At 42.5% G+C, this 72,089-nt stretch overlaps 1 protein-coding gene across 4 annotated transcripts; it reads left to right on the top strand.

The window, feature by feature from the left end:
• Positions 1 to 28,716: 28,716 nt before the first annotated feature.
• Il33 (interleukin 33) lies at positions 28,717 to 67,037 on the top strand. 4 transcript variants are annotated; one of them, XM_057780016.1, is made up of 8 exons: positions 28,717 to 28,781; positions 55,833 to 55,940; positions 58,653 to 58,775; positions 59,287 to 59,406; positions 61,285 to 61,413; positions 61,834 to 61,884; positions 63,226 to 63,323; positions 64,892 to 67,037. In XM_057780016.1, exons 2-8 carry the CDS (start codon positions 55,844 to 55,846, stop codon positions 65,078 to 65,080), a joined length of 807 nt encoding a protein of 268 aa, XP_057635999.1. In that variant the 5' UTR covers positions 28,717 to 28,781; positions 55,833 to 55,843; the 3' UTR covers positions 65,081 to 67,037. The 4 variants fall into 4 exon arrangements, with proteins under 4 accessions (XP_057635999.1, XP_057636001.1, XP_057636002.1 ...); XM_057780018.1 differs by lacking the exon at positions 28,717 to 28,781 and adding an exon at positions 28,818 to 28,958; XM_057780019.1 differs by lacking the exon at positions 28,717 to 28,781 and adding an exon at positions 48,950 to 49,015.
• Positions 67,038 to 72,089: the final 5,052 nt, after the last annotated feature.

Here is a 72,089-nt window from a genome sequence, read left to right as displayed (position 1 = left end):
ACCCCACCCTCCATATATCATGCTCCTGTGACTGGGGTTAACAAAGGCAAGGCAAGATGTTGATGCCAAGTGTTATTTGGCAACACTCTCTGGTGACTCCAACTTTACACATTTTCTCATGCAATCATAGAAAAAACTTTCCCAACCTAAAGAAAGATATGCATATGAAGATACAAGAAGCTTACAGAACACCAAATAGACTGGATCAAAAGAAAAAGTCCCCTTGCCACATAATAATCAAAACACTAAACATACAGAATAAAGAATATTAAGAGCAGCAAAGGAAAAGGGCCAAGTAACATATAAAGGCAGACCTATCAGAATTATACCTGACTTTTCAGTGGAAATAATGAAAGCCCGAAGGTCACGGTCAAGCGTTATGCAGACGTTAAGAGACCACAGATGCCAGCCCAGACTATTATACCCAGCAAAACTTTCAATAACCTTAGATGGACAAAACAAGATATTCCATGATAGAACCAGATTTAACGAATACCTAGCCACAAACCCAGTCCTACACAAAGTAATAGGAAGAAAACGCCAATCCAAGGAAGTTATCTACATCTACAAAAACACATAATAGATGATCTCACAACAGAAAATCCCAAAGAAGGGAAAGATACGCAAAACACCACCACCAAAACAACGAGAACTGCTGGGCGGTGGTGGCGCACGCCTTTAATCCCAGCACTCGGGAGGCAGAGGCAGGCGGATCTCTGGGAGTTCGAGACCAGCCTGGTCTACAAGAGCTAGTTCCAGGATAGGCTCCAAAACCACAGAGAAATCCTGTCTCGAAAAACCCAAAAACAAAACAAAAAAAAAACCAACAACAACAACAACAACAAAAAAAACGAGAACTAAAATAACAGGAGCTAGCAATCACTGATCATTAATATCCCTTAATATAAGTGGATTCAACTCACCTATAAAAAGACACAGGTCAACAGATTGGATACAAAAACAGAGCCCATCCTTCTGCTGCATTCAAGGAACACACCTCAACCTCAATGACAGACATCACCTCATAGTAAAGGGTTGGGAAAAATTTTCCAATCAAATGGACCTAAGAAACAAGCTGCTGTAGCTATCCTAATATCTAACAAAATAGACTTCAAACTAAAATCAATCAAAAGAGTCAAAGAAGAACATTTCATATTAGCCACAGGAAAAATCCATCAAGAGGGAATCTCAATACTGAACATCTATGTCCCATATTGTGACATAGATTTGAGAGTCACTGACTGCTAAGGCAGTTGTAGATATATGAACTTAAAATATAGTCCTAGAGAAGGAAACTGCGTAAGGAGAAAAGATTGCTGAAAGCTGAGGCCCACCATGCCTCCTAAAGATGATAGTTACAGACGATAGATATCAGCCTGGACCCGACCTGCCTCAATAAACCAGGTTCAGTCACTGCTGTAAGTTTCTCTGTGGTAAGGAGAAACTAGGCAACATCTACCTCCCTCCCTTATAAAGTCCCAAACAACCCGAGGTACATTTCCAGCACAATTCCCTCTGGGGGAACCAATGCATTTATTAGGCTTACTTACAGGTAAGAAATTAGGGGCAGCAATGAGGGTGGTCCTAAAAGCCATCACTCTAAACGGTTTGCACTCCACATGGACAATAACTTTCCAGCAGCTCCAAAGATGGAGCCCTCTTCCTGGTCCCTCCCGATCTACATACTTCTACTCCCTTTCTGGGGCCGCTTGCAATTAGGAAGAAATTGCATATTCTTGGAGAGGTATGTCTGGATACTTGGGTGGGAGTCCCAAGACCTCCCTGCCTCCCCTCCTATGGGGACTATTAACAGTCAACAAACCCGCAAGCCTACCTGTGATGACCTTTCGCAAGTGGCACAGTTGGACTTGTGAAGATGATGACGGTTTGGCTCAGAGGACAATCCCAGCCACATCCTATGACAGCCAACTATTATGTTGTGTGAGGTTATCAATAGTCAACAAGGCCAGCCGTGGCGATGTCTTACAAGCAGTCACAACTGAACTCATGATAATGGTGGCAGTTGTACTGTATCAGAGCCCCCCCATCCCTAATTAGCCAATTATGCAAACAACTAATAGTGAAAAGCAGATAAAGGAGATTTGTTCTATGTGGCTACGTTGGGAAGAGAGACAAAGATCCAACAAGCTCCCAACTCCATCTTCTCAATGTGGCCATCCTAAATAACTCCTCCCATTCAGTTTTTTTCACTGTTACCTGTTTATTTGGTTTATTTTCTAAGAAGAATAGCTCAACCTGGTTTAATGGACCCATGAGGTCTGAGGTTCTAACTCTGAGTAAATCTGACAACAAGCTTGGTGACCATAAAGGGACAAAAGACATGTCTGGGTGTCTGCCATCTGCAGCAAGTTGACCCCAGAGGGAGAGGAGAGATGAGAGGGTCCAGCAAGACAGTAGTTCACACTGCTATTTGGCAGAAACACTTTGGGAACTCAAATAAATAATCTTGTCACAATTGATCAAAATCCACCTAAAGAACTCATCCTTCCAGAAAGGGAACATTTTTGCAAAGGAGGTGGGCACAGCTGCTTTTATTTAGACACAGAATAGCAATGCTGCACAGGTTTTATGCAATGGTTCCTGTGTTTCTGGTGTTTCTGGTGTTTTGGCATTTAGTCTCTGCTCGTCAATAGAAAACAAAGAATTAGGTTCGATAGTTTGAAGAAATGTCTGTATCTGTCTATGGATGTGCTGTTTGAGCTCCCTGCGAGGCTGACTCTGAAGAAGAGCTATGCCTAGCCCCCCTCCATGCACACTACAGACCTAAGCATGTTTGTCTTAGAGTGTCCTCCACCAGCCCCTGTTCAGGGATGGGCAGGTCCCCACAGCACGGTTTAAAGGGAACAATAAACAGCTGAAGAGTAAAAATACCGAGGCTTAAAAACAAAAAGAGACCAGAGTTAAAACCCGGTGTTCTTAAACAGGCAAATCATTTCAAGGCACCGTCTCCAGACAAAAGCTCGGCTACACCAGACCCAAAAAGAGGAACATGGGATGTACTCACTCATAATTGGTTTCTAGCCATAAATAAAGGACATTGAGCCTATAATTCGTGATCCTAGAGAAGTTAAATAAGAAGGTGAACCCAAAGAAAAACATATAGTCATCCTCCTGGATATTAACCTTCATCAGGCGATGAAAGGAGACAGAGACCCACATTGGAGCACCGGACTGAAATCCCAAGGTCCAAATCAGGAGCAGAAGAAGAGAGAGCACGAGCAAGGAACTCAGGACCGCGAGGGGTGCACCCACACACTGAGACAATGGGGATGTTCTTTCGGGAACTCACCAAGGCCAGCTGGACTGGGTCTAAAAAAGCATGGGATAAAACCAGACTCGCTGAACATAGCGGACAATGAGGACTGCTGAGAAGTCAAGAACAATGGCACTGGGTTTTGATCCTACTGCATGTACTGGCTTTGTGGGAGCCTAGGCAGTTTGGATGCTCACCTTCCTAGACCTGGAAGGAGGTGGGAGGTCCTTGGACTTCCCAAAGGGCAGGGAACCCTGACTGTTCTTCGGGCTGATGAGGGAGGGGGACTTGACTGGGGGAGGGGGAGGGAAATGGGAGGCGGTGGTGGGGAGGAGGCAGAAATCTTTAATAATAATAATAATAATAAAAAAGCTAGACTACAGTCTGTGCCCTGAGAGAAAAACACCTGGAGTAACGGCTGTTTGGAAGTCTCACCCAGGAAAAGACTTTCTGCCCAGGGCCCTCTTTGTGGACCAGAGGTTCCAGCTGGCTGCTTTGTTACAGCGGTGTCTCACATCTGCTGCTTGCTTACTGTCTTAGTCTTCTATTCCTGCTCGCTGTATACTTAATAAACTCAAATAAATTCTAAACAAACAAAAGCAAACAAAATGACGTTCGTAGATCGTTCTCCATAGGGAACACAGAAGATAGTAAGAAATCTTTATCAGATTCGATAATTCAAAGTTCATCAAAACTCTGTTCACATTCAAACAGAGCTTGAATTCCTCCTAAGGAATCCTCTCCAGAAGTTCCAAGTTAAATCAACACATGGTTCAACATGTGTACACAAAACCTGCTCTTATTCTTTTTCCGGCTGCTATGACAAATTTCCTGACAAAGGCACCGAGGGGGAGGAAGGACTTTATTTGGGCTCACAGTACAAGAGATTTAGTCCACTAGACAGTGTTTATGGCTTTGGTGGATGGCTAGGGTTTCTCACATCCCAGTGCAGAGAAGCAGCTAAACATGGGACCCGGAGGAGGGCTGGGATACAGGCCTCAAGGTCAGCTGTGGCTCACTCCTGGCGGTGTCCATCCCTGAGTCCCCAGAGTTCCACAGCTTCCCAAACAGCACCACCGGTTGGTTAACAAGTGTTCAGACACATGAGCCGATGGGGGCATGTCACATTCAAACTGTAATGTCTGCTCTGGGGCTAAGAAGAACTGTTGAAGGGGAAAGTGGTTCCCAGGCAATATGTCCATGGCACCACACCAAGCTCTAGGCAACCAGCTAGGAAGGGAAGGAAGATGACCCTGACCCATCAAGGGAGAGGGGATCTCTTTATCCTAGAGGAAAGAAAATGGACCCAAGCCGAGGGAGAAAAGAATCGGCGAGGAGGTCTATGAGGTTATCTGGTTTTGTTGGTTCCTATCTTTTGTGGTTATTGTTGGTTTGTTTCTGCCCAGGAACTATTTCTCTATCTTTAAGTGACAGAATTCCTGCATCGGTTTGCAAAACTTGCCTCTTCTAGTGAAGGGGCTGCTCTCCAAGGCTGACCAGTTTAGTTCTCTTCCTCTGGATCTCTCAAAATCTAAAGAAGGAAAACTGGTTATGGTGGCTTCCTTTGCACAAAAGTGCTTTGCAGTCTCAGCTCCTTTGTGTCTCAGCTCTTGGATCCGGCTGTTTCATAACCTGGTTTCTATAGGTTTCCAGGCAGAGTGAGTCATGCAATGTCTTTCCAATATCCCCTTCCTCCTGCAGTGGGAGAAAACCCCAAGCCACTCAGCCCCAGAACACTGAATTGCCACACAGTTTGCAAAAAACAAGAGGGTGACAAGACTCAACCCTATGAGGCTGCTTCCTGGGGGGCAGGGTGTGAAAGACGGTCAACTAGCTTCCTAGGCTGCCTGTAGCTGCAGCTAGGCTTCCTCAAAGGCTGCCCCTGGGAAAGACTAGAAGAATGGGAGAAGCAGGGAACTGGGGTGGAGAGTTCGTGGAGAGGAATGCCAACTGCTTCCAGCTCCCCTGAGCCTGCAAAATCCAGCTTAGAAGCTAGCAGCTGCACAGTTACATGGCAGCAGCCACCACAGAACGGCCAGCAGACAGCCCTCTGTAGAAAGCCAGCTCGATTATCTATGTACACTGTTATCTCCGGCAGGAAATTTAGCTAGGCCTCAGTTTCCCTCACAGGGCCACTGTGTAGATGAAATGTCATAAAGTTGTGCACATGATGATATGACCTACGAAAAGTGCCTGGCGTTCAGTGAGTGTTCTAGGCATTTTATTACCTGTATTACCCTCATTTGGTACTTGCCAGAGCATAGTTTGGATGTATGAACATCGATTCTGGAAATTTCAGGTCCTCAAATCTTATCCTAAGAACTAAGATACAATAAAACAACAACAACAACAGAAACCTAGGTCACAGCAGGAGGGGGTTCTCTGAGAAAGTCAACTACAGGGTAAATGAAGAAGTGTATTTGGAGGGAAATGCTGAACGAAGTTTCTAGAAAGCCCATTTCTCAGAAGAGAAATGTGATGATGTCAAGACAAAATCCTCACTTTGGGAAAACCTAATTCAGATGTGAGGAGTCACACGCAGAAAAAAGTGTGGCCATGGGTAAGATGGAAAATACATACACGTTTGGAAGGAAGAAGCTCACTGTAGCTCTTGACTACAACTATGGCCTTAGCTGGAGAGCTGGAGTGGGTTTTTTATGTGTTTGGACAGAAATTTCATATTCCCTAAGGCTTTGTATGAGTTGTAACAGATGTTAGGAGAGAAAACACACAATCACAGCATCTCCTTTCAGAGCACAGACACTAGAACGAGGCATTTGGAGTCCAAAGGAAATAAACAGAGGTCTGTTTAACGCCATTGTGTAAAAAGCTGCTATTTCTAGGTTCGTTGATCACACAGTACTAGTCAGGGGTGATGCTTTAAGGCCCTCACTTCTGGCCAAATGAGAATACACAAGGCTCTGTGTATCCTAAGTCACAGGAGTCTGCATGGGTTCTTGTACTTGGGAAGGAGCTCTCCTCCCAAGGCTCCAGTTCTTGTCTTCTGGGCTGGGCTGGGCTGGGGAGGCTTCTCTTGCCCCTAAGAGGAGTCCCAGGAAAGAGGCAGGTCAGCGTGAACCCGTGACTCTGTCTAGAGAGGGAACCCCTAAGGAGAGCATACCGGCCTTTGATTACAGGCACTTGTTTTTCAATGTAGTAATCAATATAAAGGTACTTGATTTCACATCTTTCCTTCCATATATTTTCATTGTAATTTGAATTATCATAACTAGTAGTTATCAAAAAGACCCCCACTTTTGACAAATGTGCATAAAATTTAGAATGTTTGCTGTTCTCTCTTGCCTAGCAAAGGGTAGAGCCTAGAAAGTCAAACATATTCTCTCTCTGCATCTCTGTCTCTCCGTCTCTGTCTCTCCCCCCCCCCCCTTCTCTCCCTCCCTCTCTCTCTGACAGGATCTTGTTATGTAGCTCACACTGGCTTTGAGCTGACAATCTACTGCCTCTGCTCTGAATACTCCAGGCAGGGGCCACTGCTCCTGACTTGAAAGTAAGTCTCTGGATAGCCAGGCCAACACTCCTCCACTTTCTCCAAAGCAAAGAACAGCGAGAATAAAAGGTGTGAAAACACAGTGTTCTACACAGATCTGAGAAGCAGTCTCTGTTCTTTCTTGAAAGTAAGTTGTAGTAAGTGCTCAAAGTGTCATCAAGCACAGCAAAAGAATGTAAACAGATGTTTTCGTCTTATACAAACGGCCATGAAATATTATCATGAAAATACTTACTTTGGGATAACATGAAAACTAAGCGTGGCGGTTAAGAGAATGAATGCGAAGACACAGCCCTGGCATTTTATGTGAGAAATCGGCCTTTGACAGCGATTGCTGCAATTGTCCCAATCACTAGTGAAAATCGAACAGTTTCACTGAAATACAATTTATGTGCACATAATTTGTCCATGTAAAGACACACAGGCCAATATTTTAAAACGTGTCCAGTTATACAGCCATCACCACCATCAATCTTACGTTTTCATGATCTCAAGTGAAATTCCACCCTTGTCCTGTCACTCCTGTCCCTTCCCTTATCCCAGTCCAGACCGCGATCATCACTCATCTGTCTTTGTCTTGGCTTTTGAAATTTTTCTGTTGCTGCATTGTGTGTATCTTTGCATTTATCTCACTTGGACATACAGATTTTCATGAAATTTGGGGTATCTTTGACCAATAATTCTTTGAATATTTCCCTTTGCTCTTTAGACTACTGCCACATAATATATATTTGTATGTGTAATGGTGCCCCATACTACCCATACATCTGCCACTTTTGCTTATTATTTTTATATTATTCTTCTGCCCTGTTTTTTTTTTTTTTTTTTTTTTTTTTTTTTTTTTTTTTTTTTTTTTTTTTTTTTTTGCAGATAGCATAATCTCTATCATGCTATCTTTTTGGTGCTGCTTTTCTTCTGCACATCAGACCTACTGAGTCCTTCCAGCCAGCTTCTCACTTCAGGTATTAGAGTTTTCACCTCTAGAATTTCTGATTTTTGTCTCTTTATTGGTCTGTTTCATAAAGCATTGCCATCAGCCATTTCTTTTTTTAAAAACTTCTTTAATCATGGTTATTTTAGATTTTGAGCACATATGTTTTAAAATTTAATTTATCTATTTATTTATTTATTTTTGATTTTGTAAGAGAGGGTTTCTCTGTGTAGCCCTGGCTGTCCTAGAACTCACCTTGTATACCAGGCTGGCCTCAAACTCACAGAGATCCACCTACCTCTGCCTCTGAGTGCTGGGATTAAAGGCGTGTGCCACCTCCGGCTGGCTATTTATTTATTCTGTAAAGTATGGATGTCCACATACAAGAAAAAGATCACGCAACAAAAGCCGCCTATGGGGAGGTCTATATGGACCCAACAAAAAAGAATCCCAAGAAGCTTTTAAAAGTACGATCAAGGGGCCAGAGAGATGGCTTAGCAGTGCAGAATGGTTACTGTACCTACATCAGATAGTTCACAACTCCCAATAATTCCAGAGGGCCCGAGTCTCTCTTCTGGCTCCAATGGACACTTGTATCATATACATGCAGTACTTGTGGGGGCCAGAAGAAGGCATCGAATTCCCTAAAACTGGGCTTCCTGTTGATTGTGAGCCACCGTATATGCTGGGAACTACACGTCACCTGACTCCCCTGGAAGAGTAGTAAGTGCTTTTAACTGCTGATCCCAAGGTTTATTTTTAATTATGTGTGTGTGTTTCTGTGTGTGCATGCATATACAGGCACATGATCATACTTGAATCTTTGAATTCCTTTGATGCTGAATTCATTAGACTTTCTCATAGCTCATAGGCAACTTTTATTGTTTGCTCTTTTTTTTTTTTTTGCATGCCACATAGTTTTTATTTGCTGCTATGTTCACAATAGCTACAAAGTAGAACTGATTTCTGGGCTTGCCTTGTCTCATTGAGTCTCTTTCCTTTCCAGATCCAGTCATTTTCCTGAAAATTTCATTCTTTCTACAGCCAAACGATATGTATGTATGTATATGTGTGTGTGTGTGTGTGTGTGTATGTAGCACTGTTCCCTTGCTCATTCATCTGCTGAGACACACTGAAGTCAACTCAGTTTCCTAGCTATTGTGAACACAGGATCAGTACACGCAGATGTGCAAGTGTCTTTGCACTAAGATAAAAGCCCATTGTGTACACGCCCAGGGTGGTATAGCTGGGTCTTATGGCAGTTCTATGTTTACCTTCTTGAGAAACCGCCACACTGATTCCCAAAGTTGCTCGACTAGTTTATACTCTGCCCACAGTATATGAGTCTCCTTTACACCATTTGCTGCTGAAACACGATTAATAAAATCTCAGAGACAGATATTGGGGTTCAACCTGAAGACCAGAAAAGCAAAGCAGTCAGCCACCAGCTCTTGCCTCAACCTCAGTCTGAAAATGGCGATCCTGCCTCCAGGAAACCTCAGAATGAGGCTGAGACTAAGAGTCTCCTCTCATCTGTATTCCTCTCTAGTGCTGGGATGAAGGGTGGGTACCACGACCACCTGGTTTCTATGGCAAGCAAGGGTGGCTACTGGGATTAAAGTTGTGTGGCATTGCTGACTGGTCTGTAAGACTTGACCAGCGTGACTGTTTTACTTTTCTGATCTTCAGGCAAGCTTTGTTTATTAAAATACAAACGAAATGCCGCTACATGCTGACATTTGTAATCCTGCTCATGGCCTTTCCTGCTGTGGTCAGATGGAATCTTAAAGTAGTTTTAACTTGCAATCCCCAATGGATAAGGGTGTCTATCAACAGATGAATGAATGAGAAAACAGTGCTACATAGATACGATGGCATATCATTTGGCTTTAAAAAGAATGAAATTATGAAATTTGCGGGTACGTGACTGCATCTGGAAAGCTACTAAATGAGGCACGGTGAGCCCAGAGAGACACATGCTGCGTGCTGCCCCTCACGTGAGGATCCTGGTTCTAACACTCCGTTTTGTGCTTAAGTTGTAACACACGCGGAAGCCAGAAAACTAGGAAGAAGCCCTTTGTGTGGGGGGGGTACACAGTAAGGAGGGGGAGCAGTAGGTTCTAAGTAAAGCAAAAGTGGGCCTGTAGGATGGTACAGGTAGAGAGGATCAAGCAGGGAGGCGCATAGGAGTATGGGGCATTAAACTAGGATGTGGAAGGGAGGGCTAATCCAAAGGAGGAGTCATATGAACAGCCATATCACTTATCAGCCTACTATCACCAAATCCAATCAAAAAATAGTAATTGGAGTCAGCCAAAATTCCAGGATAATCCCATCCCCAGGCTCATGTGGGCAGCAATAAGCAGTCTTAATGGGTTATATCATTTTAAAATTATATTAAGTTGGAATGAGTATGGGTAGAATGGGAGAGGAAATGGGAGTATTTCACCATCTTAAATTAAATATATATGAAGCTCTGGACAATAAAGAAAAATTTTAAATGCATGGATGATTTGGGGAATTTCTTTTTTTTCCCCCAGAAGTCGATAGGGAGAGTGGTCCTTTTGAGACAAATCACTGCCGCAGAACAGAAGAATGCCCTTCTGTCTTTGGGGCCGGGATGACACAGACTTCCCATCAGCGGCTCTCCAAGGTTGGGAGCCGAGTGCACTTCCAGGAAAGGAAGAGGCTAATTGAGTCAACTCTGATAAAAAATGATAAGACAATTCAATGAAGACTGGCGGTGTCCACAGCATCACCAGTTTCTTACTCACACACGTACTGCCTAGCACGTGATATCCGGATCCTTCAGTCTCCTCCCTTAAGCTGCAACGTCAACACTGAACTTGGGGGATGATGATCGAATGCTGTGGAAAAGAAATATAATTGCTCTGGTTGTGAAACCATAAATGGATATTCCCTTTGGAAACTCAATTTAATTCACTGAGACCAAAAGATGCTAGGCAGGTGGAAACTAGTCAACAAGTTTAAGGTGCAAGCGCATAGCTTTCCTTTTCATATCCCCTTCTTTTGCTTTACTCTATTTTTCCACCGTAATATTTTATTGATTATTCAGGAATTTCATATCATACATCCCAGTTACACTCACTTCCTAGTCCTCCCAAGTCTTCCCCCACACTTGTGACTCCCCAACCCCAGAAAAAGAAAAAATGTCCCTTTTATGTTGCTCATATACTCCCTGGACATGGTCAAACAACTCCCTGTGCTCAGCCCCTTAAAGAAAACTGAGTCCTTCCCCACCCCCAAGCCCCTATAGTAAGCCCTCAACTGTGGAGAGCTACACATCCTTCAGCATCCTTGTCACAATTTTAAGAACTCTCTTCGATGGTTTTCTGTCTAGGCTGTTACTGTTTTCACTGGGGGAGGGGAGGATGAGGATAGGAGCTGTCCCAGAAGCCTGTGAGTCTGAAGTCATCAATACCCACCATAAAAGTGGCTAGGAACTGGTCATTGCAACACAATAGCAAACAAATGGACGGAACTTAAGTGCCCATCAATGATAAATGAATTAAAAAATGTGGTGTATGGGCTGGAGAGATGGCTCAGTGGGTAAGAACGCTTGTTCCTCTTGGAAAGGATCTGGGTTCAGTTCCTAGCACCCACATGGTGGGCTAAATTATCTATAATTCCAGTTCCAGAGAATCTGGTTCCCTCTTCTAGTCTCCACAGGCACCAGACACACACACACACACACACGTGTATGTGTGTGTGTGTGTGTGTGTGTATGCAAAACACTCATACACATAAAATAATATAAATCATTGGGGCTTTTTTTTTTTTAGAGGTTTCTCTGTGTAGGTAGCTTTGGCTGTTCTGGAGCTTTCTCTGTAGACCAGGTTGGCCTTGAACTCAGAAATTCACCTGCCTCTGCCTCCAAAGTGCTGGGATTAAAGGTATGTGCCCACAACTGCCTAGCTGATTTTTCTTTTTAAAAAATCTATTATTATTAATTTTTAATAGGGCCTTGCTATCAGCTTGTGAAGAGCAACTTACTGTCGTGGAAGCAGCCTGAGTTGTTTGGGGATGTCCATGGGATCCCTTTAGCCAACAACTCAATTAGATATAACCCTGTCCCATTACCAGAAGCTTCATTTGGTAACAAGAGATTTCCAGTTGGCATTCTGTCTCCCAAACTCCTTAGAGACTTCATTAGTTCTAATGGAGCCTTCATATATTTTAGGAAGTTTCCATTGCACTAGGTTTCCTTACCACCCCTCCAATGCCCCTCAATTTTAACTGTCTCTCCCCATGTTCTCCCCCTCAACCCCGTCTCCCTTCCATTCGGGCTGCGTCCCGCCACCCGGCTAGCTTTACCCGAAATAATTACACGGAAACTGTATTCTTTTAAACACTGCCTGGCCCATTAGCTCTAGCCCTTACTGGCTAATTCTCATATCTAGATTAACCCATTTCTAATAATCTGTGTACCACCACGAGGTGGTAGCTTATCAGTAAGATCTTAACCTGCCTCTGTGTCGGGTGGGAGAATCATGGCGAGTGCCTGACTCGGCTTCTCTCTCTCAGCATTCTGTTCTGTTTACTCTGCCTACCTAATTTTCTGTCCTATCAAAGGCCAAGCAGTTTCTTTATTAATTAACCAATGAAAGCAACAGATAGACAAATGACCCACCTCCATCACATTCGCCACCTGACCCTCCTGTTCCTGTCCCCCCAATTTCTATATATAAAATCAGCTTCATACAACATTTGTTCCTTTAAAAATGTGTTATATTCACACAGCTGAATTCTAGTCAATCACCCAAATAATGAAATCTTGTGACAATGTAGATAAAACTGAAGATTGCTGTGTTGAGTGAAATAAACCAGTCTTAGAAAGACAAGCACTACATAATCGTGACTGAACTCACAATGTAGAAACCACCAGAGGCCAAGGAGAGCAGCTGGAGAGAGAGGGGGCAAAGCTGACTGTTGTATTACATTACCGCTACATAGGAACAAGGAGCGTGGAGTGTGATGACTCTACAGAACAGTCATTTCCTGGACAGTTCAAACGGCTAGAAAAAAGGATGTTGAAAAATTTTCACCACTGTGAAATCCCAATCGTTTCAGAATATAGACAGGTTTAACGTGCTTTGAATACATGCAATACATATATATACCAAAACATCACATTTTCTATTATATATTTTCATGCGCCTGATTAAAAACTAAATTATTTAAAAGATTTCTTGAATATACTTCTCACCATTTGCTGGACACACTTAGAACAATTTTCAGAGACTTTAATTAATTTTTTTTTCACAACTTAAAGCTGTTTCACAGGTGTAGGCAGAGGCTGCTCGTTTGTTTTCCAGCTGCCCAGACACAAAATAAACATAGAAACTATACTAATTAAAACATTGCTAGGCCTATTAACTTAGAATTTTTATTAACTAACTCTTATATTTTTTGTAATTTTATTTTTTTAAAAAGAAAACAAACTATCTTTTCATTTTATATACCAATACTAGTTCCCACTCCCTACCCTGCTCCCTTTCCTTCTACCTACCTCCCCATCTAACTCCCCAGAGAGAGTAAGGCACATTGCTTTGCGGAAGGTCCAAGACACTCTCTACTTTATCTAGGCTGAGCAAGGTATCCATCCAAAGAGAATGGGTTCCTCAAAAAACAGAACAAGCATTAGGGATAAATCCTGGTGCCACTGTTAGTGGCCCTGCCGTCTGACCCAGCCATACAACTGTTACCTACATTCAGAGGGTCTAATTTGATCCTATGCTGGTTCCTTTCTTGTCTGGTCAGAGTTTGTGAGCTCCCATAAACTCAGATAAACTGTTTCAGTGGGTGTTCCCACCATGGTCTTGACTTCTTTGCTCATATTCTCCCTCCTCCCACTCTTCAACTGGATTTTGGGAGCTCAACCCAGTGCTCAGCTGCAGGTCTCTGCCTCTGTTTCCATCAGTTGTTGGATGAAGGTTCTATGGTGATAGTTAAGATATTCATCAATCTGACTACAGGGCACCCTCTCCTCTATTGTCTTAGTTGGGGTCATCCTTGTGGATTCCTGGGAATTTGTTTAGTGCCAGGTTTTTTGCTAACCCTATAATGGCTCCCTCAATCAAAATGTTTCTTTCCTTGCTCTCATCTCTGTCCTCCCTCCATCTCATCTATCCCGATCCCCCAAGTTCTCCTCCCCCTCCCCTTCTCCCCTCCTGTTCTGCTTCCGCCCTCATTTCTCCCCCCTCATCCCCATGCTCCCAATTTTGTCAGGTGATCTTTTATATTTCCTCTACTTAAGGGGATCTATGCATGTTTTTCTTAGAGTTCACCTTGTTACTTAGCTTCTCTAGGATCATGGACTATAGGCTTGCTATCCTTTGCTTTATAGCTAGTATCCACTTATGAGTGAGTACATACCATGTTCATCTTTCTTGGTCTGGGTTACCTCACTCAGGATTATTTTTTCTAGTTCCATCCATTTGCATGCAAATTTCAAGATATCATTTTTTTTAACCACTGAGTAGTACTCTATTGTGTAAATGTACCACATTTTCTTTGTCCATTCTTCAGTTGAGGGGCATCTAGGTTGTTTCCAGGTTCTTGCTATTACTAATAATGCTGCTATGAACATAGCTGAACAAACATACTTGTAGTATGATTGAGCATCCACTGGATATATGCCCAAGAGTGGTATTGCTGGGTCCTGGGGTAGGTTGATTCCCAATTTTCTGAGAAACCGCCATACTGATTTCTAGCGTGGCTGTACACGTTTATATTCCCACCAGCAATGGAGGAGTGTTTTCCTCACTTCACATCCTCTCCAGCTAAGCTATCATTGATGTTTTGGATCTTAGCCATTCTGACTGGTATAAGATAGAATCTCAGAGAAGTTTTGATTTGCAATTCCCTGATGGCTAAGGATGTTGAACATTTCCTTAAGTGTCTTTTGGCCATTTGAGATTCTTCCCCATCAGGGGAAAGTTCTTCTGTACCATTGGGGCATCCATCTTCAGCCTACAGGACCATAGTATCCAGCAGACTTTTCCATGAAGCAGGAAATTTCAAAGACAGGTATGTCTTTATTTGCCAGTCACTTTCTTCTGTATCCTGCAGAATATCTTGCAGACTCTTTCAGGAAGCAGGAACCCCGAAGGATCATCTCACCATTAGGTAAGTCATCTCTCTGCGGGTCCTGCACGTCCAGTGAAGCAGTCTAGGCAAGAGCAGTCTCTTGCCCAAATGGCTATCAAACTCCATAAGGAGCCTCTTCAATGCCTATTTTCCTCTTGAAGTAACTGGTGCTGCCAGGAGTAGACATGTCTCATTGTCATGAAAAGTCTTAAGTTTTTAAATATTTTAAATGCCATATTCTGAAAGTCTCTGAACGATCTGAAGAATATCTATCTAACTGAAATATATCTCTATACATGTTAGACTACAAACTTGATGATTATATTTCATAACCATCCCTGCATCTCTGGGATGGAGCTAACTTGATTGTGGTCGATGATTTTGTTGATGTGTTCTTGGATTCGGTTTGCCATTATTTTATTGAATATTTTTTCATCTATGTTCATGAGTGAAATTGGTCTATAATTGTCTTTCTTGGTTGAGTCTTTTGTGGTTTAGGTATCAGGGTAATTGCGGTCTCATAAAAAGAGACTGTTTATATTATGTGTAACACTTTGAGGAGCATAGGTATTAGCTCTTTTTTAAAGTTCTGGTAGAATTCTGCACAGAAACCATTTGACCCTGGGGTTTTTTTGGTTGAGAGGCTTTTGATGACTGCTTCTATTTCCTTGCAGGTTGTAGGTCTATTTAAATTGTTCACCTGGTCTTAATTTAATTTTTTTTATTTTTTATTGTTTATTTATTTATTAAAGATTTCTGCCTTCTCCCCGCCACCACCTCCCATTTCCCTCCCCCTCCCCCATCAAGTCCCCCTCCCTCATCATCCCTAAGAGTAATCCGGGTTCCCTGCCCTGTGGGAAGTCCAAGGACCACCCACCTCCATCCAGGTCTAGTAAGGTGAGCATCCAAACTGCCTAGGCTCCCACAAAGCCAGTATGAGCAGTAGGATCAAAAACCCATTGCCATTGTTCTTGAGTTCTCAGTAGTTCTCATTGTCCATTATGTTCAGCAAGTCCGGTTTTATCCCATGCTTTTTCAGACCCAGGCCAGCTGGGCTTGGTGAGTTCCTGATAGAACATCCCCATTGTCTCAGTGTGTGGGTGCACCCCTCGCGGTCCTGAGTTCCTTGCTCGTGCTCTGTCTCCTGCTCTTGATTTGGACCTTGAGATTTCAGTCCGGTGCTCCAATGTGGGTCTTTGTCTCTGTCTCCTTTCATCGCCTAAATGTTTTTTTTTTGTCTTTTTTTTTTAATTCTTTTTTAATTAAAATTTCCACCTGCTCCCCGTTTCCCATTTCCCTCCCCTCCTCCCAAATATTGCCCCCTCCCCCCAGTCCCCTCCCCCTATCCCCACTCCTTTTCTCCTCCCCCCACACCATTCCCCCTCCCTCTCGATACTGGAGAGCAGTCCAAATTCTCTGCCCTGCGGGAAGACGAAGGTCTTCTATCTATGTCCAGGAATGTGGCATTAATCCAGAAAATTATTAATTTCTTTCACATTTTCCAATTTTGTGGAGTACAGGTTTTTGTAGTAAACCTAATGATTCTCTGGATTTTCTCAGTGTCTGTTGTTCTGTCCCCCTTTCATTTCTGATTTTGATAATTCGGATGTTCTCTCTCTGCCTTTTGATTAGTTTGGATAAGGGTTTGTTTATCTTGTTGATTTTCTCAACGAAAAAGCTCTTTGTTTCATTTCTTTGTATTGTTTTCTTTGTTTCTATTTTATTGATTTCAGCCCTCAATTTGATTATTTCCTGTTGTCTACTCCTCCCGTATAAGTCGGTTTCTTTTTGTTCTAGAGCTTTCAGGTGTGCTGTTAAGTCACTAATGTGGGATTTCCCCACTTTTTTATGTAGGCACTTAGTGCAATGAACTTTCCTCTTACCACTGGTTTCATAGTGTCCCATAGGTTTGGGTACGTTGTGCCTTCATTTTCGTTGAATTCTAGGATGCCTTTAATTTTTTTCTTTATTTCTTTTTTGACCCAGGTTTGGTTTAATTGAGCACTGTTCAGTTTCCATGAATTTGTAGGCTTTCTGCAATTAATGTTATTGTTAAATTCTAACTTTAAACCATAGTGATTCAATAAAATACAGGGGGTTACTTTAATTTTTTGTTATCTGTTGAGGTTTGCTTTCTAACCAATTATGTGGTCAGTTTTACAGAAGGTTCCATGAGGTGCTGAGAAGAAGGTATATATTCTTTTGTGTTTGGGTGGAATCTTCTATAGATGTCTGTTAAGTCCATTTGAGTCATGGCATCTGTTCTCTTACTTCTCTGTTAAGTTTCTGTGTGTCCTGTAGAATATCTGGCAGACTCTGTTATGAAGCATGAATCCTGAAGGACTGTCTTGTCTTTTGGAATGTTTAGCAGTTACCTTTTTGTGGGTCCTATATATTCAGTTCATACAACATACCATCAAGCATTCCAGGAAAGAGCAGTTTTTTGCCCAAATGGCTAACAAACTCCATAAGGAGCCTCTTCAATGCCCATCATCCTCTGAAGTAGATTGGTGCTGCCAGGAGCACATGTGTCCCATTGTCATGAAAAGTCCTATGTTTTTAAAACATTTAAAGTGCTATATTCTGTTCGTCTTTGAAAGGTTTGAAGAACACCTATCCATCTGAAATATATCTCTGTACAACTAGAAAACCTAATTAACGTGACTACAAGCTTGACTATTATAGATGACTATCTAATAACCTGTATTTTTAATTATACCTTACATTTTTAAATGAACTGCACAAACACAATACCTTAAACAAGAGCAGGAATAATATAACAAAATTGATATTAGATTTGTATTAATTGACCAAGATCTATACAAAGGCAAAGTATTCATCTCTATACCATATCCTCCTTTAAATGTAAACAAACATTCATAAACAATATTTGGGAATTTGAGCCTCCATTACAGAAGTCTCATTGCAAAAATTTTAAAGACATAATAAAGCTAAATAAAATCTAGAGGAGGGTCAACAAAAACATGAAGGCAGTGGTAATTTCTATACCAACACAGAGATTTTCTCATTTTCACATGAAAAATGTGATACTAGAAGTCATTGACACAAATGAGACCTATTTCATCCGACTACACAGCCTACCATCCTCCCACTTTTGATTTCATCCATATATCATTGTATTGGTTGGTCCTTTGTCATCATTAAAGATTTGAATACCTGCTTTAAACACTGTCTTCACCACCTACGTCATCCTAACTATTTGAATAGTCATGCAAGACTATCACATGGGTCCTTAATCCCCTGACCTATCAGTTAGCACTGTGCATTTCTTGAGCTATTGAATCCTCAGGCCTAGTTTACCTTCCATGCTCAGTCATTTTCATCTCTTTACAAACACCTTCAGTTCTTCTTTCACTTCTGTTTCCTTGTTTTATTCTCATCTTCTACACTTAATGCTAGCTGAATACAATTCTGTCTCCTTAGTACTTGCACTAGAGCAACTGAATATATCTCAAGAAAAAGGCAAAAGTATGTTGATAGGTCTCACTTTAAATGCAACATAAGTAAGCGTAAGTAGTATTCAGGCTTGTCCAGAATCTTATATATTCCTGGTCAACTTTTCAAGATTTAAAGAACTATTCAGTTCTCTGCCTGTTTGTTTGCTTTCTGTTTGGAGGCAGGGTTTCATGCAGACCAACATGACCCTGAACTTGTTATATAGACAATAATAACCTTGAGTTTCTAGTCATCCTGCCTCCACCTCCCTTGAGAGTACAAACATTTCCCACAGTGCCCAGTTTTCTGTATTTCTGGAGAATGAACTCAGGGCTGTGCACATAGTAGGCATGCACTCCACCAATCAAGACCCATCTCTAGTCCTGTTCTGTTCTAGTCTTTTCATGCAAACGTTGATGGGCCTCTCCACCACCCTCATTCTTAGTCCTCTAGGCAACACAGAAGCAAGCAGAATTTCACAGAAACTATACCCAAATTGATACCCTATGCTATGTACCCGGCCTCCATTTAAAGAACAATGGCTGGGTCTAATATTAGCTAACTCAAAAGTGTATTACATCTTGTGGTTTGAATCTGAAATGCTCTTACAGGTTTATGTATTCGAGCACATGGTCTTTAGCTGGTATACTGTTTGGGAGATTGTGGTACTTGGCTAGGGGAATGGATCACACCCTAGCTTTTAGTCCACTCTCTCTACTTCCTGATCTGACAAGATGTAAGCAAGCCCTGGCTTCATGGACTGAGCTCCTCTAGCTTCCATGCCTTCCCAGCTACAAAGGACTGTGTGTCTGAAACTGTTAACAAAAGAAAAGTTGTGTTTAGGTGGCATCTTCCAAGAATTCTGTCACAGTGATGAGAAAAGCAACTAATACACATCCCTTGGAGGGTCTGCCTAAACATTCTGACCTAGTGTTACCTGTTAGGTCACTTACATCAGCACATCTCCTCACTGCTTTCTGATATCAACACAGACTGTGACCAGCACTCTCAAAGCAACCTGTCTTCCCTAACGACACATCAAGATCCTCCAGAACCCCATTTCTTTTGGCAAAATAGTTTCATAATCTCCCAGCCTTCTACTAAAGCAGCTCTTGCCACAATAACCATCCTATTCAAAATCTCAGAACAAATTATAAAATATTGGCTTTTAACTACAAATTTCTCCTAATATCTTAGAGGTTTGATCCCTCCACAACACTTGAAAGACCATCTACACTTAGTTTCCAGAACATCACATGTTCCTGGCCTTGGTCTTACCTCATTAGTGCCTCTTCCTTGCCTTAGCTCTTGGATTCTTCAGCTTTTTCCAGTTTCTTACTGTTGAAATGCTTCAGGGTTTGAGCTTCCTCTCTGTCTTCATCTTTTTATTCTTCATTTCTTCCCTGTCCAATTTCCATCAAGCCTTGTGGTTTTTCCACTGGGTAATGACAAAACCACATAAAGGCCAAACTCCAGCACTTTTTGTCTGGCCCCACACTTGCATTTCCACATATTTTTATCTAGTAGAGACTTGGTTCAGTCTCCAAAAGGGCTCTGGCTTCTCTTCCCTTATACCACAATTTCATCATTTCCCTATTCATCCCAATCTCAGTGGATGATAACTCATGTCACCTGGGGGTCTTGCTGATGCCCACTTTATCCTCTAACCTTCAATTTAAAAAAAATTCCGGTGATTACATCTTCAAAGTACACTCCAAATAAAAATGTCACCTCCGTACAGGTCCTTGTCATCACTTCTAGACTATTGCAATAACCCCTTAATTGAAGCCCTTTCTAAAATATTCAGTATTCTTGTCCTGATCAGTTTTATTGGCACAAGCTACTGTCATCAGGAAAGAAGGAACTTAATTGAGAAAAGGCCTCCATAAGATTGTCTTGTACGCCAATCATGTGGGAAGTGCAATACCTAAGCTAAGAAAGCAAGCTGAGCAAGCCATGGGAAGCAAGCCAGGAAGCAGCACTCCTTCATGGTCTCTGCCCCCAAGTTCCTATTTTGGCTTCCCTCCGTGATGGATGACTGTAACTTGTAAACCAAATAGATCCTCTCCTCACCTTGTTGATTTTGGTTAGTGTTTTTATTGCAGCAGCAGAGAAATAAATGAGGAAGTTCACCTTAAAGTCTTTTTTTCTACACTATAACTAGAAGAGGCATGAGGTTTCCAATGATGGTCAGAGCTTGATATCCCCCGCCCCCCCGCCCCCCCAGACACGGTCTCAATATGTACCTCCGGCTGTTCTGGAACTCACTATGTAGACCAAACTGTTCTTGAACTCACAAAGATCCACTTATATCTGCCCCTCAAGTGCTGAGTTTAAAGGCATGCACCATTATGCCTAGATGGAATTTAATACTTTGATGAGTAAATTTTATTTAATCCTCCTCTAATTTACTTAAGTTTCTTAACTTATTTTAACAAATTTCCATATATTTTAAAGATTACTTACTTATTTATTTGATTATTTATTTATAAAATTAAGAGGGGGCCAAGGCTGGCTACTCTTCTGGGGCACTTGGTTGGCATCCACATGTCAGGTTCCAACTATATATAACTCTACTTCCAGGAGGCTCTAATGAAAACAAAAATTTTGAGAGAGAGAGAGAGAGAGAGAGAGAGAGAGAGAGAGCCCACAAGAGTGCAGGAGCTAGAGGAGGACCGAAGAGAGCAATAGATCCCCCGGAGTTGGAGTACAGGTGGTTGTGCAACATCTGATTTGGGTTCTGGGAACCCAACCCATGTCCTCTGAGGAACTGTACCCATTCATAACCACAGAGTCACCTCTCCAGCTCCTCATCATTTAAACATGACTCCCTCCTTCCCACCCCTCCCAGAAGTCCCTAAAAATCATCTTCCTGACAGATGTAGTCTCCAAAAGATTCTCTCTTTCCCTGACTTCTTCATTTTGTATCTTTGTGGTAAACCATCATCTTTTCCTCCTCCCCTAAGTCTCCTAAATTGCTTGGTGGTATTAAGTAAAAATGGAGCCCTGAAAGTCTTTTGACTTAGGAACACATGAACATATTTCTTTGGGCATTTTGTTGAATTTTGTTTATAATGAGTTCTTTTTTCTTTTGACTTTCTCTTTAGCTACTGATTAGTGTGGTGGGTATGTCCAGTTTAAAGATGTGGTTCACGAACATACTCAGGGATGTGCTCACTCTTTAAATGCTTTCCTACATAAGTACATACAGGCAAGTTACCTTTCTCCGAAGAGGGCTTTGATTTGGCAATGACACCCACCATCTGCTTATCTGCTATGGGTGTTCTGTTAAAGCTTCTGGCTTGTCCCTGCACAAGCTAAAAAACCCCATCTGCTCTACTTCCCACAACATATCAATAGGTTTAAATCACAGATTAGGCAGATGAATCTCTACTCAGAGTAGCGAGTTCTGAGATGAAGAGTTAATGCCTCTCCATACCCAACTGTATTGTGGTGATTTGAAAGAGAATGTACCCCCAAAGAGAGTGGCACTATTAGGAGGTGTGGCTTTTTTTGGAGCAAGTGTGGTTGAAAGACCCTGAGCTCAGCATTACTGCCCCTCCTCTGGGAACCAGGAACCTGATAATCACCCACGCGTGCACTAGAGCTTTGGGTACTTTTCCCTGAAATTTTCCATCCCCTTTGTAGTTTTTCTTCAATAGACCCAGGTCCTGGAACTGGGGTAAAATGACCTTCAGATGACCTGCAGGTGTTTCTCCTTGCTCAACCAACCCAGCAATCACCATAGCAATGACCAATCATAGTTAGCTGAACATTGAACGAGCTAGTCACAATAGCTGACAAACGACTTCTGCACTTCCCCTTTTGGTTCTGCGGTTTTTCTTTTTAAAAGAAGCCTGTAATAGCTTCTTCTCCCGAGGCTGAGGACCCTGATGCGCCAGTCAAATTAAATTCCTCTTGCTTTTTCATCAACTGTGGTGTAAGGGTGGTCTCTTGGGGTGACCTCTCTTTGGTAAGTGGGCTTTAGGGTCCAACATGGTCTTGCTGGAGGAAATGTGTCACTGTTGAGATGGGCTTTGACGGCTCATATATGCCCAATTTATGCCCATTAGACTGTGGGCTGGGTGGCTTCTGTATGCTTCAACTCTGTTCGTGGTCCATACAACCTGACTTAATAGGCTGTCCTTGTAAAAAATATCTTCCAGGAAAGGTGACAGGGTTTAGTAAGATTTCACTGAGTGAAGGGATGCAGAAGCAAAGTGGTGGGTAAGGTTAGGACTTATTTCTGTCTCTTGTATGGGCGTCAAGGGAGACACCACATCTGTGGTTCTCTGGCTTAGCTGTGGATGTGGGACACTGGGGTCTGATAAACACATCCACCTTCTGATTGAGAGACTCCGGCTGAAGGGTCAGTCACTCTCAAAACAGGTCAGATGGGAGGAAGGTCCAAACCTTTCCTTCCAGGTCTCTCTGAGTTGGTAGGTTCCCCTTCTCATCTGTAAATCACTTCCTGGAACTGTGGTCCTCAGACACAGCCTCGACTCCTAGAATTCTTTAAAGGAATGAAGCCATAGCAAAGCCTCAGACTTAGTCTAAGGAGCCTGGTGGGGAACTTCTGAGCTTTAGACATACAAGATAAAAAACTTGTGTTCTTTTCAACCACTAGGTTTGTGATAAGTCACTATGACAGCAATAAAAAAAAAATGATTCTTTTCCAGTTTTAGGTGTAGAAAATTGTGGGCCTTGGGAGATATACCTTTGGGGTTACTGTAGTGGTATACTATTTGTGTTTTAATAAATAAAGCTTACCTGAAGATCAGAAGGCAAAGCAGCCATACTAGTCATCCATACAGACCAGGGAGTGGTGGTACACACCTTTAATCCCAGGGCTTGGGAGACAGAGATGGATGGAGTTCTGTGAGTTCAAGGCTGCCCTGGGCTACTCAAGATTGAATCTGTCTAAAAGAGAAACTCACTTTTACTTGGGATCACATGCCTTTAATTCCAGCACCAAGGAGGTGGAGACAGGAGTGATATGGCTGGTCAGAAAGAGGAATATAAAGGGGAAGAAACAGTAACTCACTGGAGAGTGGAGTCTGAGGATTCATGGAGACAGGATCTCACCCTTTCAGTCCGAAGATCTGGTAGAGGTAAAAAGCTTTTCTGATCTTCAGGTTGAATCGCAATATCTGTCTCTGGGTTTTTATTATCCGTGCTACAGGACTAGATTGAAGAGAAAACAACTACAACTCTCTCCAGTAATCTGGTGCCTACTTCAGAACAGCGCAGCACTGTGGTAGCCCCATCTACTGCATTACTGAAAATGAGTGGATGGGGCTGGAGCGATGTCTCAGCAGTTAAGGACAATGCAGTTAATGCTGCTCTTGGAGAGGACCCAGGTTCAGGTCTCAGCACCCACACTGTGGCTCCCAGTCACCTGGAACTCCAGTTCCAGGGAATCTGATGCCTCTTCTGACCTCCACAGGCTCCTGAACAGGTGCACCTACATGCATTCATATGCACACACATACATAAATTATTGAAAAAATAAGAACATGAGGCAATTTTGTACATTCTATAAAGATTATTTACACTATGGTGGGACAGACTGGTAATCATTGCACAGCAGAACCTGTGCAGGAAATAAGTGATTGTGATTATGAACTGAGGAAGTTGGAAATGCCTCTGCATAAGTGAGTGGGATGGACAAGCAATCAAACTGGACAAGAGAGTTAAGGGTGTTGTGAGGAAGAAGTTGCCCAAAGAAGTTTTGCACTGACAAGAGACCAGGAAGGAAGGGCACTGGCTGGCTCAGATGCTGTACCTACAGCCAGAGTACAGATTCTTACCCTTCAAAACACTCAGTCCTGTTGTGGAACATTAGCTGAAGATGTGTTACATTTGTTTATGCTGTGGAACATTTGCTTAATACTGCAAAGACGTGTTGTATTATTTTATGTTGCATTTGTTTAACTCTGTGAAGCTGTGTTACTCTGTCTGTCTAAAACACCTGATTGATCTAATAAAGGGCTGAATTGCCAGTAGCTAGGCAGGAGAAAGGACAGGCAGGGATGCCAGGCAGAGAGTATAAATAGGAGAAGAAAAAGAAGAGATGGAAGAACCAAGAAAAGGAGGAGAAGAGGACACCAGGGGACAGCCACCCAGCTACACAGCCAGCCATGGAGTAAGAAGTAAAGAAAGGTATATGGACTAGAGAAAGAGAAAAGCACAGAGGCAAAAGGTAGACAGGATAATTTAAGTTAAGAAAACCTGGCTAGAAATAAGCCACACTAACCTGAGCATTTATAAGTAAGAATAAGTCTCTATGTATTTATTTGGGAATGGGGTGGTCAAGGAAGGCAGATTTTTGGTGACATTTCACCTATCTTCTCTCTTTCCAGGAGTGAAATATGGAAAAGGCTGCCTCTCTCAGAACATCCTTAGCTATGGGACATCCTGATAGATTGGCAGTTTTTGCACTTCTTCTGCAGAACTCTAGGGTCTTAAAGCCTCCCAAGATGAAATGACTTGAACAATAGTGATTGTCTCTTCAACTATAGGGACTTTACACCCACAGGTCAGCATACTGGCAGATTTTCGTTAAGACTTTCATCTTGTTGGACCCTAGAGTCCAATCACCAAAGAGGAGTTGTCACCCCCAGAGACTGTCTCTCACACCACAGCTGATGTAAAAGCATGAGGATTTTTATTAATTCTATCATGACAGGGTCTTCCAGCATTCAGGAGGTTAGAAAGACCCCAAATGGTGGGTAGAGGCTATTTTTAAAGGAAAAAGCCACAGAAGGAAGGGGGTGTCTGGGAGTTGTTCTTCAACTTTTATGATTGGCTTATTCAAAAGAGCTATTACCAATAATTGGCTGGAGAGTGTTGCCAGATCAGATGAGGTAAAGGGGAAACATCTGAGGGTCACTTTGCCTCTTTTCCAGGGCCTAAGTCAAAACATCAGTAACTGAGTTAACACCTAAGGGCTATCTTGCCCCTATTCAATAACTGAGTTCTATTTGTAGAACATTCAAAAGGACTCAGGGAGATGATGGAAAGTTCTCAACATTTCAGTATGTGTGTAGGCAATTGTTAGGTCCTTGGTTCCCAGGGGAGGGGAAAGTATTACTGCTGAGACTGAGAGTTGTCAGAAATGGCTTCAGAGTTCCACAGTCTTACAGTCTGGGATTATGGCACACATATTTAATCACAACAGGGAGGCAGAAGCACATGGATCTCAGTGAGTTCCACCTGAGGCCAGACTCTATCTCAAAAATAAAATCATCTTAGAAAATGTTTCTGGTTCTGTAATAGGAGGCTGCTTATTCATTGCCAGCTTCCCAGACCATGAAATAATCACTCAGAAACTATACTATTTGCAATACTGCTTGGTCAATAGCATAAGTGTATTTCTGGCTAACTCTTATATCCTAAACCAACCTATCTCCGTTAATCTGTGTATTGCCATGTGGCTCTGACATCTGTCTCTAGCAGGGCTACATGGCTTTTCCTGCCTCTGCCTTCTTTCTCCCAGCATTCAGTTTAGTTTTCCCCGCCTACCTCTCTTCTGCCCTATCACAAACCAAAAACAGTTTCTTTATTAACCAATGGTAATCACAGCATACAGAGGGGAATCCCACATCATGGTTCTCAGAAATTCTGAGAACTGCCAGGACTGGCTAAACTAGTCAGATGCATGGAAAGATTCCTCTCTGCGGCAACACTGTCTGAGGTCTAACTAAAAGACACAGGAGATCTGGCATCCAGTTTCTCCCAAGAGGGGACAGAGACACTGGAAAAGTTAAATGAATGTGAGAAGGGAAGAAAGTCCTTTGTCTCATTTGGATCTGGTTTCTGTTTCTCACTGGTGAAAATAAAATATTCAAACACAACTGAAAACCATGTTGCTTCCAGAAGATTGCTTACAGAGAAGTGCTCATTTTTCCCAAGAGATTCCCCTTAGAAGAGAGTGCTCACTAGTATCAAACTGTGTTCACTCAGAGCCAAAATGCACTGTTACCTTTGAGTTGACTGTAACAGGCACCCATAGATCTGAATGGCACACCTCATCACCTACCTCATAACTTCATTTACAAAAGGAAATCCCTTATGCAAAGAGAAATCAGTCAGCTGGCCCATGTTTTAAACTTAACATTACAATGTTAAATTGTTACTTAGGTTTTAAACTTTGCTTTATCTTTGACCCTGACTGGAAATTGGATACTTTAAACAATTTGACTTTACAAGCTGTAAAATAATCCACACTGCTATTGTTAAGTCACTCCAAATGCCTGTGTTTATATCTAAAATGAATGCGATCTCTTTCTCTTATCCTTAAAAAAATCCAACTTTGTTTGTAATGACTTCTTTCCTACAGGGTAAATCAAGATCTCAATCACAGAAAGGTGGGGTCCCTAAGTCCCCCCCAACCCCATCCCAAGTCCCTAAGTCACCTCAGGCTGTAGCCAGAGGCACCAGACTAGGCTCCTGCTGCCACTAATGCCTCCTGCTTCTGAATGACTGTGAATTGTAGATTATTTTCCAGGTCCTAATGTGGAGAACTGAGAGAGGGACCTTGAGACACATCAGTGACTTCCACAAGGCAAACACTGGACTGATCAGTGAGCTTGTTCCCACCCATTGTGATCAGCAGCCCCTTTTCATGTCACAGAAAAAAGGGAACTAGCAAAGATATTGGGAATGATGTCACGTCTTAGCTTGACGACTTCCCAAGATGGGTAGCTGTCTGATGGTCACTAACCCTTCTTCAGTAGGTTGAAGACTGCTTGGAGAATAATGGCTAATGAGGGCACTTCTACTGGAAGCCATCTCCATTCAGTTATGGATTTTTCGTGGTTCATTAGTGAGCAAACCAGGAAAGATTTCACTAACTGTTTTCTTTTTATTATTATTATTTTTTTTATTGAAAAAATTTCCGCCTCCTCCCCGCCTCCCATTTCCTTCCCCCTCCCCCACTTCTCTCCCTCTCCCCCCACTCCTCTCCTCCTTTCCCCTCTCTTCTCCCCCTACCTCACCAAGGCCAGCTGGACTGGGAATGAAAAAGCATGGCATAAAACCAGACTCTCTGTACATGGCGGACAATGAGGGCTGATGAGAAGCCAAGGACAATGGTGCTGGGTTTTGATCCTACTGCATGTACTGGCTATGTGGGAGACTAACTGTTTTCTTAATAGAGAATGCACCAAACGTTGGTTTTTAGAATTAAGTTGTGGGGCATATCCTCCTTCTCCTCCTATGTGGGGAGGGTAGGCACTCAGAAAATCAACCATCTATCCTTCAGCTGCCCTCCTCCCCTGCCCTCTCCATCCAGACACATCTCACAGAGCTGAAGGTGTGGTGGCCTGGCATTCCGGTTACTTTCTTAAAAATACCACCCTGCCCTTGCCACCACACAGTGTGTGTTTCTCTGAGCTCATCCAGCCTGGCTAGCTGCCATCTGAGGCTCTGACTGGCTGTCACTAGGGATCTGCTCCTGGTACTGCTTAGTGAATAAGGGAAAGGTATATGGGTCCCTTGGAAAGAGCAAGGAGGTTGGCTTTCCTTCAACTCCAGATCAGTATCTTTATGCAAGAAGGTAAACATTACTTATCCCTAGAAACATGTCTTTTTTTTTTTTTCAAGCTAGCTTGTTTGGTCTGTGTGGGAACCACAGATTTATATTGTCTTAATGATAACTTTACAGCCTAGGAAATAATCGCCTTAGTCTAACTCGCCTGAAGGATATTTTTCTTTGCTCCTGGTATGGATTCTTCAAACAGCTGGTGTTTGCTTTCTTTTCTATTATCATAATCATTATCATTGCCAGCTAATTGCTGTGGTCAGAACATGGAGGCAGATCAGCTATGCTGAGATTCATGGGGCTCTGAGAGTTTTTTTTTTTTTTTTTTTTTTTTTTTTTTTTTTTTTGTAGATAAGCTGCATATTTCTGATAATGTAACACTTAGGAGTTTAACTTAGAAGTTTGGAATTCATGAGCCAAACTGTGATGGGTGGGGGCAGAGAAAGAATTGGGGCATGAAGATGGGAGGAGGGGGTGCGTGTGAGATAACTCTGGCATGAGGTCTGGAAGAAGGGGGAGAGAGAAAGGGGGGAACACATAAAATCCATTGTTGGCAATTCAAACTTAAAATCAAGGCAGAGAAGAATGCAGATGTGGCAACCTTGTAGTTCTAGCCCTAGAAGTCAAGACAGGAACATCCTGAATCAAAGGCCAGCCAAGGTTAGATAGCAAGACCTTGTCCCTCTCTGCCCTCCCTGACCCCCACATACAAATCAACATAAAAAGAAAAGGCAGAAGGGGAGGCAGAAATCAGGGAATCATAGATGTTGACAACAATAATGCTATTAGCCTTTTGAAAAGAAGTGAGAAAACTTGGCCCAGCTCCTGCCTCCCACATCTCCCTTCGAAGACTACCTGGTTCTCTGCCAAATCCTGGGTAATGAAAAGAGCGAGAGTTGCTCTGCACGGAGGAGAAACTGCAGCTGCTCAAGAGAGAAATCGGGACAAGATCGCCAAGGTAAGACGGAGACCAAAATTGTGCGAAGGTTTTAGCCAGCTTTTGCAAAGAGAAACCTTAGGGACTATGGAGCTCTCCCTCCCTCCCTAATTCTGAGAAAGAAGTCGTTGCTAAGAGAAGTAAAGCCCATGAGAGATAGCCACTACTAACTCATGAACGCCGTCTGCTTTCCTTCTGGTGAGTTTTACAATTATTGATAAATGGTCTGACTGGACAATGTTAGCATTTAAATCCCTTCCCACCGTGAAACTTTCCCAAGCAAGACGATAATTCGACTTCCTGCTTTTATGTTTAGCAATTGCTTGCCAGTGGCTCTCAGTAAAAGGACGATCACGGGAAAATTGTGAATACAGAATTGGGGGAGGGGGCACGTAAGGAACTGATTACCTAAATGGATCCATTTTAAAAACTTACCCATTTTGCTACCGTTCACCTAAGAGACTCTCTTCTGAAGGCTGCTTGTCCTTTATGCTCCTGACAATCTTTCCTCATGCTTTTCTCTACTCTCCTACGTGGGTGGTCTTCAACCTTCCTGGTGCTCTGATCCTTTAAAACAGTTGTGGTGGCCCCCAACCATAAAACTATTTCATTGCCACTTCATAACTGTAATTTTGCTACTGTTTTGGCTTGTAATGTAAATACCTGATATGCAGGATGTCTGATATATGACCTTTGTGAAAGGGTCGCTCGACCCTCCCAAAGGGGTCGCGACGAACAGGTTGAGAAACTGATCTAGATGCATGTTTGCCCTTCAGGTTGTTTTAGTAAGGAACACAGCCTGACATGCCCTACATTGTGGTCACACGGGAGCCAGAGACTACATATGGCTGCCTTCCCCAGCTGCACTTGCTTTCCACATGTGCCTGCTTCCTGGCCTCATCCTTGCTTGATGCTGTGGTCCAGGGGCTGGACCCAACACCCTGGACAGCTGCTTTTCATGTTTGTCTTCGATGCTCCAATTCTGGTTTCCTCCCAGATGATACACAGTTCTACATTTCAAACATCTCAGATCCCCCTAATTTCTCAGACTTAGGGGCCCCTGAAACTTATCTCACAGTGAACGAGTAGTTCCCTTAAACAGTTAATAAACATGCAATGCAGATTGTACTGGTTCTCTGGCTCAAATTTCACATCCCCCCTATCCCCCACCCTCTTCTCTGAGAGGTTCTGCCGTCTCCCATGGAAAGGTGAGCTCTGGTTTTCTCAGCGACCTAAATGCTGTTTCTTTGGATCTCTGTTAATTTACGGCGTATACTTTACATTGCAGAAAAAGAAAAAAAAAAATTCCATGGTCAACTTTAACTTTCATGCACAGGATGAAATAGGGTTGGAAGTGAATTTGAAACAGTAAATATTGAGGATTTCTCTTCAGCATCTGCCAAGGTTTACAGGAAAAGAGGTTTATGAGACGCATTCAGGAACTGTCTAGCGTCACATTCAATCCAGACATCGAGTCAAAAGGAAGTGGTATAAAAGCAGTGCTGTGAGGAGATAAATATGTAATTGGGAATAGTTCTGCTGAGGAAGTCCAATAATGAGTATTTTATTTCGTTGTTTAACAACCTGAGTATGACTTTGCCAAAATCAATGCATCTTTTATGCAACCGTTGACATGTTTGCAAACTCTGCGAGGTGAGTCCAAAGGTAGGGGGCAGAATCTCCCCTCCAAGCACCTGTTTGCTGAAGGGACAGTTAGGTACTATAAGGTCACATGTGAACTCCATCAGTAGTAGAAAGGAAGTGTAATTCTGTGGAACAACACAAAAAGATGCTTGGTTCACAGACATCAGGAAATTGTGCTAAAACTGCTTGCCTCATCAGTTCCTTACCACTTCTCTGGTGTTGGTGTCTGGGTCAAACGGAACATCTTTTTGTTTTCTGGTGCTCTGACTTAATGCCAAGGCTTTGGATGCAGTGTGTAAACACCCTACCACTGAACTATCTCTCCAGCCTATGACAGGCACTTGGGTACTTGTTTTTCTGTTGGTGCTTTAATCCGCTGCCGTTTTAGCCAGCAAATGTGGTTCCACAGTTACCAACTTGTTTCTCTGACAGCAGCCAGAGGCTGCTGTCTAGTGGAAATTCTGTTCCCACAGGCACCAACTAAGTCACTGTTGCCAAATATAGCTTTTAATTAATTCTTTAGTGTTCTATTTATTTTATTAATGATTATTGACTATGGAGTCAAAGGCTGCAGTGAAAACCTGCTAGCTCAGAGAGGCTGAGTAGCAATTAGCTGACCTCTCTAAAAGAGAGCTTCCTTCTGCTTTGTCAAAACAAAACTCATGCTAAGTCCCTCTCTACTACTTCCTATGCATTTCTTTATTATCTTATAGATACCCTCTATGATTACTTTCTGTCATCTAGTTGCTAACCCAGTCTCCTGACACAAAGTAGATTTTATTTAACTAACCCCAAGGCAAACTCGGAGTTCACAGTATGAGAGAATACCCCACAAAAGGCATATCTAAGGAAACATCTCATACAGGGCAGACAGATCTCACGATGAGAGGGGACCAATGGGTGTGGGAAGTTTACTGTACCTTCTTCTTGCTGCAGACTCCCAGCAATACTGCTTTTGACATTGGTAGGTTATACCCCTGAGGCCTTTTAACCTTTTGTTTAGGGAAACATGTAATGTAATATAATAGAAACACACACACACAGCTCTGGTGGCAGCTTCAAGTCCATCTTCTAGCTACCTTTTCTTTTTTATAATTTATTTTATTTTTTTAAAAAAGAAAACAAATGATCTTTTTTCATTTTACATACCAATACCAGTCCCCACTTCCTCCCCTCCTCCCATTCCTTCCACTTTCCCCCTATCCACCCCCATTCAATCTTCAGAGAGGGTAAGGCACACTGCTTTGGGGAAGGTCCAAGGCCCTCCTTCCTATATCTAGGCTGAGCAAGGTATCCATCCAAAAAGAATGGGTTCAAAAAAAACAGTACAAGTATTAGGAATAAATCCTGGTGCCACTGCCAGTGGCCCCACAGTCTGCCCCAGCCATACAACTGTCACCCACATTCAGAGGGTCTAGTTTGGTCCTATGCTGGTTCCTTCCCCATATGATTAGAGTTGGTGAGCTATATTAGCTCAAGTAAACTGCTTCAGTGGGTGTTGCCATCATGGTCTTGACCGTATTCTCATTCCTCCCATTCTTCAACTGGACTTTGGGAGTTCAGACCAGTGCTCCACTGTGGGTCTCTGCCTCAGTTTCTGTCAGTTGCTGGATGTTCGTTCTATGGTGACATTTAAGATGTTCATCAATCTGACTACAGAGCAAGGCCAGTTGGGGCACCCTCTCCTCTATTGCTTAGGGTTGTAGCTGGGGTCATCCTTGTGGATTCCTGGGATTTTTTTTTCTAGTGCCAGGTTTTGAATGGAACTAGAAAAAAATCATCCTGAGTGAGGTAACTCAGACCCAGAAAGATGAACATGGTATGTACTCACTCATAAGTGGATACTAGCTGTAAAGCAAAGGATAAACAAGCCAATAGTTCATGACTCTAGAGAACCTAAGTAACAAGGTGAACCCTAAGAAAAACATACATAGATCCCCAGGAAAGGGGAATAGATAGGACTGCCTGACAAAATTGGGAGCATAGAGGTGGGGAAAGAAGTGAGGGCGGAAGAGGAACAGGAGGGGAGAAGGGTAAGGGGGAGGAGAACTTGAGGCAATAAGATAGTTGAGATGGAGGAAGGACAGAGATGAGAGCAAGGAAAGAGATATTTTGATCGGGGGAGCTATTATGGAGCTAGCTAGCTACCACTTGTTAGCTATATGAATTTGGATCTTTCTCAATATTCCTGTATCTCATTTTCCCCCTCTGGTGTGAAATGTAAAACAACACAACACTATCAAATAAACATCATTAAAACTCTATCAAGAGAAGTTCTCTGATTGGCTCCACAGTTGGAAGTGGTGATCAGAGGTTACGATTCCACCTCTGAGCATCTACTGGATGTGAGATGATCTCAAGTATTTGCAGTACCTCTGTGACATAAATACCACCCTGATTGTGAAAACCAGAAAGTGAGATTTGGAAAGTCCATACTTACCCCAAATGGCAAAGTTGGTAAATTTCAGGTCAGAGATTAAAATCCAAGGCCAAGTTTCATTAAGAAGAAAAAAAAGACAAAGAAGTAAGCATGCTTCTAAACCAGTGTCAAAGATGTCTCTAAGTGTCTCTGGGGAGAAATGCTTCTGATTTAAAATTCCCATAGTTTTCTAATGTAAAACATTAGTGAAAAAACACTAGAGTCTTCGACATCTTTGGGGAGGGCTTACACTGTTACCCGAGGGAGAAGTTTCCACCAACTCCCATCCCTTCTTTTTCTCTTGCTATTCTTGTTGCTAGGAATTAGACAGGGTCGCCCACAAACCTGGCTAGGTGCTTTACAGTTTGCATCCAATTCTCTCCTACTTCCAACACCTCATAAATCAAATGATTACCAAAAAGAAAAAATAATCCTTAGCAGTTTGAGTTCATCTGAGAAAGCACGAAAAGAAATATGATCAGAAGAGTGTTTTGCTCATTAATTCCCATGGAATCCTAACAGGGACTAGACGTTTTTGTGAGGATTTTAACAGAATTTTGTAGTTGTGTATGGCTACTCTGCTCAGTCTCAACCAGTTTTAGCTTGTTGACTTGTTAATGACAGAAACTTTTAAAATGATATTTAAGTAAGCTATATTTTCTCGTGTGTGTGTGTGTGTGTGTGTGTGTGTGTGTAGGTCATAGGACAACTCTGTATCATCTTTTCTCTCCTTCCACCTTTATGTTGGTTCTGGGGATTGAACTCAGGTCCTTGGACTTGCATAGTAAATGCTCTAACCAACTGAGCTCTCCTGACAGCCCCACCCCTTTTCCTTTTTAAAGAAAGTTTTGGTGTATTGAGACAATGTCTCACACTGTAGCCCAGGCTAGCTTGGAACCCCCCAGGCTTGCTTGGAACTCATGGCAATCCTTAGCCTCGGTCTCTCAAGTGTTAGGATTACAGGCATGAGCCACCATGCATGTTTTGTTTTGTTTTTCATAAAGGATGATATGCTTTTCATCACTTGTCCTCACTTGGAGATTTTCAGAACCAAACATAACTCCTTCAAACCTGAGTTTATTAGTTCAAGATTTCTCCTCCTTGGGGTTGTATTTTCTGTTATCTTTTATGCATAATGTATGTGACCCGTCCATGTTCACACCAATCATGTGTGTGCAAAAATACTTTGCAGCCAGGTGTGGGATCATGTCTGTAATCAAAGCACTGGAGAGGCAGAAGCATACATAGCTCTGTAAGTTCTTCTCGGGTTTAAATAACAAGTTCCAGGCCAGCCAGGGCTCCATAGCAAGACCCTGTTTCAAAGCAGAAGCAAAAACACACTTTACCAGATCCCTATTTAATGTCTTCATATTGGCAAATTATTACTAGTAGTGCTAAGCTTCCATTAACACTAATTATCTCAAATATTTTTGAAAGTTTCAGCCAGAGAAACTGGTACAGATATTGATTCTGACTTAGTGACAGTCTTCAGCTTCCTGTTTTGACTTCCTTAACAAAAAGTCCCTATTTCTGGAATGAATAAATAGATTCTTTTTTATTAAATAAAGCACACATTTTTTTCTTCACTGACCTAAGCGTATGTTTTGTGGAAAACAGAATTTTCATTATGTAGTAAACATTTGATACAATAAACTAGCGCTCTTAACTAAGAATGCAAACGGCTTAGCTGTTTGGAGAATGCCGTGCCTAGGATGTGATAGTCAAGCTGGACACCTGACTATTATCTTCTTCATTACATCGAGTGGAAGGCTTTCTGCTCAGTGTCAGGCGCGTGGGAGCAGACTCAGACACAGATAGCTTAAGGCTGTTAGTATTCTAAGACAACAGGGAAACTCTTCTCCATGCCACCTTTGAGAAGAGAGGTTCCCAACAGTCTTCTCCCCTCAGCAGTTCTCATGGCAACCCCAGTAACTAGGTCGGGAAGACTCAGTCGGCGAGGGGTCCCCTTGGAGTGATGGTGACAGGGATCTGGCAGGCAGCTGTGGCAGCATGCGAAGTCCGTCACACAACACGGGTGCATCTCCAGACCTCTGCATGGTATTTCCATTAATGTGTAATGTGTGATCACTGGGCGGTGGGATGAAATGGACAAGGTGTGGGTTGGTGCCTGGTTCCCTACCTCTATTATTTATTATCTATGCATGGAAAGCCTTTTAACTTTGGAACGTGTCGGCGTCCACTCATTCAGTACGCGATGCTGCTCGTTAGTCTCACCCCTGAGAAGACCAGTGTTCGACAGCCTTTTTAACTTCCTGTTTTCACTTCAGCCCAACTTCGAGTAACCAACACAGAGCCCACTAGGAATCCCAAGCAAAACCATTGAAGACAGAGAGTTAGGGGACAGCTGGAGATGCCCAAGAAGGGGAAGCAGAACGGCCAGCGCTGAGAGGGATTCTTGTTTTGACTTTTGACTATGCCAGCTGGATTGGGAAGGTGTGGGGGCGAATGTGGCGGCGAGTGTGTTGTGAAACACGGAGCTCTAAGGGCCTTAAACGTTTCTGTTGCCCTCCAAGGAGGACATCACATACACAAGACAAAACCCATAAAAGCTGCACTAGGAGCAATTATAGCCTTTGTACAAGGGTAACCTTTCTTATGTCCTATGGATATATTTAAATTAACTTTAGACTAGAGGGGACATGAGATAGTACTTTAATCAGAAAATATCTTGGAGTTGTTTTGTCTTTTGAACGCCACTGTGGACTTTACAGTTTTGTGATTATTTTGGATAAGTCATTTTAGTTAGCTATTCTTTTTAGTCAAATCTTTAACTGAAGCCTTTAAATGAGGAAATGTTTCAATACATTAAAAGCCAATATATATGTCAATGTAAATTCTGAAGAAAAACTACAGTAAAATGTATTTGCCACTCAGCATAAAAAAGAATGCTACCGGGACCAGTGATGACTCGGTGGGTAAAGGTTCCTGCCATGCAAGCCTTGAACCCACATAGAAAGCTGGATGTGGTGCTTCTGATTTGTAATCCTAGCAATTGCAGGGCGAGGTGGGAGATGAAGACAGGAGAGTCACCGAGTGTTTCCTTATGCCACAAAGTGGTAGACACAAGAAAGACCCCGCCTCTGAAACACGGTGGGAGGAGAACAGTGACTCCCAAAAGTTGTCCTCTGACCTTTACACTGTGCCATGAACAGACAGGCACACAGAGAAATAGACACACACAGAGACAGACAGAGACACACACACAAAATTGAAAAATAATAAAACATTTTTAAACAACAACAAAAAACGTTGCTAATACTTTAAGAAAATCCTCCTATTCAGTTATCTGAAAACAGTCTCTTTCTCTCCAGAGGAAGTGAGTTTTGTGTTTATCACTCCCTCTTTTCCTTCATGGCTGGGTGAAATTTGATTTTTAAAGTCTTTTGGGAGGAGGGAGCAGGTTGTTGCTATGATGCCTAGGCTGACCCTTGGATTCATGATTCTCCTACCTCAGTCCCCTCAAGTGCTAGGACCACAGGAACCATCGTCTGCAGCTCAAAGCCTTGAAAAGTCATTTTGTCATTATCTGTCCCATGGGATGCCCACAATCATTTTATATAAACGTTTATATATATATACACATTCTCGGTGAATATGCTGACTGGTATTTTACTATCCCATAATAACAAAGTAGTGCTACCTATCACACAGGAATGGAACTTCTGCAATTCCAGGTTAAGGTCCTTTCCCATTTGTGGGTCAGATAAGGGTGTGATGTCTAAGCGACACTCACTGGGATCTTTTGTTACTGTTGTAGCATTCTTTGTTGCTGTTTCGCTCTTGTTTCTTTTGAGATAGGGTCTTGTTTTGCAGCCCAGGATGGCCTGGAGCTCACTGTGTAGCCTGTGCTCACTGAAACCCATGACAGTCTTCCTGCCTCAGTCACTCAAGTGCAGGGTTCACAGGAATTATCCGTCATACCTGGTTTAGACTCACTGTTGACTGCTAAAAATGAGGTGGTCATGAATAGTGTATATTTGAAAAGAGATTTTTTTAATCTCTGAAACTCTCAAAATTATCTGATTTATCTGAGAAATTCTAGTGATTGCATGCACACATGAATGTGTATGTGTGGTATGCACATACGTGAGGGAGTACATGCACATGGAGGCCAGGGGTATCCAGCTCTATCACTCTGCCTGATGCCCCGATTTAGCACCAAATTCTAACTGGTCTTAATAAAAACCCAGAGTTGGATATTAGGGGGTAAAACTGAGAGATCAGAGAAGCAGAGCACCAAACCACTAGAGAGACCTCTTCTGAATTCATAGACCAAAGGGGTGATCCTGTGCTCAGACTGCCTCTTCAGACTGAAGGAGGAGCGACCCTCAGACTGTAGCTGTCTCCACCAAACCTCGCACTGCATCTGAGACAGCAACTGTCTCCACCAAATCTCAGACTGCCTTGAGTTCCTGTCTCCTCCCGCCTTATATTCATCTCTCTGCCCAGCCATGTCACTCCTGTTTCCCTAGTGCTGGGATTAAGGACATATGACCCCAAGTGCTGGGATCACCTTTGTGTGAACTCTGTTTCTCTTTTAGACAAATTCAATCTCCAAGTGCCCAGGGTGGCCTTGAACTAACACAGATCCCTTTGCCTCTGTCTCCCGAGTCCTAAAATTAAAGGTGAGTGCCACCACTCCTGGGCCTCTAGTGGCTTGGCGCTGCATTCTGATCTTCAGACAAGCTTTATTTGTTAAAACACAAACAAAATATCACTACACCCTGACATGAACCTAGAGTTACGCTGGCAGTCACAAGCCCCAGGAATTCTCCGACCTCTGTCCCCCATGGTGTTGGAGTTACAGGAACAAGTGACCTCACTTGGCCTTTTCTATGGCTGCCAGGAATTCAAACTCAGGTCCTCGCATGTTTGCACAACAGAGGTCCTCCCCTACTGAGCCATCTCTCTAACCTTGCTTTCGGTTTTTAGTGGCTTCATGTTTACACCTAAGAAGGGCAGCTGAAGTCTTTGAAAGCTGCTCCAAGGATTCTATCATAGCCTAATAGACACCTCAGCTATTCCCTTAAATATGATTAACTTTCAGTTCTTTAAAGTCAGAAAACTTAGTGTTTAATCAAGCATATAAGAAGCTCATTTTCAGTCTAATAGAAAAGAGAGTTTTTGTCTTTCCTGTCAACTATTTCCTATTATTGGTTCAGATAGTTCCCTTAATTAAAATTTATTTTTAAGTTACTTAATTTATGTTAACTAAATAATAATTCTTTTATTTTTTAATTAATTTATTTATTATGTATACAATATTCTGTCTGTGTGTATGCCTGCAGGCCAGAAGAGGGCACCAGACCTCATTACAGATGGTTGTGAGCCACCATGTGGTTGCTGGGAATTGAATTCAGGACCTTGGGAAGAGCAGGCAATGCTCTTAACCGCTGAGCCATCTCTCCAGCCTCCTAAATAATAATTCTTAAGAATTACTTTAATTTTTTTATTGATTCTAACCAAGAAAACCATGAGTGTAGAACCCATGTATTTTAGAATCTGCTGACATTCTTGCTCCCTTAACGACAACAACAATAAACTGGTATTTTAATAATTTTTAACAAATATACAGAATAAGCACAAAATTGAACAAATTGTATGTGTAATGAACTGTCATGAACTACACAGACCTATGTAATTTTATAACGACTACTGCACCCCAAGTCTCCCCATTCACCCCTCTATTATTCCATCTCAAAGGTAACCATTATCATATTTCCCGATGTCATATATGGTCCTCTGCGCACAATGACGCTTCAGTCAATGACAGACCACAACAGTGATCCTATACGATTATAGCACCAATGTGGTACACGAGCCATCTCAGTTTGTGTGACTACACCGTACAATAGTTACACAGTGATGTACTCGGGATGTGTCCCCATCACTAAGCAATACACAACAGTATTACGTCTGTAGTTTTGAACAATACGTACTTTGCATCCTGCCTTTCCCTCAACATCATGTTTCTAAGGTGCAATTTTGTTTTTTGTTCAAGTAGCAGAAGCTTGTTTGTTTGTTTGTTTTTCGAGATAGGGTTTCTCAGTCGTTCTGGAGCCTGTCCTGGCACTAGCTCTTATAGATCAGGCTGGCCTTGAACTCACTGAGATCCACCTGCCTCTGCCTCCTGAGTGCTGGGATTAAAAGCGTATACCACCACTGCCTGGCTTGGTAGCAGAAGCTTTTAACTTCACATAACTGATTAGAATTCCCCTAAATAAATGCAGCACAGCATATCTGTCACAACATGAATGGACATATATGCTATTCCCTACTTAGACCGCTCACAGCGTTCCTGTGGATCTTCTGGTGAACGTTTTTGGGCCTCAGTGTTGAGTGCATACCTTCTGGGCCAGGACGGTACATTTGTCCAGCATTGTCGGGAAACACCACACTGCTTTCCACAGGCGGTGTGGCAATTTGTACTTCTATAGTCATACATAAAAATACCAGCTCTACCCCACCCAAACTTGTCAATGCTTGTGGGTTTTCTTCCCTATCTATCTCAGTTTACTTATTCTGATACCTTGCCTGAAAACATGTTCTGCCAGTCTAAGGAATATTGTTGGGTTTCCCCACCCCCACTCCAGACTTACATTAAACACACTTCAAAGAGAAAAAAAGAAAAGAAAGTATCCCCTATAATTGAGTTTGGGGACAGAGCACTCCTGCGCCATGGCCTAGTTGCAAAGCAATGCTAATACGGGAAGAAAACATTAGTGGAAGAAGCTAGCTCGCACATTGCTCTTGTGTTTCAGAGGGAAACAGTTGATCAAAGCACTTCTAGAAATGTTTCCCTGCTGGGTGTGGCAGTGGGGTTTTAATCCCAGCACTTGGGTGGGAACAGGAGGCTGAAAGTCACCCCGGGCCACAGAGTGAGATCTTGTCATAACCCCTCGCTCAAATGTTCTGCTGGAGTAGGATTTTCTTTTTAAAGAAGAGAGTTAGGAGGGCTGCAGGATCTCCATGGACCTCCATGGACGTCCAGGGTGAGTCCCAGTGAGGGCCCAGTGTCGGAGGTGGAGCAGAGATTAGGGACCTGGAACCACAGCGGTGATTCTTTGCGATGAACAGCTGCATGTAAAAATGTACAGATAAAGAGATTCACTGCATGACTCACCGTGTCACACTGACGCTTCCATGACCTGATTTTCCATTTCTCACCACCTCTCCCTCCCCACCCCCTTTATCTCTCTTAAGTTGTAATTTGGTTCATTCTGGAGTAGGGAGGGAGAAAGCTGGGATCCGGGAGGCATGATGTGAAAGATACAAAGAATAGATAAAAATAAAGTTAAAAAAGAAGAGGGTTAATCTAATCCCACAATTAAAAAAAAAAAAACCAAGAACAATGAATGTTTAGACTTTTGAAGGTATTATATGTTAAGGAAATTTAGTTAGGATTATTATCGAGTCATTACAAATCAATCATAATCTGCCCCACTAATTTTAACAGTTGTGATACTGTTGAGGTGATATGAAATTTAATGTTTGCTTTGTTTGCTTTACCACATTTGATGAAGCAAATCACACGTGACACTTAAGCACCTCAAGCTGATTGGCTGGTTACAGAGTGAGTCCGTACAGCCAGCTAGCTTTCTCCCTCACATCCCATCAAGGACAGCTTCACCTCTTGCTGGGCGTGTTATCCTCAGGATAGCAAGTTCAGGCACTGGGGTAGAGAGATGCTCGGTGTTTACAAATACTGGCTGAGTTGCAAAGGACCTGGGTTGGGTTCCCAGCACCCATATGACAAATCACAACTGTCTATAACTCAATTCCCTGGGGGATCTGGTCCCCACTTCTGGCTTCCACAGACACTGCATGCATGTGATGTACATGAATCTCAGGCACGGTGTGCATGTGGTACACATAAAACATACACATTAAATGAAAATTCTTTCTTAAAAGTTCAGGCAAAGCCCATTTTTGAACCTTGCTTTTAGTTAACTAGCAAGCACTGCAGTTGACTTCCTTTCTTGAAAACTCATACATTTACATCAGAACACACGCACATATTTGCTTTATTTTTGAAACAATGTCTTTCTATGTAACCCAGGCTGGTTCAGAATTCACTATGTAGCCCATGCTAATCTTGAACTTGTGGCAATCCTCTTGCCTAATCTTTTTGAGTGCTGGGATCACAGATGTGAACTAATCTGCCTGGCTTGAAAACAGAGAAAGGCATATGATTTATTTATATAAACTTTTTAAATGGTGTTGGCACATTTTCACCAGGGCAGTTTTGCTATTGTATTTACTACTTTGAGCTTCCTTCTTTGGGTCTTAAATGCTAAAGTCTAGAATCTTCTTTCCTCATTTCTGTAAACACATGCCTTCCCCTTTCACGGACTCCTCTTGCTGGTCCTTATTGTTCTTTAAGGTTGCCTTTAAATGATACCTACGAGTGCATAGGGTCTGTTCTAGAAGCGTCTTGGGATATCCTGTATGCCAAGAATGGAGTTAGTGATACTTTTACTGTCTCTAAATATAAGCCCGTAGTGTCCAGAGAAAAACAAACTTCTTTTTATTTAGTGTTTTGTGTCACTGAGAAATGCATCGGCCCAAACAAGCCTGCTCCTTTACGAGAGAATCAGTTTAAAGAGACAGTATACTTTACTTTGAGGCCGAACTTCCAAATCCAAAGTGTCTGGAAAATCTCACGCTTCCCTTCAAAAACAAACAACAAACCAGCGGATGGAAGTCAGGGCCCTGCCAGGAAAGCTATTCTTGTGAGGATTGGGAACTGTACATTCTGCAGAAACCATCTAAGTCTTTGGCATTTCGGTACCGTGTCCAGGCTCACATCAGTGAGCAACTTCTCATCCTCAGCTAAGCAATCTCTTTTGACTGTATCGCTGCCAGCTGCAGATGTTCTCAAACCTGGTAGGCTATCTCTGCGGTCGGTACATCGCTAAGAACAAGAAACGCTTTGTGGTGAGCGCATATGAGACTTTCTCTCCGTGAAGAAGCAGCAGAGTGATACATCCTGAAGTCACCGTTCCTTTCCCTTGTAAACTGTCTTCCTTGTGGGTCTTTGACGTAAACATTTTAGTCAGCGGGCCACACCAGTTCTAACGTGAGCTGAAGTAAAGCAAACCGGATTGCCCCTACCTCTGTTCACTGAACTGACTGATTCAAAAGCCCCGCTACGGCTTGGCTCCCCTTTCCCGTATGTTTAGTTCTCAGCAAAGCCTTTGTATACACTGAGGTGTCTCCTGCCTGTTCTCTGTTGCCTTCTAGCCAATGTTGTGCCAAACTTTCTGTGCCTGAGCTTTAAACACGTGTCTATGAACTTCTTCTCCTACCTTACACCTTCTTCCACACTAGAAGGAAATGAGTCAAGGCTTCACTCCCTACCACCACAAACAGGGTGAGCAGCGGAGCACAGTCTTCCTAGAGACTAGAAATGTGGCCAACTATTAAATCCCATACACGAAATAAGAATGGTACCAAAAAAAAAAAAAAGTCCTGATATATTAAACTGTAATGTTCCTCACATTCTGTTTGTTCTTTGCTTTTGCTAAACATACTAAAGAAATACCAGGAGAACAGGAGCAAAATATTTCCAACTACTGACTGCCCTTGGAGCTGAGCTGAACCACCTGAGTCCTGGCCCAGGTCCAGCAAACTCTAGCTCACTATGTCGTGTGCCTCGTCAGCAAAACATGGTGTTCAGGCCATTGCTGCAGCCTCTGTCTGGCTTACTAGACAGTGCCTGCAACTATCTGGTGTTAGCATTAAGGTTCAGGGCTAAGACAAGTCATAATCATTCACCCAGAAGCCTGCTGTAGACTTTATGCTTCGCAAATATTTCTGTTGACTTTGAGAACTAACCTTAGAATCTCCTTTTTTAATATTCATCAGTTTCATAAGTAATAAATCAAGCTATGGGCTGGGCAGTGGTGGCCCACACCTTTAATCCCAGCACTCGGGAAGCGGAGGCAGGCGGATCTCTATGAGTTCCAGGACAGCCAGGGCTACACAGAGAAAACCTGTCCTAAGAACAAAAAAAAAAAAAAAAAAAAACCAGTAACAACAACAAAAACAAGCTATGGAGTCTTTCCTCCCCCTCCTCCTCTCCTGCTCAAGATCCTTTGGGATCTTTGGATCTGTGAATTGTTGCCTTCAAAGAGTTCTGAGACATTCTCATCCACTCTATCTTCAATATTGCTCCTTTGGGTGCACGTTAGACGGTCTCATCTACCCTCCAAATTTCCTCTGCTCTCTTTCACATTCCCCATCTGATGATGCCTCTGGATTGCATTTGAGCAAATGCTTTCATCTGTTTCCCAGGTCACGGGCTTGCTCCACCTGTGTCGGATCTGCTTCCTAACTGACACAGTGTTAGCTTCGGTGCCGCTTTTATTCCAAGGTTCCAAGTTCCTGTTTTCTATTTCTTCGAGAATACTTGATAAACAGATTAAAGCCATCTATTTTTGTATGACTTTCCAGACTGTTCCAATGAATGAGGCGTTTGCGGTTGTTCTTAGCTTCTTTTCTCTGTGGGCTCTCACCGTCATCAGAACTCTTCCTTGTAAATGTTGACTATAGAATATCCACTTGCCCCGGAACTCCTATGGACTAGCCGGTGATTTTCAGCCTGGCTAATGTCTTTAAGCTCTGCCTTTGCTCTTCCCATTTGTTTTAGGACACTGCTATACTAAAACTGCTTTGCATTAAATTCTCTAATTTAACATTTTGGAAGCGCAGGGACAGAATGATGTCAGAATGCACACTCACCAGGAGAAAACAAATTCTCCTGACTCACCAGGAGAAAACAAATTCTCAAAGGGATGTGGTTGAGACAGTCTTCCTAGCTGTCCCCTTATTGTTCCGGCTTTATCTATTTCAGTCTTTGATCTGAATGCAGTCGCTTGAGAACTCTTGTTATAGGCATGAACTTCCTGTTAGAAGCTCCATCTTAGGCATGTCCTGGGCCTTATCCCCCAACCTTGGCACTAGCTTTTCTCTGAGACATAAAAGATGAGTTTAGAAGACACCGAGCTTGTCTGCTCGCCATTGTCCAGGACACTACAGCCCAGACTGGCCTCAAATTTGAGATCCTCCGGGCTCCTTCTCCCAGAGTTCTGAGATTGCTGTTGTGCACCACTACAGCCTTTAACTCTTTCTTTGATTCTTCTTCGTTTTTACGTTATGTGTATGAATGTTTTATTTGCAAGTATGTATATGTACCTCATACATATCTGGTGCCTTTGGAGAACAGAAGAGTGTTAGGTCCCCAGGAACATGTGGGTACCGGGAACTGACCCAGAGGCTCCGCAAAGGCAGTGTGTGCTCCCCACCACCAAGTCATCTCCCAGGCCTGACTGTGCGTTTTAGTTTCAGCAGGCTCGTCAGGAAGGTTTCCATGGTAACTTAATTCACTATTGTGCTGGCAACAAATTTTTGCCTAATTGAATTTATATTGACCAAACATGAATTTAAACTTAGAAACCACGCACTTCTTAATAAATCAGTGATCTTGCTATTTGTTTATCCACTAGGGTTCTATGAAATGCTACTTTTTCCAGAAAAAGATTTTCTGCCTTGAAATATCTTTAGAGTTCCCTCTTCTAACCACAGCACATAGATTTCTCTTCGTAGACTGCTAAATCTGCTCTCTACAGAGACTAGACCCCGTGATCCCCTGAATCTTGAACATGACCCTCACTCGTGGGGTCAAATGATCCAGATGACACTGATCTAATGACACCTTTCCAAACTTCCAGTTTTTGTTTTCTTAGCAGCAAAACCCTTTGCTACCTAGAAAAGCGTAAACCCAGAATGGAAGAGGAAGTTTGCTGAGATCTGCAGGTGGTGAGGGAGATCTGGAATGTAACAGGGTTGGGTCACTCCACCCATTTCCTTAAAGTGTTTGCTGGGGCTTTTAACCATTGTACCTTGGTAAAGGACTTACAGGTCTGTGCTTCGTTTCTTCATTCCCGGTGAGATTGCTATGATAACCAAGTTAACTATGTTAAGCACTCAGTAAAGTGCTTGTCACACAGTACTTATTCGAGTGTTGATTATATATATTATATGGCTAACCATGTAAAGCACACTTGTCACACGGTACTTATTTGAGTGTTGATTATATATATTATATAGTTAACTATGTAAAGCACACTTGTCACACGGTGCTTATTCAAATGTTAATTATATTTCTATTGCGTAGATTTTAAAATGTGTTCCTGGTTGACCATGGAAAAAGAGAGACAATGAATGATACAAACACAGAAAAAATGGTATTCATTGCATCTTTCATATTCATTTTGAATTTTTATAAAAGTCATTTTATGTATTTACTTAAGTTTTATTTGAAACCTATTCTAAATATAGAAGAAAAACTGGCTTTGTCCTTCAGACTTAAACGAAAGCCAAAGATCTTTTTGTTACACACACACACACCCTTCGTGCCATTACACACAACTTTTTTCCAGGACGGACAGCTTTCTGAGCACATAAAAACAAACCACAGCAAACACCACTGTGGAGTCGCCTGCCTCCTCCTGTGTGCAGGAGCTAATAGTGGATGGAAGAGGACCAGGATGGCATCTTTGGGGTGAGAGAGGAAGCAAAACACACATCGTGAAATACACTCACCTCACTTTTAAGATGGGAAACCTAACAGAAACGTTGAAAGGACCAAGAGGGGGCAGTGGCGCATGGGGGGAGAGAGAGGGATTCAAAATCACTACAGACTTAACGCACCCACCACATAGGGAACACCCAACATACAGCATACAGGGTGAGGCTCGAGGGGAAGACTAGAAATTAAGGGACGTCCTGAACCGAATAATTTGAATGGTCTACCTAAGATGGCAGAACATGGTCCAGTCAGAAGGTCAACTACTTTAAATACTTTAGGAAGAACTGTTACCCAGGAACAAGAAATTTGAGTTCCATTAGGCTAAGATGGATAAAATCATCACTCTACAGGTCAAAAATAGCAGAGTGGTGTGAAGTTGCTATGGCTTCAACCCCAAGTTCTATCTGCCCTGCTCTGTAGACCTTTGTGGTTTAGGTGGTGTCCTATGTGTCTTCGGTTGGTGACACCTGTCTTAAGCAGTTCATGGAGATTTTTACAAGCATTGGTCCAAATAACAGAGTATGTACTAAGTACCTACTACGGATAGTTCCCTGGAAAATGACGATAGCGCCAGCACAGCCCCGGCTCCCAACGAAAGGGACAGATAAGCAAGTAAGAAATTGTGGGCTGTTAGGGAGATAAACATCTGAATTATGCTCCAAGGGTCAAATTGAAACGTTCAGACAAGAGCAGATGTGCAAAGGTGTGCAAAGGTGTACAGGTGTGACAGCAGGTGGGCAATGAGGAAGACGAGTCTGTCCTGTCAGAGGTAGAGGGTGTGGAGGGAACTGACACAAGCTGGCAGAGCCCATCCTGGCAGGTGTGAAAGTGACTGGGGAACCCCGGATCCAGAGAACAGAAAAGCACAGCAGAGATTCACAGATGGAAAGGGCTGGGGCTGGAGAGATGGCTCCGTGGTTAAAAGCACTTGTCACTCTTCCAGAGGCCCCAAGTTCGGTTTCCAGGATCTATGTAAGGCAGCTCACAACTGCCGGTAACTCCAGCTCTAGAAGAACTGATGATGCCCTCTTCTGAATTCCTTGGGTACCCACACACAGGTAGTCTGTGTGGGGGGGGGGGAGGGAGGAAGGGAAGGAGGGAGGGAGGGAGGGAGAGACTCTGTGTGTGTGTGTGTGTGTGAGAGAGAGAGGGGGGGAAGGGGGAAAGGGAGGAAGTGAAGGAGGGAGGAAGAAACTGTGTGTGTGTGTAAAAAGATAATTTAAAAAACACTGAATGTCTCTCAATTTAAAGGCTCTTTCTTTCTTCCATTCTTTCTTTCTTTCTCTCTTTTTTCTTTTGGTTTTTGGAGACAAGGTTTCTCTGTGTAGCTTTGGAGCCTGTCCTAGGACTGGCTCTGTAGACCAGGCTGGCCTTGAACTCAGAGACTCAGCTGCTTCTGCCTCTGGAGTGCTGGGGATTAAAGGTGCATGCCACCACCTCCTCACCCCACTTTAACGGCTTTAAAGAAATCTTCCCAGTTGTAAGGCCACCGGGCCCTCGCTGAGTGGATCTTCTTGACACTCTGATTTGTCAGCTTTCTCCAGGGAGAGGGAAATTTTGGAGCAGTGGGGGGAAGGAAAGAGAAAGCAGTTCAGCTCGGATGGGAAGCTTGCTTTCACTTCAGTCTTCCCACCCCATACATCCTCTATTCCATCTTTACTAAAAAGAAGTGAAACCACTCTATCAGAGAGCAGAGGGCTGTGTGAGAGGCCACTCTGCATCATTACAGTCCTGTGATTATGTCATACTGTGTGAGTAAACAGCCATGGTCCTGGTTTTTTCTCCTTTCTCCCAGCTAGGACCGTGTGATGGTTTCTATTTGACACAACCCACAACCATTCTGGAAAGAACCTAAATAAGGGATTGTGTGCAGTGGGCCAACTGGATGGATGTCTACAGGGGATGGTCACAGTTGCATTAACGGTTGTAAAACGATCTAGCCCACTGTGGGTGGCACAATTCCCTAGCAGGGTGTCCTGGACAGGTACAGGAGTGGAGGAACTGAGCTGAGTACAAGCAAGCAAATATGTAAGCATTCGTTTTTCTTCTCCTGGCTGTGGAGGTGATGTGAGGAGCTGTTGGAAGTTCCTGCCTTGACTTCCCCACAGGGATGGACTCTATGACCTGGAAGTGTGAGCTGAAGGAAAACCATTGTTTCCCCAGGTTGCTTTTTGTCGGAATATTTTATCACAGCTTTACAAATAAAACTCGGGTGGGCCATTGTGGGGAAGGGAGGACACTGTCTTTTTCTGTGAACTAGCAACGGGTTTTTGAGATCCTATCGCAGACTCGTGCATCTTCTTCCCATGACAGAGCACAAAGCTCGGCACAGTACTGAACTGGAACTTGAGGCCCTGGACTTTGGCATCACCCCCTTCTATCACTGTTCCCCGTATCCTAAGGAAAAGATCTTGACATCAGATCTGGCTTCACTTACTATTATCAATGCAGCCTTTGCCAGACCATCCCTCTGAGCTACTCACTCACCTATAAAAGGAAGATAATCACTTCCAAACAACTACGAGAAAAGCCTCCAGTGGCCAAAGCCATGCAGCTGCTATCACCACCATAGTCTGCACTCCCTTAAGAGTCTGACCTGAGGGCTAGAGCTGGCTCAGCAGTTAAGAGTGCATGCTATTCTTGCAGAGGACCTGGGCTTGGCTCCCAGCACCCACATCTGGCAGCTCACAACCACTGTAAATCTGGTGCCAGGGGATCTGACACCCTCTTCTAGTTTCTGTGGACCCACGTGCGCACACACACACACACACACACACACTCCCAGAGAGAGAGGGAGAGCGCGCGAGAGAACTTAAATCCACATAGGCACTCGCACATTAATTTAAAAAAATAATTTTTTTAATTCTTGTCCTTTAGATGTTTCTAGTGTGGCAGTCATAGTTTTGGGTTTTTTGTTTGTTTGTGTTTTGGAAAGGCCAGGACCCACAGCACAGTTGGTAGGGGCCTTGTTCAGCAACCACAGAGTCCTGGGTATAAATCCCAGCATCCCACAGCTGGGCATGGTGGCAGACTGCCCTTCCAGCGCTTGTGGCGTAGAGTTGGGAGGATGGAAGTCCAAGGTTGAGTCACTAAGATGGTACAATGGCTAAGGATGCTCACCTGTGTTCAAAGCTTGGGGCCCACACAGTGAAAGGGGAATAGTGGCTCCTGCAAATTGTCCTCCGGTGCCATGGCATATGAATGGATAAATAAACGTAATTTTATAAAGTCCTCTATACAGTAACCTTGATACCAGTCTTGGATACATGAGCTTTTGTCTACAAGAGGAGGAGTAGGGAAGGAAGGAAGGGAGGAAATGGAAAAAATAAAATAAAATGAAATAATGAAAAAAGAAAAAGAAAATAACATCCATATTACTTAAATTTTTTTTCTTTGGCTCCTTCTGTATTCTAAATAGAAGCCAAGCTCCTTCGTCGGTTTCTTGAGCCCAGCCAAACCTGCCTCCAGCCTCCACCATCTCTGTGCAATGGTACTATGCTCCTGGCAGCCTCCTGTGCTTTAAGCAGATTGTGTCGGTCTTGAATTGAGTGCCTTGTCCTGCAGATTTTTGCCTCGAAGGTACTTCTGCCCCTCCCTTCCCCACGCTCTTTGCACCTTTTGGATGGACCTTAGATATAAGGTTGTGGCCACACTTCCTCAGTACTGCTCCATGCTTGCTTCTGACGTCAGCGTTCAGGAATGCATTTGTTGTGTGAATATTACTCAGTAGCTACCTCCCCAATGGGGAGTAAACTTAAAGAGAGCAGGACTTTGATTTGATTCACTACCGCAGCCCCAGTACCCAGCCTAGCAACAAAGTGTTTGACTTATTACAGTTATTATCAGGAGGCGGCCCTCTGTAAACACATAGCACATAGTATCACTGCTATGACCTGGGACCTCGGGCAAGTTGGGCTTTCTTGAAATGACTTCCGAAGCACTTAATTGCTTTCTTGAGTGTCAAAGGTTGAATTTCCTCTTTTCAGTATTATCCAGATCTTCCAAGTTGAGAAGGCACGTTTAATAAAAATTTTCTTAAGAATCTTGCACTTTAACAATATCAGTTATAGGAAATGGATCCGACCTGACAAGTTTTCAAAGTCAGATTCTCACTCAGAAAAGAAAGGTCAGCAGTCGGGTTAACATTTTGGCAATACATCATCTTCACTGATCGGCCGAGGGAATCTCCTGGCACCTAGGGGAACATAGGTGTTTCAGGAAGAGGTTTGGTGGTTGACCAGATGTAGATAATACAACAACGTGGAAAAAAAAATGCCACGTAGCGTCCCGTGGGCTCATGCTGATGAAATACATGGTCCCTGGCCTAAAATGGGAATACATTATTTGTGAAATGCAGCTTTCTAAAAGCCAAAGAGGCCACCCTCCGCGTTGGCACTTTAGAACGGATTACAGTTCACTCTTGTTTGGTTGGAGACTCCGTTTGTGGAGTTCCTCGCACTACGCTCAAGGACTCTGGGAAGTGTGTGGGTAGCCCGCCTTCAGCTCCGTACACTTCGTGTTGGTCCTACTAACATGACCCCCGGCTCTTCATTCACTGCTTTGTGTCTGGAGGGTTTTTATTGGCCGTAGACCTGATCTTCTTTCCGCTCTTTTCCTTGGGGGTTTTACATATTCAGAAAATTATGCTCACAAAACACACTGAACGTTTCTCAACGTTTTTAAAAACTTCCTGCTGTCAGCCAGGCACGGTGGTGCACACTTTGATCTCGGCACTTGGAGGCAGAGGTAGACGGATCTCTGTGAGTTCAAAATCAGCCTAGTCTACATGGAGAAGTCCAGGCCATCCAGGGCTACATACTAAGATCCTGCTTCAAAGACAAAAAAAAAAAAAAAAATAGATTTTAAAAGTTTCTGGCTTTCAGTTCTCCTTACTCCATTCACAACCCTGTACATACTGAGTCCAACCTAACACATTAAAGCTTCATTTTGTCTGCACGGGGTCACAGATGATGTAACTGGGACAAGCAGCTGAAAAACAACAGCAGCAACAACAGCGTGTGTGTGTGTACATATGTGTGTGTGTGTGTGTGAGAGAGAGAGAGAGAGAGGAGAGAGAGAGAGAGAGAGAGAGAGAGATTTGAGGATTTGAGACTGGTCTCATATTCAGAAAGATCCGTCTGCCTCTGCTTTCTCGAGTGCTGGGATTAAAGGCGTGTGCCACTATGCCTAGCCATAACTTACATTTCTGTGCTAATAGTGATAGTGAATCAATCAAAGATCCAAGCATAAAGCATTAAAGAATAAAATTTTAGGAAATAACACAAGAAAATTTGCTTTCCGTCATAGATGAGAAATATGTCTTAAGACACAAAACCCAGAAGTTTTTAAATGAAAATTCTGAGTAAACGTTTCCACATAATATTTAAAAACCATATGGATTAAAATATCATTTAAAAATCTGATAAATAGCACGATGGGACAGCATTTTAACAAGCATCACTGATAGGGGTTTAATTTCTTAGCTTATAGTGTGTGTGTGTGTGTGTGTGTGTGTGTGTGTCTCATTATTGTGACAAACTCCTGAAGAAGTGACTTCTGAGGAAAGGGTTTATTTTGGCTCACAGTCCGTCCTCTCATCAGGATGGAGAACGCATGGCCGTGAGAACACTGAGTAGCTGGTCGCATGGTTTCCACACCCAGCAAGCAGAAAGCTATGGATACTAGTGTTTGGCTCATTTTCCCTTTTTAGGTAGGTCCAAGACCCTGACACATAGAGTTATGATGTAAAATTTTCCTGTTCTTCAGAAAGGCAAACGTGTCAAAAGTGACAGCAACTAATGCTGCTTCGGGGCCAAGGGTAAGGAAACTCAGCCAGAGTGCTGACTAACTACAGACCAACACAGGCTCTCGGAAGTCAAATGTATATACATACATACATACATACATACAACCACCTCGTAATCCAAGGGTAAATTCTACTATTATGAAATTCATGTTACTGATAAACTTCAAAAGTTTTCTAAGAATCATGCACATGCGCCCTCCCCTTCAGCTGGAAACGCCAACACACTAACATCAGGGAAATGGGGGAGGGGGCTGGAAACAGCCAGTGTGTTAATCAAGAAGGGGTCGGTTAAAGATCAATTCATATGACTGAAAGCAGAGAACACCCAGGATGCAGTGCTAATTTTAGAGACTGAAAAAGATGGCTCACAAAATGTGCGCGGTATGATTCTACAGTCTAATTAAAAATAGATTCATTGAGGGGAAAAGTTGATGGCACTGATGCTTTCCAGATATTTATATATTTTTCTAAGGGCACATATGGCAGTTTTACACTTAGAAAAAAAATTTAACTAGAAAAAGAAAAGCCAACTTTCTCCAGAAGAGACAATCTGTTCCTGTATATTCTATATTCCAGAACAGGCACCTCTGAGCATCTGTTTCAAAGATCATACCTTTAAAAAAAAATTAGCAATTAAGTGTAACTCTGAAAGCAGTGCTCTGTTGGGATTTGTCTGTAGGGAAAGGCTCCACACCCACACGCTCTAATCCATTCAGATAGCCGGCTCTATTTGCATAGCTCGTGCATCAGCTACTGACACCTACGTTGCTTAATCCGAGCTACCATATAAATAGATCTGGAGCGTGAGTGCACTGGCTATCAGCAAGTGCTGATGGCAGGAGCAGCGCACGTTATCCAAGACCAGCGATTCCGTGTCCCTGCCGAGGTGAGTGCCACACCAGTCCACCACAATAGTTGCTCTCTGTTGTGGAGGGGAGGTGGGGAGGAGAGGACAGTACCTCTTCTAAGCTCTCTAACAACTCTGATATAAAAAGATAAAGGACTTGTTACTGAATAAAGTGGTTTGTCTTTCAGAATGGGATTTGAACACAGTTCCGGGATTATAGAGTTTCGATTTGTGATTATGATAAGGATGCTGACTTTCTAGGCTGATGACTCCGTCATAAGCATTAATTTCTTAGTTTCTTATCTCGTTCAACCATGCAAGCAAACAGTGCTGTAGAACAGAGGTTTTTCACGGGTATTTGCTCAAGCTAGTCCATGGGAGTCAGGAAGGGAGGAGAAGGTTATGATAGCCACTGGGAATAGAGAAAAGCAAAGCCGGGCACAATGCTTCAGTGGGGGGGGGGGGGGTACATACAGCGTCTTTGCTCTGCTAACATGAATTCTAATTCTCCAAGAAGACAGGCTATAGACGGGAACACCCTGATTTATTTAAATGGCAATTTTTATGACCAGAAAACGTTGTTTCGCTCGTGTACCCTTGGGTGAAAGAGCAAACAAAACCCATCACTGTTTTTGAAGCTGTTCAGAAGAGTAAGGTTCAGTCTGCCCATGCTATTTTAATTCCCCCTGGTCCGGGCTGCTATTTAAACTATTTCCTGTCAACTGAAAATCTAACCTTAATATATGCACCTGACCTCAATTATCCCATGCCGAAGGGTTAAAGATTAACTATTCTGTAAAAGTTACTGCTCTGTTTTAAAGGAAATCAGTTCTCCTAAACTGGCAAAGGTGACTTACAGATCAGGAGCATGGATGCTGGTTACCCCAAACGATGCATTCCTAAGCAAAAGTGGTTCCATGAATGTTTGCAGGCCACAAACAAAAGCAATCATAAGCCGATACATTCAATAACTGCCTTAGTCATAAGTAACATATTCAACAAACAGTAGACACAGAAAGATGAGGAAATATTTCTTGTAGGCTTTATATGTTATCTTAGAGTTTGTTGGATTTGCGCTAAACATAAACAACACATTCTGAGGGCATCAAATCAGATGCCATTATTATTTTTTTTTCTAAAAAAAAAAAAAAAGTGGCTTCTTGCACAAAGAGTCTAAGGCAGCCCGAGATAATTTTGACTCTTAATCTTACACCTCTCCACAACCACAGTATTTTACTCAGTCAATCCTTGTATGAAGAGTGTATGGGGTAACTGACACAGATAAAGCTTCCTCAGGGAACTCTGCTTTATGCTAACATCTTCAAAAATTTATTATTTCTATTTCAAAGAAGCTAGGTATTTGCTTTGAGTATAAGAAGGGCAGACTGTTTAAAACAAAATTCCAAGTTCTGACTCAACCTCGACCCCTCCCCACGGTTATTAACTAATGCAGTTGTTGAATGTATCGGCTTTAAGACTTCCTTTGTCTGCTGCCTGCAAACCTTCATGTAACCACACCTTCACTTGGGAATGTATCCTTCCGAATAACCCGAATTCATGCTCTTGAGCCAGGAGCAGTCATCATTGCTGGCTCAGAATGAAGTATTTCCTTTAATTTAGGGTTGTAACTTTTATAGAGTAGTTAATTTTTAATCCATCTGAACAGAAAAAGGAGATAGGACAATAATGAAGAGGAAATAGACAACATTTTGAGTTTCATGGGATTTATTTTGTACAGGATAAGACAGAGATTTCTCTTTTCATCCTTCTACATGTAGATATTCAGTTTTCCCAGTAAAAGTGCTAAAGGCTATATTTTTCCAATATATGTTTTTGATAATTCTGTCAAGAACTAGATGGTTCTATTTGCCTGAATAATAATATAATCATATGTCTTCTTTCTAAATTTTGTAAAAAGTAAAAATGTTAAGATTGAAACGATGTAAGGAAGATAATGAGATTTAAAACTCAAATATAAAAGAAGTAGATAAAAATTAGAAGATGAATAAAAAATAAAAATTCAAAATAATAAATAATTGTTTTAAATGAAAGGAAAATGAAAAGGGGGGCAGAAGTACTTCCCCAGACCTGTGTGGGGAGGGTCGTGGTTTTGCGTTTACTCCTGCTAAGCAGGCTGGCGTTATGTGAGGCCAGTGGTGGGGCAAGTCATCTGCATCAGGGCTATGCTTACGCTAGACTCTAATAAAAGTCTAGAGGCTTTCTTCCTTTGCATTTGTGGGGCCTTTGCACCCCACGCTGATCTCTATGTCCTGTAGACTGGGCAGGTTCCCATTCACTCCAGGGAGCCTCGGTCTGCATTCCTCCATGTGGCAAAGTTCACCTGGTTTACCTGAGAGTGATTGTTGTGAGGGCAATCAATCTGCCTTGGATTCTCAGAAACCTGCAGCTGCCGGCTTGAAGGCCTGTCTCGGCAGACAACCTCGGGCTACAGGTCACAATCCTCGCCACAAGAGGGCAGGACTTCCGATCACTGTGATTTGCACAGCCCAGGCTCCGGGTAACTGAAACTTCATAGTGGATTTGCCATCCCCTCTCCTTACGGGGTTTTCTCCTGGACAGTCACCATGGCAGAGTGTTCCCAGGCACCCTGACTGGTCACCTGCCTGTGTTTTCTAATCTCCAGCGTTACTCGGTCTCAACAGTAGGCCCCCTTTGAAGTTAGCTCCTGTTCACAATGCTCTAAGTTACCGGGAGTGAGGAAATGGTTCCTTAACGCTAGTCAGCAGTGAGAGAGGACTCACCTCGGACCAAATTCCTGCCCTGGGTTTAACGCTTGTGAGAACTGTGTTGTCAATCCTGGGCTTCTCCCCCGTTGCTACCACGGCTCCTCTGGTCTCACGATGGCCACCCAAACCCAGGCTAATCACGTGATTGCTGTTTCCCTCCCTCCTGACCCCTCCCAGCCCCTCTTCCCATCCTCCACCCGTGCAGGGAGTCGGTTTTGTATTGCTTCCTATTCCTCTGCATTATCTTTTTGTTTGTCCAAGCGTTTTAGCCACCCATCCCCCTTGATTCCCAGTGATCTTCCACTCTGTCTCCTTGGAATATAGTTTCTCTCTTGTCACCCTGATCTTCTTACTTGGGAGTGCGCAAAGAAATCCAGCAATCTTATCCCCTTCATTTGTTCTTGAGAAATGAAGCTTATTCTTGCTCACCACCATGACTCTTTCGAATATTGAGTGGGTGCCAGATCTGATAGGCAGAAACTCCAAGGTGGCTATAATGCTTTGCAACAACCTCATTAATCTTTTCTGCCACGACATGTTTCAAGTTCGTTACGACTCTCCTGGCCCCATATCTGGAGTCATGATTCTTTTAAGTGGAGAAAATATTTAGAAAATAAGTTATGTACACACACTGCTGGACATTCCTTTAATACTGACTCAAATTTAACATTACGAGGGTTTTATGTATTTGTGTTTCTTTTCCCCTACAGTGAAAATCATGCAACATTCGTATGGCTATTTTTTTTTTGCTATGTACTACAACAAAACAACCCTAAGATTTTAATATAAATATTGCCACTAACAATAAGTCTACTCAGCTTGAGATTTTTTCTGTGCTTTTATTATTATTATTCTATGGCTAGATTCTAGCACAAGTATTCTAGAAAAAGCATACTTTTTCTGTATGACTAAGAATTTCATGTCGAGTTAGCCAAGACCGTTCCTGGTGATTTCAGGTACATATAGCTGGACTAATGTTATATTTTAATCCCACAGAAACTTGAAAAATGAGACCTAAAATGAAATATTCAACTTCCAAAGTTTCCTCAGCTAAGCTGAACAATGCAACAGGCAAAACCCTGGTCAAAATTCACAAGCTACCAAGTAAGAGCGTCCGCATTCCTGTTTTACACACTACTGAAAATCTGTTGTCAAACACTTACTATGCCAATGTCCAGACATGCCACCCTACGAAAACACCTAAGAATGTAAGAACTGACAGGAAAAAAACCAAAAAGAGGTGACTCCTGAGGATACAGAAGCCTTGTGTTTGAAGAGTTCATAGTCACTGCTGTCGCTGGGTACAGCACAAGACAGTGCTAGCTTAGATCATTCTACCTTTGACTTAGGAAAATATGGGTTTTTTTTTTTTTTTTTGTATCAGTCCCCCTCACACTTCTCACAGCCCCTGACATCAAAAACTAAAATGCTTGGAATTTGATGAAAGAGAAATGAAGTTAAATTATAGGTATACCTCTGACGAGAAGGGGCTATAAGGATCCTTGAGTCTTAAAATCAACAATACAGAAAGGAATCATTAATATTTCAGCATGCTTTTTATACTGGAACAGCCACACCAAGAAGGCTAGCAGAGCTCTGGTGGCCTGGGAGGAAACCAGAGAGTGATGAAGAATGGCCTAACGAGAAAGCAATGCCCCCTTCTGTTCTCCCCGTGGCTCTGAACCATCCACACACTTCTTTGGTAATCAGGATTTTAAAAACCAATTTGACAATGGTTTCTGAAAGGTCAGGAAATCCCAGTTTTAACTGATCCTTTCATTTGTAGTTATGTGCAGAAATAGTGACCCAGTAGAAATGACCCCATGTTTCCAGTTTTCCTCATATTAAAGAATGTGCTGTCTTAATATCCAGAAAATGAGGCCCTTCATAGATACTGTTACGGAGTAGACATACCAGAATTTCTGGCATTGGTGCCAGAGCTCACTTTGAATATTGAGATCTTACAACTCACATGTTAGGGTCTTTATTACAACCTGACCCTGAAAGACTATTTTTATTTTTATTTATTTATTTATTTATTTTTTTTGGTTTTTCAAGACAGGGTTTCTCTGTGGCTTTGGTTCCTGTCCTGGAACTAGCTCTTGTAGACCCGGATGGTCTCGAACTCACAGAGATCCGCCTGCCTCTGCCTCCCGAGTGCTGGGATTAAAGGCGTGCGCCACCACCGCCCGGCCTGAAAGACTATTTATGACGTCCAAAACACAAATGAGATTTTCTACAGGAGATTTAAATTTTTCTTTGGCTAAGAAAAATGAAGATTACTGAATAACTGACTGATTTTTTTTTTTTTTAGTCCAGTTGATGGAATTTGTATTTCGTTAGTCCTAGGCTACAGGGCAGATTCCACCCCAGATAAATAAGACTCTATGTAGCTCAGACTTATCTGGGAATTCCCGACCCTCCTCCTTTAACCTCTTGAGTGCTAGGACTAGAGGTGTGACCACATCTGGCCTGTGGTCATTTTTTTCACTGGAGGTAAAACCTAATGAAGAGCTTTGTTATTAAACATACCGCATTAATTATTTTTATGTCTCTATGGCCAAAAGCTTACAGAGGTGACTTCAAGTCAGCGATTCATTTTGCTTCATGTCTTGGAATGTACAGTCCATCATGATATGGATTGCAGCTGGATCAGTTTGATCTTTGGCAGTCATAGCTTGCAGCAGCTTCTCCTATGGCACCAGCCAGGAGGAGAAAACTGAAGGACCAGGCTACCGTTTTCTGAGACTGGCCCCTATGGTGTAGGTACATCCGCAGGTGTCCTACACCCAAAGGTTCTGTAACCTCTTAAACAGTGTCACCACGGAGGACCAAGTGTTCAAGAACAAGAGTCTGTGGGGACACTGAACACAGTCCTTAATAGAACTCATGAGCCATGTAACCTTGGACAGTGTTGTGATTCCTAAAAGTCTGTAAAACTATGATAATAATACTTTGCAAGATTATTATGAGTGGCTAAGTTAAAAGGCACATAAAGTGAAATATAGCAGAGCAATATCCTGGTGCTGATGCTTGGATAAGGGCAGTTGTTTTAGTATCAACACCCTTTACAGTTTTCAGTCATCCTCCAAAAATTATTAAGAGTTTATTCTAGATGACAGGAAAACAGTTCCAATCTATAAGGATGTCAACAGTCCCCTCAGTTAGGCAATGGCTGATGCCTACTGAATGTAGAGCTATGACCCCTCAAATGGCACTCTGAAAACAACAATAAAAATATTTCTAAAGACCTAAACGGTTCAACAACTCATTTGGCAGCAGAATACAACCCCGGCCTATTATCTGTTAAATCCCAAGATCCGTGATGGTTAATTTCAAATGCATTACTGAGGCATATCTTTAGGTATGCCTAGGACAGCGTTTTCCAGAAAGGATTAATTTTGAGATTAATTTTGACCCATCCTGAAAATGGGCAGCTGCAACCTCTCATGGTCCAGATCCAGAACCAATTAAAAGAGATCCAGATAAAGACAGCTAAGCAGCAGCTTTCTCCATTCTCCTTGGTCTGCTGAGATGTGAGCAGGTAGCCTCTCGCTGCCTCTTTCCCTTTACAAGAGATCTGAAACGAGCAAAATGAACATTTTCTCCTGTTAGTTGCTTCTTGTCGAATATTTGATCACAATAACGAGAAAAGTAACTAATACAAGACTTCATTTCATTTTGCCTCCCATATCCTACGATTCATTATAAAATTAGTCGAGCCAACAGTAAGTGTTATTCCACTCTCTTTTGGAGGTGCTGGGTATATTTATAGGATATAACCTACATAAATCTACACTGTTTCTCTATTGTTAGAATACCAACAGAAGACCAGAGAAATTTGCCACATCTACCAAATGAAGCTCCGTTCTGGCCTCATCATAGGAAAGACCTGTTACTTTGAGAAAGAATCCACCAAAAAATATTGGCAAAAATCAAGTAAGTTCATTCCTGGACAGGCCAATGGGCACCTAGCAGCTTTTACTTTCCATACTTATATATACAGTGGTTTTCCTCATCCAAGTTCTCCTTGAGGAAAACAATAAAGATGACAGACACCATGTTGGCTGTTTCAGAGAGGGGTTTTAGTGACATGGGAGAAATGGATACAATGGTGAGTGAAAACAGTTGATACAAGATTTTAAATAAGAACGTCATCACTTGGGGTGATATTTTTACTATGGATGAAGTAAATGGTTCTCAGTGGCTGCTTTTGAGTGTTGCACACGTGTGAGTAGTTTTCTTCCTCTTGGTGTGCCCTGCTGGAATGTGAATGGAAAACTGATATTAACATGAAGATCTCAGCATCGAGGAGGTACTGATCCCGTTAGACCACTGGGTGACCACCAACCTGGGATCACTTCCTCTGTTGCTATATTGTCCATGCAAAAGGATGGCGTCTTTGCAGAATGAAGATGGATGGCTCACCCCGACTCCTACTGTCTTGCAGGTAGAAGGCCTGGAAGGGACTTCTCTGTTGATGTGCAGAACAGCCCGCCTGGTTCAGTCCGTACAAGAGCTAAGAGTTCTAAAGAAGGTGCCAGACGACTTGACATAGAGAGTACCAAAGGTGTGCCTGAGCCCAGAGGCTGTGCGGGGGTGAGGTGTGGGCTAGCACATGGGGCCTCGGCAAGTGCTACTCAGAAACTTGTTTCCTGCTCGTGTGCTGACTCAGTGGCATCCAAACTGGGTGCCGGGTAGCTGTGCCTGTGCCATCTCTGATTAGCGCTCCACTGATATCTTAGAATATTTGCTGAAGCTTGCAATCATGTCCACGTTAATCCTGCTAGAGGAATTATCCTTGAGAGAAAAAAACTGCATTAATCCCCAAATTCCAAAATGTTCACCATAAAAGAGGATAAAGAACTATTATCTTTTATTTTTTTATTATTATTTAATTAAAAATTTCTACCTCCTCCCCTCCATTTCCCTCCCGCTCCCCCCATCCCCCTTCCCCTCCCTCTCCACTCCAAAGAGCAGTCAGGGTTCCCTGCCCTGTGGAAGTCCAAGGTCCTCCCCCCTCCATCCAGGACTAGGAAGGTGAGCATCGAAACAGACTAGGCTCCCACAAAGTCATAAGTACCATTCTAATACGTTATGACTTGAAGAGTAGTCTCATCTTAAGTATTCATCATTTGTGCAAAGTTCCAAATAAAATGGCGCTAATTGAGAAGAGAAGAGAGTCCAGGAAATGTGGGTTAGTGGTAGAACACTTGCCTCGCGTGCGAGGCTCTGCGTTTAATCTCTACCAATGTGGGAGAAAAATAAAAGTGAGTCCCGCGCATAGTGGCATGTGCCTTTAATCCCAGCATTTGGGAAGCAAGTGAATTTCTGTGGGCTCGGGTTTGTCTGGGCTACATAGTGAGTCCCAGGACAGCCAGAACTGTATAGTCACACGGTGTCTCAAAAACAAACATACAAACAAATAAACAAACCCAAAATTAATCAATTAATTAACAAGTGAAAACCCCACCACTAAGGAAACTTGATTAAGAATCACAAGTTGTTATTTTAATATATATTATTTTCTATATAAAGGATATTATATGAAGTAATTTAGCATGTATCATATATAATATGTATTTAGTATATATTTAATACAAATAATAGTAAGCTTCTAATCAATATTCATTTCTCACAAACTGTTTTTAAATTACTTTGCTTTAGATGTTCACATACAAATGCTTATTTTGTATATTATTTTTAGTTGCAAAACTCAATAACCTATAGAAGATAAATTTTAAAGTAGGATCCTCATATGGTCCAAGCCTGCTTTAATTTCCCCACATATGCTTTCAAAACGTTATAATGAGCTCTGTATGTGTCTCAGGCAAAAGCATGAACTGGCTGACCTCTGCATCCCCCTAGAGCCGTGGCTCTCAACCTTACTGATGCTGTGACCCTTTAATACACTTCTTCATGTTGTGGTGACCCCCAGCCATAAAATTATTCTTGTTGCTACTTCATAATTATAAATTTGCTACAGTTATGGATTGTAGTGTAAATATATGATGTGCAGGATATTTTATATTTGACCCCTGTGAAAGAATTATTCAATTCCCAAAAGGGTTGCGACCACCCACAGGTTGAGAACCACTGCCTAGCATGTTGGAAATCTCTAAGTAGGCATGCTTTATAAAGGGACATACGTTCACCTATGTCTTTCAATATATGACCATTCTTTTCCACAGTCCCCTAGACTGTAGGAAGGCAAATATGGAGTTGTCCTCTTCCTCACTCCCAGATTCACCATGCAGGAAGCTAGCACCTTTAACCCCACCCTGGTACCAACTATGGTACATGAGTTTTGCTTATGTTACAATGACAAAGTATATGTTTTGTTAAAAAACAAAATTCTTCTGAGGAATTACTTCAAAACATAGCCAAGAAATTTGTTCATAGGATAATTTGTTTACTGACAAATTTGTGTGTGTTGTCTTGCTGACAGGGATTTCACCTGTTACAGAATCTCATGCCTCCCTAAGCACATTCAATGACCAATCTGTTAGTTTCAAAGTTCTGAAGGACGGACGCTATGTGATCAATGTTGAAGATTCTGGAAAGCTCCAAGAAAACGGTAGGCAATTCGAGACTATTTCTTCATGTCTATATTTAGTAATGATGACCGGCAAAGTTAAAAAAAAAAATCTACCGAAGAATACAGATGTTGAGAAACAACTATTGAGAAATACGGACAGAGAAGCCACATGTGTGCATTAATGCTGAGTACTCACTAGATCTTCCCAACAGTTTCAGTGTCACCATAGCATAAGTCTTTTGTGAAAGAGTATTTCTCTGCCATAAACAATAACAGCCACATTAGGGAACTTATCAGAGCATAATAATGTATTTTGAGATTTTTGTAGGAACTTCCAAAGTTTTGCTTTTATTGGTATATGACAAGGTTTAGGGCAAGGTTTTATGGCCCTGTGTATGATGGAACTGAAACCTTCAGATACAATTGCCTCTCACCAAGTGATACCCTGCTGTCTTTCAGACAAGATGTTGCTACGTTACTATGAGTCTTCACAGTTCTCAAATGATTCAGGTAATGTGGAGGCAGGGTGGAGGGGTGTTGCTTGAATTCTCATTCAGAACAAAGATGAATCTCAAATAGCCCATAATAAAGAGAGGCTCAAAAGATTATCTTCAACCCCATGCTCACTGTAATGTAAGATCTTAGTTTCTTGGAGCACTTATTCCACCTCATCTCTTTCTGAATTAATAGGATAAAGGCTTAGATACATATAGTATTTATAATAATACAGCCCTCCTCAGACACAGCTAAAAAGATTGTGCTCAAAAGTTGTCCAGAGGCAGTTTCTTCTATGTCATCATTTGTTCATGTTGAATGCCTCATCATTATGCCCAATCAGCAAGAGAGAGGAAACGGGTGAATACATTCCTTTTCCCTTTGAGGGCACAGCTAGAAGCTACACATCACATGTCTGCTCATCTTCAGTTGGTCAGAACTTAGCCTAAAAGCAACACTAAGCCATGAGAACACAGGCAGGGAAATGAGAGCTATTAAAAGACAACTCAGTGGCTTCACATGCACACAGGGAAGCTGATGTTCACAGCAGTGTCCGTTGGAATCAATTCAATTAGAATAGATCAAAGCAACAACAGAAATTCAAAACCTAAGCTTCTCCTCTGAGGAATTTAGAAAGACCCTTGGGCCAGGCTTGGTGGCACACACCTTTAATCCCAGCACTCAGGAGGCAGAGGCAGGCCAATCTCTAAATTCAAGACCAGCCTGATCTGAAGAGAAAGTTCCAGGATAGTCAGGGCTGTTAAACAATGAAACCTTGTCTCAAAAAAAAAAAAATAAGAAAAGAAGGAAGAGGAGAAGGAAGGGAGGGAGGGAGGGAAGGAGGGACGGAGGGAGGGAGGGAGGGACGGAGGGAGGGAGGGAGGGAGGGAGGGAGGGAGGGAGGGAGGGAGGAAATTAGCGAACCATTTTCCTGGATTCTTTGGGTTAAGTTAAATTAAGATGAGTTACAAGACTTAGGGTTTTTTTTTTTTACTTATAATTTGTTTTGTTCTTTTTAATTGACAGGTAAAATTGTATTAATCATGTACAATAGGAAACTTTTAAAAATTTTTTATTTTTATTTTATGTGTATGTATGTAAGTATACCATGTATGTGCAGTACTTGAGGAAGCCAGCAGAGAGCAATGACCCTTTTGTAAGTGAGCCACTCTATGGGTTCTGGGAACTGAATCCAGGTCCTCTGCAAGAGCGTCAGGTGCTCTTAACCACAGAAGCATCTCGCCAGCCCCCACCAGGAGCTTTTGAAGAAGCTGTTGTCTCTCTGTCTTGTAGAATGGTAGAATCCAGCCACATGGCAAATGCATTGTCTCACATGCTATTGTTTTTCATTGTAAGGTGATGGTGTGGATGGTAAGTTGCTGATGGTGGACATGAGTCCTGTGAAAGACACAGACATCAGGCTGCATGCCAACAAGCAGAACCACTGTGTGAAGGTAACAGAACTATAACTGGGTAGCTGCCGTGTACTCATTCTGTTTATGTGTAGTTAGTTAGATGTTAGGGGAATTGTGAAGACGGAGCTGTGTACATACTGTTGTAAAGGAACACAGCCAATCACTTCTAAGGGCTTGCTCGGGAGGGAGGGAAGGAGAGAAGTGTGATGTGTGGCCTTGTACCACAAGTCTGGTCTCCAATAGTAGCACAGAATACCGGGGAACTTGCTAGAAAGCAGGATTTCAGACTCCCCACAACTGAATCAGAACTCGGGAGCTTCATCACTTCACTCCAATTTGAGAGATAACACAGAATGATCTCACATCCTTTCCGATTGGCTGTGTTCTTCCAGAAATTGTTTTCTGTGTGTATAATAACTTCTGGCTCCAAGTCTGTCAAGGAGAGGACAGCAAGCGTGTCCATACAACGCCAGTTATTAACAGCACAAAATTCTACATCTGATCCATTCTTACTTAGTCAATGGCAGGTGTACATTGGTCATGACAAAAAATTATGAGCAGGTCAAGGAGCAAAGGAGTCAGAGCAAGAAGTTAGGGAGAAAACAGAACAGCATAATAAAAAAGACAATTTCTAGAAACAGACAAAATTTAAGTGATTCACTGATCACATAAATATAACATCAACATAAACAGTGGACAGTGGTCAGCATTCTGCTCCAGAGAATATTCTCAAGTGTACATAATACAAACTCTAGCATACATAATAAAACATAAAAGCAGAGTGCCATGGCATCTCAAGTCCTTGCTTAATGCCCCACCAGCCCTGCCTCTTTTAACCCTCAAAGCAAGTTCATAATGGAATAATTACACTGGTCATCTATTGCTGTTGTGCAACCAACTGCCTCAAAACTCAATGGATTAAAATAATAATTGTTGATAGGTCCATAGTGATTGAGAACTTATACTGAAGGCCTGAGTTGGGTCCCCACTATTGACTGTCAGGTGACTCACAACCACCTGTAACTCCAGTACCAAGATGGTCAAATGCCCATGGGCATCTACATTCATGTGCACACACCCACACAGAGACGTACCCATGTCTATAGTTTAAAATAAAATAAACCCTTAAAGATAATATAAATAAAAAGCATAATTTGTCTGTAATTAAGAATTTAATTAAAGAATTTAATCTAATTAAAATTTGATAAAAATATGCCTGTAGTTAAAGTGGAAATGAACCAATCTGTAGGGAGCGCTGGCTCGACTGAAAAGTCAAAGTTTGCTAGATAAAGCAGCATGTTCTTTGTATTAGAGACAATGCATAGCAAAAGAGGGGCACAAATCCAGAGGGGCCACATACAGATCTGCTCAGTCTACACCAAGCAGCATCTCTAAATGCATCAGCCCCCTGTCAATCACTTCCACTGGTGCCACACACATCCTTTGCCCTCTGCCGTTCCCCGCTCCCTCCTCAACTCAGTAGACCGACCTGCTAGATAGACCAAGCTATATGTGACTATTCTCCCATGGGTTCTAACCTGGGGGCAGGGGCAGTGTTAGCCCTGGACTTCCCATTCACATATGGGCTTTCTCTCTCCTTTCCTCAGCTCGAAAAGTGTCAAGCTCCACTGCCACCAGCGGTCTTTTTCGTCGTTCACCAAAAGGCCTCCGACTATGTTTCATTCGAATGTAGGAATCTGCCTGGGACATACATAGGAGTGAAAGATAACCAGCTGGCTCTGCTAGAAGGAGAGAAAAATGACGATGAAAATATTATGTTTAAGCTTTCTAAATAAGAAGCTTGTGGGTCCTGGGTTGAACGACTTAAAGTCACCACCAAAGAAAGGATGAGAGGAAGCAATAGACACCTAAGGGAATGGCTTAAGATGCTCTGGAGTGTTGTCTTTTTATATATAAAAATTCTTTTCTTTTTCTCTGTACCACTACGCATTCAATAAGAACATGCATATATAGCACAGGGCATTGGTAAAGAAACTGAGAGACATTTAGCCTTGGCTTCTACGTTTGTCGGCTCCGAGATCTGAACGAATTTACACTTCCAGATTTCTTCAGGTGAGCAAGCACCATAGCTCATGCTAGGCTTTAGACAAGGGTTCATTTTAAAAGCCTTAAAAAGAATACGTGGTTTCTCCCCGGTTCTAAACAGAAGGTTGAAATCCTAGAGTAGCTAGCGGAAGACCACCCGCTGCACAGACTGACCACATCTCAACTAGAACAGAACACCAGCTGCCCCCACCTCCCCCCGGGGCAACCCTCAGACCAGCTCTTTCTGTCAAGAAGCCTAGTGCTCCAGATGCCTTCCTACCTGGACAGGTTAAGATAAATCTGTGAAAAAGCAGGATAGCTGAAAAAAAAAATAAAGAAAAAGAAAGCCAGTATTTGTAAAGTGGAAAAATGTTACCTCTACTTCTTTCCTTGGGGCAGGGGGTTGGGGACAGGGTTTCTCTGTGTAGCCCTGGCTATCCTGGAACTTGCTTTGTACATCAGGCTGGCCTCGAACTCACAGAGATCCACCTGCTTCTGCCTCCCAAGTGCTGGGATTAAAGGTGTGTGCCACCACCACCCAGCTCTTTGTTTCCTTTTGAAAATTCTGATATCTTTTTAAGGTAACAGTTTAAGTTTAAGCAAGCCAAGCTTATGTTTAAAAAAGGAACACATTTTAGTTCACAACTGTGGTTGAAATCATTGGCTGTCTTTACTAAACTTAAACTCTTCTGTGAGTACTGAACAGGCCGTGTATTAGGGTATCCACGTAGGAAGGGACCTCACAGAGCAGTCAGAAGTCCTCCTACTAGGAAGACACCGAACTAACTTCACATTCTCTGTAGCTTATGTTTGCAGCACACCGTGTCTTTCAATAGCTGGCTATGGCCTATGTTCGCAGCACACTGTGTCTTTCAATAACTGGCTATGGACTATGGTTTGTGGCACGCTGTGTCCTTCTCGCCTGTTTCCAAAAAGCTATCACTATGAATGTGCGCATCAACTTGGAGGGAATTTCTCTATGGCTCGCTTTTCTTACACACAAATTCTTTCGTTGCTTGGATTCACAGTAGCACTGTTCACTGGGGGATATGTTAGCTGAACTCTCTCCCTTTCTCTGGTTCTTTTGACCAACGTATCTTTAACATATCTCCTACTCCCTAAACTTCATTTTTGTTTTCTCTGACGCCTATGCACTAACACTTTGATTCCGCTGTTCTACTTTACACTCTAGAATTTTATATATGCTGACTAGTTACAAAGTTGTTCACTAAACGTTTTTGTGTGATTTACTGTTACTGAAGTAGTGGGATTTATATTCAACCATACAGTAATGTTTGAAGATACTAAAGGAATAGCTGGATCATTTAGACAATAGCAATTTCTACTACATTTATTGGCTTCAAATTTACAGTAAATGCAAAAGATAATAACAGAAAGCATACTCTAAAAGCACAAGCTTTTAATTTCAACTGATGAAAGCTATTATATATAATACCTGGTTGGATGTATGAAAAAAAGAGGCTGGGGATTGCTGTATACGATCATACAATTATAGCATGATATAACTGTTTCACTAATTTTCTTTTACTGTTTTAGTATAGAGACAAAAGTGAAACCAGAATCTATGTCACCTCCCTGGAAACCTCGATGTTATCTATATGAATTTGTACCATGTACTTAAAATAATAATTAAGTAGTCAAATAGGTCCATGACATTGTTTATAACCTTGAATAAACTATTTATCAAAATCACGTGTGACCATGACTTTATCACAGAATGTCCAATGTTCTGAGTCTTTAATGAAAATGGCAGGGCTGGAGAGGTGGCTCGGCGGTTGAGAGCGTTGCCTGCTCTGCCAGGGGTCCTGAGTTCAATTCCCGGCGGTGGCTCACAGCCATCTGTGATGAGGTCTGGTGCCCTCTTCTGGCCTTCGGGCATGCACGCGGACAAAGTGTATACATAATAAATAAATAAATAAATAAATAAATAAATAAATAAATGAATAAATAAATAAATAGAAAAGAAAAGAAAATGGGCATACTCCAGTCCATCACAATTGACAAGGGAACTGAGCATGCTCCAGTCCATCACGATTGACAAGGGAACTGAGCATGCTCCAGTCCATCACAATTGAGAAGGGAATTGAGCAGGTTGTTTCATAACTCAGGGTATTTAAAACTCAAATTTGCCAGCAAAGGGATTATGTCTGCTTTGCTTCATCATCCTAGTGTCCACTGGGGTAGACCTCCTCCCCTCCCCCAAGTGACTTTTGACTTTTTCTCCAGCCCAAACACACACCCGCAATATTATTTATTATTATTATTACTATCTTTTCCAGGAACACAAGGAAAGTGTGGTTAAATTCATGGGTGAAAATAGTCCAGCTCTAAAATAAAGTGTCTCAGAGCCTTGGTTCACATTTGGGTCATAACTGACATTCTTCTTCTCCTCCTTTTCTTCTTTCTTCATCTTCACGTGTATGTTATTTGTCTACGCATTTGTGAGTGCATGTGAGCACATACATATGGAGGTCAGTGGTCACCATGAGGTGTCCTTCTCAACCACTCTCTACATTTTGGGGAACTGAATCTCTTACTGAACCTTGAACTCCTTAATTGGGTAGGCTGGTCAGTGAGCTCTAGGGGTCCACTTGTTCCCCACCCCCACCCCCGGTTAACAAATTTTACACCATCATGCCCATCTTTTTATGTCGGTGCTGGGGACCCAAGCTCAGGTCCTCATTGCTTGTGTGGCAGATCTGCCTACCAGCAGGTAACTAACGCCAGCTCCTGTTTCCTTTTTTACCTGTAAGGAGCCTCTGAAGCCCCTCACCCTGACCGGGTTCCACTGCACTGCATCTAGAGCCCTAACATCCCTTTGAGTCCTTCAGGACGTCCCCCTCTTGAAGAATTCATTTGAGACAACGTCTAAGACACTCCCGCTCAGGCGGACAACAGAAACATCCACATGTATCAGGCAAGAGGGGGTGACACGGATGTCCCCTTCCCTCCAGTCCGTCTCCGCGTCATAAGAGAATCTGAGGGTTTTCAGTTCATTTTGTTTTTTTCAGATATATTTATTTTTATTTTATGTGTATGGGTTCTGCGGTGTGCATGTAAGTACACCATGTGCCTGCCCAGTACCTGTGAAGGCCAGAAAAAGCATCAAATTTCCTGAAGTTGGAGCTGCAGATGGTTGTGAACCATCATGTGGGTGCTGGAAACAAACCCCAGGTCCTCGGCAAGAACAGTTAATGCTCTTAACTGCTGGGCCATCTCCCCAGACCTTCTGTTCATTTTCTTAGTAGCTGTACTGATCCTTTGTTCCTCTGAGGCATCAAGGACCCCATGGGTCATATATTATTAGCAGAGTAGGCTACAAATACAGTGATCGAATATAAATATTTGTCAGTGTTTTCCTGAGAGAAAGAAAATACTCCATAGCAAATTTAAATGAAGTTGGGCTGTAGTGGCACACACCTTCAATCCCAGCACTCGGAAGGCAGAGGTAGGCAGACCTCCATGAGTTCAAGACCAGCCTGGTATACTGAGCAAGTTCTAGGACAGGCTCCAAAGCTACACTGAGAGACCATATGGTGTGCGTGTGTGGTGGAAATTCAACTGAAGTAAGACGGGTGCTTATTTATTTCATCTTTTGGCTCCCTGTTTTCAACATATAACACTTCAATACCCAAGTCTACTTTCCTCATGATTTCTTATTATTGTTGAGGCTCTTTGTCTTATAGGAGATTGTGTGATAACAACGGAGGTCTAAATAAGACCGAGGTTCCAGGACCTATGTAAACCACGGAATTTCTCTCTGCCCACAAGCACAAGCAGCATCCCAAACTGCTGCTACCCACAATGCGCTGATACTGCGTTCTCTCACCAGCCGCTTCTCCAGCTCTCCAGATACTGAGTGTCTATTCTACAGTTTAATTCTGACATAGAAGCTCAGATTTACAAAACTACCCCTACCTCATATGTTCTACCCCATACGGAGCCCAGGGTCTTGTGTATACTAAGCAAGCACTTTGCCAACTGAGCCGTACCCTAAACCCCATCCTTAGTCCTCCAATCTGGTTAATTTCAGGGGCTCCTGGAACACCCTGTGATAATTTGCTATAGTGATGCACAGAACTCAAAAACCACTCTGCCTGCCATTGTCATTTTATTATAAAGGATACGTCCCGGGAACAGTAAGAAGAAAGGTATGGGCAGGGGTATTGAGGTTACCCGTCTCTCTGGGAACGCCACTTTTCATGTGTGTTCACCCCCTAGGAAGCCCTTTGAGGTCTTTCTTTCACAGATTTTTCAGGCTGATGCCGTTACAGAGACACCGAGTAATCATTGCCACTGGTGGCTGACCCCACTTCACCCCTTCACCCTTTCCTGTGGATTAGGCACGCGGTCTGAGGCGCTAGTGCGAGAGTGCCAGATGCCCACGTAGGACCTAGTCTTTTTTCTTTCATCGGAAGTTCCCTAAGAGCCCTTTAAGGTGCCAACTCTTTTGTTAGCATACAAAAGATACTCTTACCAAGTGTTTAAGGAGCTATGCACAAGAACTGCGGTAGAAGCCCGGATATTTATTTTCATTATGTTACAGCATCTTAACTCCTATTTCACAAGAACTCTTGCCTCAGGATAGAGATAAATTTCAGGCATTCATCACTAGTGTTTATAAATCCACTTTAAGTCATGCCATTACTGGGTCAGTGGCATCCTTGCTGGCATAGAGTACTGTGGAAGGTTAAAGCAGTCCGTCAAAGCGGACAGCAGAGTTTGTCTTGTGGGTTCCACCCAGTGGCAAATCATCAACTGCTCTCAACCTTGCTCACCTTACCTGCTTTGTAAAATGGGAGACCGCTCATTTTAGCCTACATACATCTCTTGTAAATCCCACATATGATTATATATGTAAAGGTGCTTGGCTAACCGGGTGAAGCACTTTATGAAAAATATTATACAAGCTGGGCATTTATAAATTAAATCTAAGCACCCAAAAGACAGAGACAGGCCAATCTCTGTAAGTTCAAGGCCAGCCTAGTCTAGATAGCAAGTCTAGCTAGCCAGGGCCATGCAGTGAGACTAAGTGTGTGTATTTTGTATGTCTGTGTGTGTTTATTTACATATATACATAATACACAAAGGAGAGAAATTCATCTTGGTTTTCAGCAGTGTGTTAAAGTTTCACCACGGTTACATTAGGAAGAATGCTTCCACTGTGTTTCTGCTATGAACAGCCCTCTAATTTCACTTGTACCCTTAGCCCATTTGTCTCACTTCAGATTTTCAGATGGGATTTGTTGACAGATTTCAAGTTCCCCTTAGCTGTAAACACCCTTCTGAAACCAGTGTGCTTTGCAATGCCAAGAAGCAGATGTTTATTCTATTAAAATATTTAAAAGCATGATTTCATCTCAGAATACATAAACAGAGATAGGGGATTTGATTGGCCTTCATCCACAGTTCTGGGGAAGTATGCTCCAAATTCTTGGAAATTCCCAAATACCATACCAGGTTAAGAAATGATGGACAGGAAGTTCTGATGGGCAGTAGGATTTGGTCATGTTGCTCACAGACATAGCCACTGCCCTTCCCAGCTCTGACCCCAGGATGGAAAATGCCATCATCAGTCCCATGTACAAAAGGGACTTTAATCCAACCTGAAAAATCAGAATCAGAATGATGTAGATGGCAGAACAGAAAATACTGAATGATTAAAAAAAAAAGTGGTACAGCTGTTGTTTGATGAATAAGAACCATCTCATGATTATCAAGCTCTTGGGAGATGAATAAGGAAAGAATGGTCTAAATTTCCTGACTGAAGCCCTATCAGGAACTAAAACATAAAACAAATTAGAAGGGCAGAAAGGAGCTACCCCCAAAAATATGTCATACGTAACACAGACATCTGGGATTGACACTTAATTAATTGTTCAGGTTCAAAATGTGCAGCGCATTCCTGTCCCAGATGTGGTCATGTCAACACAGCTCGATGGGAGAGAGGAGAAATGGTTGGTTTGTACAGCATTAGCAGAGATAAATGGCTACAAAAGGCTCGTTACAGGAGAATGCTGCCACTAGGGTGAAGAGGACCTGCCTAGTTGGATTCTTAATGCTAGCAACAACCAGACAAAAGCAGAACTTCTCAGGAAATTGGATAAACTTGGAAAGAAAAGAGGAGGGGACAGGAGAGGAGCAGGGACGGGAAGGGAAGGGAGGAAAGGGAAGGGGAGATGAAAGGAAGGGAGAGAGTGGAGGGGAAGGGAGGTATATTAAAAAGAAAAGTTTGCAAAAAAAAAGCAGAATTAAACACACACAATGCTCATTTTAAAAATTTTCCTCTTCTTTCCTCCCTCTCTTTATCTTCTGAGATTTCAGGACGCAAAGAAAATATAGAATTGAAGAAAGGAACAAAAAACAACTGTTCAGGAAATAACAGTGACTCTGAAGAGGACAAGTTTGTAAGAAAGAAATCTTTATGAAGAACTTTCTAGAGGTAAGGAATAGAACCGAGGAAAATTCTTCCCTCGCTATGCCCCCTTCCCTTCTTCTTAGTACCAAGGGCTCACCACAAGGCCTCACCCATGCTAGGGAAGTGCACTACCACTAAACAACATCTCCATTGCCCCAAGTCTAGGTTTCGAAAACTAAGACAGTTCTGGGGAGAATAAGCGATGGAGCCATTCTTACTACGAGATCCATCAACTACTGGAAGCCATCAGCATGGCCTAGAGAAGAAAGGACCTGGAAGGAGAGGGAGAGCAGAAGCTTTATCATGATGTAGAGACGCCA

The sequence above is a fragment of the Chionomys nivalis genome, chromosome 8, assembly GCF_950005125.1.
Source record: "Chionomys nivalis chromosome 8, mChiNiv1.1, whole genome shotgun sequence".
In the NCBI taxonomy this organism is placed as follows: domain Eukaryota; kingdom Metazoa; phylum Chordata; class Mammalia; order Rodentia; family Cricetidae; genus Chionomys; species Chionomys nivalis.
Note: the sequence above shows the minus strand (reverse complement) of the source record. Positions and strands in the feature narration are given on the sequence as shown.

Coding starts and splice junctions, on each gene's coding strand:
- Il33 (XM_057780016.1), top strand. CDS start 55,844: ATGAGACCTAAAATGAAATATTCAACTTCCAAAGTTTCCTCAGCTAAG. Junction 55,941..58,652: donor CAAAATTCACAAGCTACCAA/GTAAGAGCGTCC, acceptor CTCTATTGTTAG/AATACCAACAGAAGACCAGA. Junction 61,414..61,833: donor TGGAAAGCTCCAAGAAAACG/GTAGGCAATTCG, acceptor GCTGTCTTTCAG/ACAAGATGTTGCTACGTTAC.